Source organism: Magnolia sinica, chromosome 2 (assembly GCF_029962835.1).
Source record: "Magnolia sinica isolate HGM2019 chromosome 2, MsV1, whole genome shotgun sequence".
In the NCBI taxonomy this organism is placed as follows: Eukaryota; Viridiplantae; Streptophyta; class Magnoliopsida; order Magnoliales; family Magnoliaceae; genus Magnolia; species Magnolia sinica.
The window spans coordinates 57,773,917-57,846,005 of record NC_080574.1 but is presented as its reverse complement, the minus strand read 5'-3'; the positions used below and the strand labels follow the sequence as shown (position 1 = coordinate 57,846,005).

Sequence of the window (72,089 nt, the reverse complement as noted above, 5' to 3'; positions counted from 1 at the left end):
TCAGAAAAGTGAAAGCAGTGCTAATGTTAAAGCCTTAAATGTCATAACTTGCACTCTATTGTCCAATAAATTTAAAAGAATTATTTCATGTGATACAGCTAAGCAAGCATGGGACATTCTTGAAATGACACATGAAGGAACTACCATTGTCAAGAAATCAAAAGTTCAAATCCTCACTACCAGATTTGACGAAAAAATGAAACTTTCATGGAATTCTATACGAAACTAAATGACATAGTAAATTCTATGTTGGGTCTAAGAGATGGAATCCCAGAAAGAAAGGTTTGTGCAAAAATATTGCGATCTCTTCCTAACAGATTCAATTCTAAGGTTACTACTATTCAGGAATTAAGAGATACTGATCTTATGAAGGTTGAAGAGTTAGTTGGCTCTCTTTAAACATATGAGTTGATTTTAAAGGCTCCTAAAGCTAAGTCCATTACTTTTAAATCTTCTAAATCTTTTTCAAAAGAAAATAATACTAATTCTGATTTTGAAGAAAATGAAGATAATATTGCAATGTTAGCTAAGAAATTTTATATAATTTTTTAAAATAAGAAAAGAACATATTTTCAAAAACCAACTGATAAAAGAAAAGGAAAATCTAATTCTTCGAAATCTAAAACAAATGACAGTCAATGTTTCAACTGTCATGAATATGGGAACTTGTCTAATAAATGTCCTAAAAAGGATAAGTAAAAAAGAACGGTCATGATAGCCACTTGGGATAAATCATCTGATTTCAAAAATACTTATGAATCTGATGAATCAGACCAAGAAAATTGTTGAGGGTCAAATATTGCATATTATCCCCCATTTATATCTTGTTTTTATGAACATGATAATGTTTAATGTCCTATTTTACTCATGTTTGTGTTGCAAGGTGAATTTATGAGCTTGGATTGGAAAAGGTGTTAAAAGCATGAATTTGATGCTCAAAGATCACCAAGGCAAGGGATGGATCTTAGGAGACCAAGATTGAAGAATTCACATGTCAAAGATCCAAGGAAACCAAGTGATGAAGTAAGAGAATCAAAGACTTGAAATGAAGAAAATGAATCTTAAAAATTGTCCTAAAAACAAATTTCGGGACCAGAAAAGTCTAATTCTAGAAAAGTACCAGAATAGATTTCGATCCTATCGAAGACTGTTAGATAGTATTGAAGAACATATCGAAGATACTTTAATAGAATCAAGAATTTTAGGATTTTAGGCCAATCTCGCTGGATAGTTCTGGACCGATCTTCCATTCATTCGAAGACTGTTCAATAGAATCGAAGGACATATCGAAGATACTTTAATAGAATCAAAATTGTGTAAATTTGAGGCGGTTTCTAGATTTTTCCAAGTCGGTGCAAAAGGAGGTGTTGCACAACTATAAATAGGAGTCCCTAGGGCATCCTTGGGCATTATCTAAGGTTTGGAGGAGCAAAGCAAAAGGGTGTAGAGCCGTTGTCAAGCGTTTTTCTTCTTTCTTCCTTAGCTTTTCATGCTTTCTTCTAGGGTTTTAGATCCAATCATGTCTATGGTTGGCTAAACCTCTTAGCTAGGGCTAAGAGGTGAAGCTTGTAGCATGATGGGATGTTTCTATTGCTTTGATTCATATTTATGTTAAACATATTTTGATTCTAGTTTGATATTTAAGGAATACTTTCAGTTTTTAATAGTTTATTGTGACTCAAATTACAGCTGATCTGCAATAGCTTTGAGTATCTTCTTTTCATGCTTCGAGATTATGAAATTAGGAAATCTTGTTGTTCACCATCGTCTCTTGGGCATCGTTGGATGATGGAATCCCTTCTAATCTTCATAATTCTCCTATGATTGTGGAATTGGTATATCCTATTATTTGCCATTGTCTCCAATCCTCACAACTCTCTTTCATTGAGAATTAGGTTAAAGGAAGTTCATATTTAGTTTTATTGCTATATCTTCCAACTGGATAAGAAAGGACTCCGATTCCAGTTGTGTCCTTGAATCAAGCATAGTATCACCCTGATTGCTACAAGTGGATCCTTGAAAACCCTAGTTCCCACCTTTGAATTTATTAAGTTTCTAATTAAATCTCTCATACTTACTTCCTTTTATTTCATATTTAGATTCACATCTTTTTCTAGTTCTACTTCTAGTTGCTTTTAGAATACTCAAGAGATTAGTCCCCGTGGATTCGACCTCGATCTCACCAAGATTATTACTACATCGCGACCCTACACTTGGGGTTATGAACAAATTTTCGGCACCGTTGTCGGGGACTGACGGTTGTGTTTTTTGAATTAAACTAGTTTTAGAATTAGGTTAAGATTAGGGTTTGTTTACTTTCTATTTTTAGGTTAGGGTTTTTCTAATTTATTTTCAGAAACTAATTTACTTTCTATTTCTAGGATTAGAAACTTTCCTAATTTCTTTTTAGAAACTAGTTTACTTTCCTACTTTGTTCTTAGAAAGTAACTTACTTTCTATTTTTAGAAACTTTCTTAATTTGTTTTTATAAACTAGGTTGTTTCTTTTTTTTCAGAAACTAATTTATTTTCCTTTTTTAGCAGGATCCCAATATAGAAACTTCTAATTTGGTAACTTCTTTCTAATCCTCTCTTTCTGTTTCTAGATTTCTATTTCCCTCTTTCCTTTTAGGTTTAGGTTAGATTTTGAAATTGAGGGTTGAGAGTGTTTCATGCCTAAGTGGGTCTGTGACAACACTCGACATCTCTTAAGTGAAGGAGGATTGGTTGAGGGGTTACCTATCCATCACAGGATTAGACATTACTCGAGATCCACAGAGTTAACTGAAGTTATGGTGCCAATCAACTGGCCAATCAACCTACAAATCCACCTCAAACGAAGAACAAGCGCAGAAATCACAAAGACTGTGTCATCGAGAACCATTCGATGACATCGAATATTCATTCAATGACATCGAACACTAGTCGATGACATCAAATTTATGAGGGAAAATTGAGCTGGTTGTTAGACATATTGGGTGCTTTTCTCGATCAATCGAAGACATGTTCAATGACTCGAAGGAAGGTGCTCGATGACATCTTTCTCAATGGCATTGAATTTACTAAAGAAATTAGAGCAACTCGCTGGACTGTTTTGGACACATTCTCAATGACTCGAAGACTTGTTCGATGGATTGAAGCTTTGCTCGATGACGTCGAAGGATGGTTTGATGATACAGAGACTTACGCAGTGTGAAAGAAGAAAAGGCGCGACTTCCGATTTCAAACCTCTTCGACGTCATCGAAGGTGTTCAATGACATTGAACTGGTTATGTAGTGTTTACACAAATTACGTAAATTTGATCCAATTTTGTGATTTTGCGGTACTTGGCTTATAAATAGGGGTTTCTTAAGTCTTTTTTAGGAGATCTAGGATTTGGAGAAGTAGAGCAAAAGGGCGGAGCCACTTCCCAAGAGTTCTTCTTCCCTTCTTCTTGGTTTTTAATGCTTTCTTCTAGGGTTTTTAATCCAATCATGTCTATGGTTGGCTAGATCCCTTAGCTAGGGCTAAGGGGTGAAGCTTGTAGCATGGTTAGGATGTTTTTCTTTTTTGATTCATGTTATTGTTGAACTCCTTTAATTCTAGTTTGATATTTAAGGAATACTTTTAGTTTTTAATGGTTTGTTGTGACTTAAATTACAATAGATCTACAATAGGTTGAAGTATCTTCTTTTTCTGTTTGGAGTTTGTAAAAATTGGAAATCTTGTTGTTCTCCATCGTCCCTTGGGCATGGTAGAGTGATGGAATCCCTTCTATTCTTCACAATTCTACTATGTTGGTTATTGGATTGCTATATCTTATTGTCTACCATAGTCTCATGGAATGGTTAGGTGCTGGAATCACTTCCAATCTTCACAACTTTCATCCGTTGAGAATTAGGTCAATGGAAGTTCAAATTTGATTTTATTGAATATCTTCCAATTGGATAGGATAGGACTCCAATTCCAATTGAGTGCATTGAATCAAATAAGGAAACATCCTAATAGCTACAAATGGATCCCTGGAAACCCTAGTTCCCACCTTTAAATTCTTAAGTTTTTAAATTCATCATCTCACAATTACTCTTTACTTTCCTGATTTAGGTTAGATCTTCTCCTAGTTTTGATTCTAATTACTTTCAGAATAGACACACAAGATTAGTCGTGAACAACATGAAATAAGGTTGTCCTGTATAAAATAATAGGTGAAGGTTGTCGTATGAATTAATTGGAAACGAGGTTTCAATACTTTGTGTGATTGATAATTTTATTTCCGTAATATTTTATAAGGAATTGGGGATTGTCCTATTCACCCCCTCTAGGACATTTGTAGCTCATCCTTTAGGATCTAAATAGGAGAAGGCACGATATGATTCAACCAATCGGTCGAGTTTGTTGACCAACTCAATATCAAGGGACCCTAATAATCCCATTTGCAGGAGACCATGGAGCTCAGCCTTCACGTCTTATAGATTTGTTGAAGGAGAGGGAGACTCGCCTGCAGTCATTTCACTAGCGAAGGCCCCTCAAACGATAAAATGATATCATCTATGAGAGTAAGATCTTCATTGTTGAAGACAGGTGCGTCATCCATGGGTGTGAGTTCTGGAACAAGTGGCGGATGAGGATTGGGCTCACTAGTCTCGGTCAAGGTCGTCACTACAGTCCTTTTTAGTGGTGAATGTTATTTCTATTTCATTCTTCAGGGTGAATCATATATCTTCTCTTGCTAGTTTGAAAGATTGATTTTAAAGATATTTGTAAAATAAGGTTTTCCTACCTAATATTTTAAGTGAAGGTTGTCGTACGAATTATTTAAAATTAAGGTTTCAATACTTGGGCAATTGAGGTTTTATATTCTTTATATATTCTTCTTTTGTTTTTATTAATTTTCCTCTTTATTTTACTAAATTACATCATTACTTCTTAAGATCCAATCTTATAAGTTAGTTTTAGTTCTAGTTCTAGTTATAAAGTGTTTCAGAAAAAATACACAAATATAAGTCCCCGTGGGTTCGACCTCACTCTCAACGAGTAAAACTATACTGTAACCATGCACTTAGGGTTTGATTTGATCAAGTTTTTAGTGTTGTTACTCTGTCTTTCTAAAATACCTTAGTATTAGAATTAGTGTAGCATTATGACTAGTTTTCTCTACATTGTTAGGTTAGGGTTTTTATTTTTCTACAAATTTTTCTAACATTGGATTTTTTTCTCAGATTTTCTATGAAATTCAAAAAAATTTAAGGGTTCTTTTTTCTTTAGATTTTCTAACTCTCTAACATCATTTGCTTGTTTATGTTTTATAGGTGTCTTCTAATTTTAATGTCTCCCTTCTAGTAACATCATTCTCCTCTCTTCTTAATTTGCTTCCATATTGTTGAAAGAATTATTTTTATTTTACTATACGATATAGTTTGGATTTAGGGTTTCTTTATGTTCATTTTAGAGTGGACACAAAAATACACTAATCAACTTCTAAGAGTCGAAACATTAGTTTAAGGGTTAACAGATCACTATGTTAGGAAATGCCCCGCGACTCAAAAATTAACTGGAACTGCAATTGAGAACTGACCAGGTTATTATGTTCCACTGATTAAGAAGACAATACGTGATTATTATATGGGTGATTATGCTTATCAACAACCATCAAGAACACCACATATGACATGTGTGATCTTGATTGGAGGAAGCATATGACTTTATATTGGAGAGGTGAACAAACCCTAGATTCTAACAACTATCCCCTTGGACCTCCTACTTATGAGATCTCATCAAAAACAACCTATGAGGATCAGGTCTAGAGGTTCACGGGTGCTCAAGAGCAAGGAAACCAAAACATCACGCAAAAATTTCAAGACACCAGAACATCATTAAAGATGTTTGCATCATCCATTCAAAGAATTTAGCCACACCTCATTAATGAAGAAGGGATTTGTCTAGCCCGGTATCAACCTAAACCAGAAATACAATGCGAGGAGAGTATGCTCAACTCATTTGTTGAGCATACTGAATTTGAGAATGAGGAGACGAAGCATGAGCCTATGGTTCAATTTTCCCAAGGGTTGATCTCATCTAAGGTTCCAACTAATGATCAAGAGACACAAGAAATTTTTAAACATATTGACATTGAGATGATCCCCCTACTTGACAAACTCGATTCAATTATAGAGAATGAGCCCCTCTTTTCTGAATATTCCGACTCTTTAGAAGTTGACTTGGCACACTTTGAAGATTCTGATGATGACATGATGGATGCCTTACCAGACTCTACTTTGGTGCGTGATAGTGACCTGGCAAATCATTGTTCTAAAGTGCCTCTTTCCATCAATCCAAAATGTTTACCATCAAATGCAGAAGAGCTAGAATTAGAACCAAAGTCTGAAACTTCAAATTTCATTGAGACTACATTGGTTAAAGAGATTTCTTTTAATTTCAATTAATTATAGTCTCTCATTCACCATAATATACTGACACTGAAAATTTTTCTATCATAGGTGAGTCATATATTCTTTGGATACCTCAAGGTAAGAAGAGAAAATATTTTCTGAGGTTTATAAATTTATCTAGATGATCAAACTCCAGTACATCCAAGCCTACTGCACAATGGGCTTTTAGATGGTTTTGTTGAGAATCCTGCTAAGAAATTTATTGAGATATTAGCCAGAAGAGGAACCTAACTACCTAGAAAGAGTAGTTTTCACCTTTGCTTTCCAAGATTAAGAGTTTTTATTGCTTTCATAGGATTAATTTGCTTTAGTAGTTTATTTTTTGAAACACCAAATTGATTGGAAGTTTACACTAGCTTGTTTGTCTGTCGCCTTTCAGGTACTTTTCATCTACTCCTCTTTATTTTTGTTGCTCTCATGTTTCTCTTATTACATATGTTATACAATGAGGACAATGTAGAATTTAGGTTGGAAGGTAGGTTTCCTTTAAAAATTCTTTGGATTTGTGTGGAATTTTAGAATTTTTTAGATATTTTTTTTGTGAATTTATGTGATTTTAAAGAATATTGAGATGAAAATGATAAAATATTTAATGTTGATGATTTTTTAAACCTTAATTATAGATATTTGATAGATTTTAAAGTTAAGTTTAAAGTTTTTAATTCCTAATTAAAAGTTTTTGTAAGTGCTAAAATGATTAAAGCACACTTTAGTTGTTAAATTTCATATAGTCAAAACAACTTGACAAGAGAGCTTCAAGACCGGTTCAATATCAAGAAAAGATCAAGCTCAAGGTCAAGAGAATATCAAGCTCAAGTCTGGTACATTCTCAAGAGAAGATCAAGCTAAAGATCAACTGATATTCAAGTACAAGATCAAGCTCAAAAGTCAAGATGAAGTCAGTGATCAAGTTTAAGATAAAGAAGTTCAAATATTTCAAATATCTCAGGTAGTATAAAACTTTAGAAAGACCTTAGGATTAAGTGCTTTCAAAACATTATTTAAATTGGGTTTTTACGCTTGTGTTTGCTTAGAATTTGACCAACCTAAGGTTTGCTTTGACTAGTCTGAGTTTTCTCGGCCAATCCAAGTTCAAGTCGAAGCAAAACTATTTTATAGTTGCAAATTCGACCTGTCAAAATTTTAGTTCAACTCGTCGAAGACTGATCTTCGACTAGCCCAAGAGAATTTAGCTTGAAGTCCAACAACTAAATCGTTTCAGATTTTGGGATCTTTGACTAGTTGAGGACCAAATTCGACTAGTCAAACAGAGCTCTTTGATTAGTCGAACTGGTCCTCGGGCTAGTCCAAGTTTGGATAAAACTTATCCTGTGCAATTTGAAATCCATTAAATAGAATCCGGTCTGCTAAAGCTAGTCGAAGACTGCCTCGGGCCAGTCGAAGATTCAACTTCTTTGCCTATAAATTGAGTTTCTCTCTCAATCCGAAATATCCATTATAATTATCAAAATTCTTTTGCAAGAGAGAGAAGCTCTAATTATTAGTAAGTTATTGAACAGTATTTATAAATTTTATTTATAGCTTTTGTTTAATTCCCTTAATCTCAAATTCTTTCATTCTAATTCTAAAGAGAGTAAATACTACTCTTCTTTTGAGATTTAAGAGAATTAACTCAAACAGGCATTGGTTTAAACTTAATTAAAATCAATAGAACCCTAGACCTTTTCTATCTGATTGAACATTGAAAAATCGATATTCAAGAAAAGCGGTTCTGATGGGTCTTCTATGATGAAGATAAGTATGCCTTCAATTCTTTATTTGGTTTTTCTGAGATAGCCAGAAAATCTCAGTGTAGGTTTTGTCTGAGATAGCCTGAAAATCTCAGTGAGGGGTTTGATTGTGATAGCCCGATAAAATCACAAGTATATCAAGTTTTAAGGTGACCCTGAGAAAACCTTTTTCATAGCGAAAGCCAAGTTTATGTGGAGAGTAATTTTAGGAATGGAGTAGGTGTGGCTGTTTTAGAACAGTTGTTGACACACTGAACCACTATAATTCTGTGTTAAGTGGTGAATATTTTTATCTTTTATGTGCTGAATGGTTGTATTTACATTTCAGTTAAAGTGATGAATGATTATAATGTTTATTTTTATTTACTTTTGCAAAGTTTGGGATTTTGATTTTAAAAGGAATTCATGAAATAAGGTTATGCTGCCTAAATTTTGGGTAAATGTTGTCATACGAATCATTTGAAATCAACGTGTCAATACTTAAGCAATTGATATCTTTGATTTAAACATTTACCTAAAATTATTAAGCTCTCCATTTAAGTTTTAAACATTGATTGAGTAATGATTTCACTTGTCACACCTAGCTCACACATCAAAGTCTAAGTTTCATATTGTAGTGTTAACTTAATAATTATTAAGAATAGTAAGAACTAAGCCTAGGGAATTTGTCTAATATGTTCAATAAAAAGAATTGGAAAAATAACAGAAAAATAAAATATACCTAGCTAAAAAATAGTTATCATAAAAAAGACCACCCATTAAAGTTCCACGGAATGATTATTGTGAAAAAAAAAAAAAGAGAGAGAGAGATAGAGAGAAAAAGATTGAAAATAGTGTGAAAGTGGTCAATGAAAAAAAATCATAAGGTAGATGAGTAGAGTGTTAAACTATAAGAAATGTTTTGGTTTAGGTTTTGGTTATCCTCAATATTCTTTTAATTATCAATGTTATTATGAAAGTACATAACTAAACATTTGGCTATGTTAAGTCTAAACTTCACTATGTACTCATGTAAATTAATGTTTAGAATTTTCTAATTATAGGACTAATGCTTTGAACTTGATTAGGATATTTACCAAGTGCTAGAATTTATGTAGTCATACACTCTACATTAATGTTATTATGAAAGTAGATAATGAACATTTGGTTATGTTAAGTCTAAACTTCACTATGTACTCATGGAAATCAATGTTTAGAATTTTCTAATTATAACTAATTCTTTGAACTTGATTAAGATATTTACCAAGTACTAGAATTTACGTAGTCGTACACTCTACATTAATGTTATTATGAAAGTAGATAACTGAACATTTGGTTATGTTAAGTCTAAACTTCACTATGTACTCGTGAAAATCAATGTTTTGAATTTTCTAATTATCAGACTAATGTTTTAGTTATCAATGTTATTATGAAAGTAGATAACTGAACATTTGGTTTTGTTAAGTCTAAACTTCACTACGTACTCATGGAAATCAATGTTTAGAATTTTCTAATTATAGGACTAATGCTTTGAACTTGATTAGGATATTTACCAAGTGTTAGAATTTAGGTGGTTATACACTCTACATTAATTTTTTTTGGATTTCTACAATATGGATTGTTTTTTTTTAATTGTTTGAGTTTATAGGAAATTTATTCATTTGATTTCGAAATATATTTCGCATGTTTTGCTCGGGACTAGCAAAATGCTGGTTGAGGAGTGTGATAACACCTAAATAATGCATATTTATCTCCTCAATTACATTGGCTTTCCTAGAATTTAAGTGTTAATTTCATTTAATTATATAAGTTTTCGTCATATAAGGAGATTTTGGACGTAAAGATGAACATGTTCTTAAAGTGATGGATTTAAAGCTCAAAAGAAGATAATGAAGAATTAGATATTTGGAAGACATTAATAAATGTTTCAAGTGCCAATGATCCAAGAAAAAAAAGTACGAAAGAGAGAAAAAGCTAAAAAAATCAAGAAGTATTGTTCACAACCCCAAGTACAGGGTTGCACTGTAGTAATAACTCGGTGAGACCGAGGTCGAATCCGAGACCGAGGTCAAATCCACAAGGACTTACCTTATACATATTTTGAAATAACTAGAATTATAACTAGAATCTAAAATCATGAAATTTAGAGAGAAATTGTCATGATTTAAATCTATCAAAATAATGAAAACTACAGTGTCAAAGATCCACTTGTACTTATTGAAATGATACTTTACTTGAATCAATAAGAGCACAACTGGAATCAAAGTCCTATTCTATCTAGCTGGATGATGTAGCAGTTAAAATAGAATGGAATATTGAACTCCTTTGGATTAGTTCACTCATAAAGCACCAATCCCATGATCGTAGGGAATTCATGCATCAACAATGCCCATAGACTATGGTGGATCACAAATTTTATAGATCACACAATTACAAAACAAAATAAGATGATATTAAAAGCTTCTCGAGCATCTACTATAATTTTAGTCATAATAAATCATAAAAAACTGAAAATATTACTTCATTCAAACTAATAATCAATGAAAGTTCAATATAAACTTGAATCAAAGTAGAATAAGCATCAAAATAAATTACAAGCTTCACCTCTTAGCTTTAGCTAAGAGATTAGCCAACCAGAGACATGATTAAGCTAAAATCTCTTAAGAAAAACATGAAAAAAAGTAAATAGAGAAGAAAAAAGAACTCCTTGAAAGATGTTACACCCCTTGCTCTACTCCTTTAACTCTAATTCGCACTTAGAATCCCTTGGAGAACCCAAATATATATGCATTATCCACTGACTTTGGAAACCAGTTCAAATTTACGCACTCTGCACAATTTCGACGTCACTTCGATGTCATCGAAGTTTTGAGTCTGAGTTGAATTCAAATTGGAAACTACGTGCCTTTTCACACTGCGTAGACTTCGATGTCATCACCAGACCTTCGATGTCATCAAATAGGCTTCGATGTCATCAAACAACTCCTTGATGTTATCGAAAATGGTCCAGAACTGTCCTACTAGTTGAGCTTTAAAATCCTGAAATTCTTGATGTAATTAAACTGGCTTCAATGACATCGAACTTTATCTTCGATGGAATCAAAGGCTCTTCAATATAATCAAGAATTGTACCCATATCATGGTCCATTCCCTCAGGCCCAGTTAATCTCATTATCATTCTCTGATACCAACTGTAACACCCTAAATTTTTGGGGCCCGAGTACATACTAGTGCCCGAGAATTTCGGGTGTTAATGATGTAAGAATTGAATGCTTCAAAATTGCACCTTGTTTTTTTTTCTTTTTCTTTTTTATTAAAGATAATCACATCCAGTTATATTCACAAAGGTAACCATTTAGGAGAATAAAATCCACTGTATTCATTATTCCATTATAATAAAAAAGTATACAAATAATTCTTTAATGCCCTTTCAATGGGAGTTTATTACATTATTAAAGTTTACAATTAAAAATAAATAAATAATTCATGGTATTATCATTCTTCTTTTTTTTCGAAAGAATCTTCTATAGAATGATTATCGGCCGTATTGTCAACCTATAATTCACCTGCAATATCTAAATGGTTGGAGAGGGTCAATGCCCTACTCATAGTGATGATTATCCTTTAGGATTATCAATAATTCAAGAGATTCAGAGGAATAATGTGAGGGTTCTGATACGTCTCGTGCTCCACCACTACGAGTGGTATCGGTATGCGCAACTAATATATATATGAATGCACGCCTAGCAAAGTGTGTGCAGTCCATCATCCATAGTGATCATCACAATATAGAATATAATTCATAGAAAATCTGGCTTTCCGAGCATTCTCGCACTATGAATATTCGCCTGCCTGTTCAATATTAACGTGAATTTTTGCAAACATCTCAAGGCAACGTAATAACGCAATTGGGGGATTTACGTGACACGATGTGTTCATAGAGTGACTATCTGTAATATTTAATCCTGAGAAGTGATGTAACATATAGGCGATTTACTTACATCGATTGTGCACTACTCACCAACACACGAGATTACATGCCGACCAAGAGGGCCGCTACGTGAAATGCATTACGTCCATGATAATATATATGAACTACTATATACGAGGCCTATAACATATCACTTACATCAATAGAGAAATAAGTCGAACCATGAGGGTTTTGAAATTTCAAGACACATGCTCAACCCATAAAAGGAGGTAGCACAAGGCTAACCTAATAAAGAAGAGAAGTAGAATTAAGCTATCTCAATAAAAGAGATTAGTAGAAAATAAGCTAACTCAATAAGAATAAGGGGAGAAGAGCAAAAGGCCAACTCAATATAAAGTGGAAGCACATGTCTCTCTCAAAATTGGCAAAGGGCAAGGCTTATATTCATCACCCCCACATAATTTCATAAAAATCATGCATAATTAAAATTATACCTTAACCATAATTTTCAAAAGGATAAATAATTAATTATGGTAAATCAATCAATTGCATGGAAACTTATAGTAATATGAAAGTATACAAAAATAAGATAAGTCATATCAACTCAAATTAGTGTAAGCTTAAAGTAATCCCTTACCTTAGCCTTAGATCTAAATCCTAGGTAGATATACATGTAGGAAAGCTTCTACATGAATCGCGATATCTCTTGAGCAAGAGGGAGACACCACACATGCGGAGAAGGAATGGGATGATGGTATTTAGGCTTTCTCCTTTTCTTTCTCTCTCTTTTTCTTTATCTTTTTTTCTCTTCTCTTCCTTGGGTGTTGGGAAGACTGGGCGTGTGAGTGGAGAAGGGACGAACAACACACACCCCTTTTTAAAAGGAGTGGGCGTGTGAGGGGTGTGTTTCACATCCCACTTGGATTGAGTTTCTCCAATTTTTCCATTTTTAACTTTCTTTCTTTAAATCTAATTCATCCATTGTTTCAAGGTCATCGAATAGAGCCAGGGTATATGATTTTCTTAGCAATCCAAAATTTAGATTGGCCTATCTTGAAAATTCTCCTAGCGGGTGCCAAAACGAACTTGATCTCAATTAATGTTCCACAATTAATGATCAGGACCCAATTTTGGGAGAATGTGTAGTCAGGATAGGCAAACAATTGGACAAAATTTAATGGTTGATCGATAGTGGAAAAAGCTTAAATCTAAAATTTCACCTTTTATACCAAACGAAAGGAACTGGCTTCAACATTTAACGGTGTAGGATCATAGATTGGGGTCTAAATGTTATATAACTCCGTAGTCATATGAGACCAAAGTTTGGTCCAAATTTGAGTTGCGATGGATGGCATGAAGTGGTTAAATTGGAAGATCCAAATTTATAAGTAGTCAGTAAGCCTCAGAAGGATAACTTACGCCTAAAGAAAAGCCTATCAAAGTGAGGTCTTTATATTTAACACTTGTCTATATGATGGGCAATCCAAGTCGTTCATATGAAGAAAAATATCTTACTACGACTACCCACGAGGTTTCTTCACTCGATGGACACCAAAATCAATGGTTAAGGGGCTGATTTATCAATTGGGTCACTTTTACGATGATCTAATGTAACACCCTGAAATTCGAGGGTCTAGCATAACTCAGCTCCCGATTCCAAAACATCACTTATGCAACATATTTAATGATGGATGTATGTTGTCTATATTAGTGCATAAAATATGGAATAGATTAAGCCAAAGTGCAGATATAATTCAGGGATAAGTGAAGAAAGCAAGCAGAAGACTTAAAGAAATATATGTGTACATGTGCGAATCCCTGAAATACATACACATACCAGGTCGTAATACAAGTGTTGCTATCAAAATTACAAGTATCAAATTACATCATTTAATTTCCAAAAGAAATCCCAGCATCCCTCGCATTAGAACAAGGCTCACTAGAACCCGTCTGAAAACTGCATGAAAGAGAAAGCGGCCTCATCATCCTCGATCTCCCACTCTGCCTCAGAGGTTGCATCAACATCTGCAACATCAGCAACTAAGACAGAGTCTGGTGGGTGTTTAACCCCGCCCCAGAACGTGGGAGTGAGTGATCAACTCAGTGGAACAATATAGCAAAGGTTAACATGTTATCAGTTCAATCAAGCAGTAATGATAAAGCAGATCAATTAAACAGGTCTTAAGTACTCTTGTTAATGCAAGGATGTATAAAGAATGATGCGTGCCCTCGCGCATACACCCTCAGCGTCTTCATCTTACGTTACGCATAACACTGCCTCAAAGTGCGCCACGTCTACAAAGCACATGTAAATGCGGTACATGAACATGATTACCAAGTTATTATTAGTCCTTTTCATACAACAGGATTGTGAAGCTAAGATACCTTCCTCATATCACCATCCAATAGTGATCCATTCTAGGGTCGTCAGTCCTAGACATTCCATATGATCATATGGTTGTAGGTCATTGCAAAGGGCTCGCCACCAATTAATGCACACCTATCATACCCTCGTTACCACAATAAGGCTCGTCACCTCAATGCGGTACCCAGGCATGCTCGAGGTCACTACAAAGGGCTCGTCACCAATCAATGTAGGCCGACAGCGCGAATATAGTATCTCATACCATCATAATCGGCTCACGAGTTTGGTTGCTCACTGGTCACTACGGGGAGGCTCATCACCCCAGCGTAGGCCGACAGCTCGACCACGGTGTCTCATACCACCATGTCCAACTCATGAGTCTTAGTGGATCAAGGTACAATGGTTAATAGGATTTCATCAGTAAGTTGGGTACCCTAAATTCAAACAATAGCGTCCATACATGGTGAACATACATTGGATAATCGGGTTACTTGATGAACTCGACTAGCACGAGCGCACATTGGGTTGAACCACATAGAGTACGCAAACACTCCGCGTGGCCAAACCATTGCCGACAACTCTAATACGACTTAGGTTTGTCTAATTACGTCCTTCGTGGTGAAAGCAACCTCAGCCACGAACTTAAGGCCGATTACCGATTTCCTGGACTATTCATAGTCCCACACACATTCCAGTACAACAGATATTCATATCTACAATTTAGAATAGTAATGGAACAACAACTCAAATCATGTAGTACGTAAGCATTTGAAGAATGTCAACTTAACATGGATTTAAGCGTAAGCAAGACTTGAAATTAAACAACAAGGAATATGACTTGCATGAAGGAAATCATACACACTAGTGGGAGAGTTGAGAATCGCTTCTCAACGCCCATACTAGGTTGATATATCACACTTTAGATCATTCAGACATTTCTACAAACACTTAGAATACATAATACAACATACATGACGCATGTTGAAATACATGCATTTGGACAATTCCTTTTACCAAGGAGTTGCCGCACATACCATTAGCATAAGTACACGACAAGTAATCATGGCAAACACAGGTTCATATTTTATACGCATACGGTACTTTATACATACACATAAAATACACAAATCTCAATATAACACATGCATATCAGGAACGCAAAAAAAAAAAACATTTGGCATGTGAAATCTCATCCTGAACGAGAATAAACCATTCACTAGCATTGAAAGCCTTGAAAACCATAACCTATACGATTAAAGTCCGCACCTTAATCCAGAAAAGAACACCGAACTGATTTCAGACGATATGTCTTCGTCAACGGCGACAAGATAACCAAAAGCAAGAATAGAAATGAGCTACAACAACACAAAGACTATTCTAAACTCTAACACAGATTAGGGTTAGGTTAACTTACCCAAAGAAGAACTCAGAATCGCTGGAATAATGATTCAAAAGTGAAGGTTTAAGGATGAAGAAGAACAGGAAAGAATCTAAGATGATTCACCAACTTCTCTCTCACTTTCTCTCTCTTTTCCTCTCTCTTTCTTAGCTAGGGTTAGGAAATTGGTATGGAAAAGAGAGCTAGGGTTTTAAGGTCTATAAATAGGCCTAACATTGATGAAAATAACCCCAGGGCCAAGGTATACTTAAGGTATAACCAAAACAAGCCTCTCTCGATCCAACGGAGTACTTCTGGTGGGCCTATTACCACGAAAAGTCGGACTTAAGCTCACTAACCATGGATCTAGGTCAAGCTGAGTTTTCGTACCAATCGGATCTTCAGATCAGTGGTGGCGGACCACACTCATTTCAACGGTCACCGAATCTCGATCAGGTCTACAAGCACAAGGACATGCCTGGGCCACCTTTCCTAATCAGAGGATGAAATTAGATCAGAATCCAACGGTCAGATTGCTTAAAATCGTCGCACAAGCGACACGAATCAGATTTCATAAAATCTCATTTAATTTCCAACCGTTATCACACTCTTCACTCCAGACTCAATCAAATCGACCCAGAACATCATCTGGACTTGATTTTTGAGGTGATGACCAAGTCCAACATGGTGACCAAAACTGCCTATGATCATCGCTATCAGACTTTCGACGTGCGGTCCACGTCTGATCCAGAACTTCCAAAAATTTCCAAGAGCAACTGGATTTAGCGATGGATCCCAGATTTCAGAGTAACATAGCGCTAACCATTCTCCAGATTTTGATCATGCAGATCAAATTTAAAGTGATTAATGCAAATTTCACAAGCAATCGAGTATAGCGCTAATTACCCCAATAAGTTACTAAGGAAAATAGAGGTAGTACTCGGGTCTTGGCACAAATTTTCCCGGGTCATTACAATCTACCCCCCTTAAAGAAAATTTCATCCTCGAAATTCATACCTTCTCATATTCTTCAAGGATCTGAGGGTAGCTCTTTATAACCTCAGCTTCAGATTCCCAAGTAGCCTCTTCCTCACTATGATGCGTCCATAACACCTTCACAAGAGGGATGAACTTGCTACGCAATACCTGCTCCTTCCTGTCGAGAATACGCGTCGGTCGCAGTACATAAGTGGCATCCTCACTCAACTGCACCTACTCCCAACTGATAATATGCGAAGGATCAGGAACGTACTTCTTCAGCATAGAAACATGAAATACGTTATGCACTCCCGTAAGAGGTGTGGGCAAAGCAAGGCGGTATGCTACCGCTCCCACTCGATCCAGAACTTGAAATGGACCAATAAATCTCGGCGAAAGCTTTCCCTTCTTACCGAACCGCAGAACTCCCTTCATAGGAGAGACCTTCAGAAATACATGGTCTCCAACCTCAAACTCAAGCAGTCGCCGCCTCGTATCAGCGTAACTCTTCTACCTACTCTGGGCTGTCAGAAGTCGACGTCGAATGATGTCGACTTTCTCTGAAGTCGTCTGTACCAACTCCGGGCCAATCAAACTACGCTCACCAACTTTTGCCCAGCAATGCGGTGCTCTACATGGGCGACCATACAACGCCTCATAGGGAGCCATGCCGAAACTCGCCTGGAAACTGTTATTATACGCGAACTCTGCATACTAGAGACAATCATCCCAACTATCTTTGAAATCCAAAATACAAGCTCGCAACATGTCTTCCAGGATCTGATTCATGCGTTCCGTCTGCCCATCTGTCTGCGGATGAAACGCGGTGCTGAACTTCAATTTCACACCCATTACTTCCTGAATACGAGTCCAGAAGATATATGTGAAACGCGTGTCTCTATCAGACACAATTTTCAAGGGAACTTCATGCAGACGTACAATCTCCTTGATATAAAGCCTAACCAACTCGTCTACAGAGTTTATGACTCTGATCGGTAAGAAGTGAGCCGACTTCGTCAATCGGTCGACGATCACCCAAATAAAGTCATATCCCTTCCTCGTTCTCGGTAACCCAGAAATAAAGTCCATAGAGATGAAGTCCCACTTCCATTCTGCCATGGCCATAGGCTGAAGCAACCCAGGAGGTCGGCGATGCTCTGCCTTGACCTGCTGGCACGTGAGATAACGAGAAACAAACTCAGCAATATGGACCTTCATGTTGTCCCACCAATAAGATCTTCTCATATCCTGATACATCTTCGCGCTGCCTGGATGCATCGCAAGCTTAGAACTATGGGCTAACTCGAGAACCTCCTGTCTCAAGTCAGGGATTTCAGCAACACATAACCGGCTACAAAATCGTAGGCCCCCATCAGAACTAATACTCCAGTCGGAGTTCTCATCTGTACTAACCTGCTTCCTCATCTTCGCCAAAAGCTCATCATCTGCCTGAGCTGCAATGATCTTCTCGTCGATAAGGGGCTGTATACGAATGTGTGCGATAATCTCATACGGCTCTTCCACCGTAAGCTTCTACTCAAAGTCTCTCACAAACTCCAACATATCCCACTCTGCTATCATCAGTGGAGCCACAAACTCAATAGCCTTCTTGCAACTCAACGCATCTGCCACAAGGTTCGCCTTGCCCGGATGGTAAGAAACATCGAACTTAAAGTCTTTCAATGTTTCCATCCATCGGCACTGCCTCATATTCAAATCACGCTGCGTGAAAATGTACTTAAGGTTCTTATGGTAGCAAAAGAGCTCGAACTCCTCACCATAGAGGTAATGTCTCCAGAGCTTTAATGCGAAAATGACAGCTGCTAACTCCAGGTCGTGTGTAGGGTAATTCTCTTCGTGTTTCCTCAACTGACGCGAAGTATAAGCAATCACCCTATCCTTCTGCATAAGGACACAACCCAGACCAGCGCGAGAGGCGTCAGTATATATAATATACTTAACCCCTTACTCTGGCAATACTAGCACAGGAGCAGACGTCAACTTGTCCTTCAGCTCTTGAAAAGCTTCCTCCGCCCTCTCATTCCAAGCAAACTTCAAATCTTTCCGTGTCAACTACGACAACGGTCAGGCAATCTTCGAGAAGTCTTGTATGAAGCGTCGATAATAGCCTGCAAGACCCAGAAAGCTCCTTACCTCAGTAACTGAACTAGGCTGCTTCCAGTCCTGCATTGCAGTTACCTTGGCAAGATCGACAGCTATCCCTTCCTCGGACACCACATGTCCCAGTAACTTGACTTCCTCTTTCCAGAAATCATACTTATTGAATTACACAAAAAGCTGATTCTTCCTAAGAGTATCCAAAACTGCTCTTAAGCGTTCCTCGTGCTCTTCTCGGCTTGCAGAATATATCAAGATGTCATCGATAAAGACAATGACGAATCGGAACAAGAATGGCCGAAACACCATGTTCATCAGATCCATGAACATGGCCAGTGCGTTCGTAAGACCGAATGACATCACAAGGAACTCATAGTGACCGAAGCTAGTCCTGAAAGCGGTCTTCTGCATGTCCTCATCCTTCATGCGTAATTGGTGATACCCTGACTGCAGATCAACCTTTGAAAAGTACCGTGCCCCCTTCAATTGATCAAACAAATCATCAATCCTAGGCAAAGGGTACTTATTCTTCACAGTTACCAAATTCAACCTGCGATAATCAATACATAATCGCAAGGAACCATCCTTTTTCTTCACAAACAAGACAGGTGCTCCCCAAGGAGACACACTGGGCAGAATAAAACCCAAATTCAACAAACCACCTACCTGCTTCCTCAATTTCTCCATTTCACTCGGAGGCATACGATAGGTGAGTAAAGAAATGGGCACCGCACCAGGCATGAGATCAATAGTAAAATCAATCTCGCATTGAGGAGGTAATCCAGGAATCGACTCAAACACATCTTCAAACTCCCGAACTACCGGCATGCCAACTAACACCGATTCAGCCATACTCTCCAACAGAGAAGTATAATAATCAAGATGAAGAGGGTAACTGACCTGAACTGGGAAAGTAACTGTCTCGCCCTCAGGTCCATTGATGGTCACCGACCTTGCTTCACAATCAATCTCTGCTCACATCCTCGTGAGCCAATCCATACCCATAATAACATCGTAATGGTAAAGAGGTGAGACAAAGAAATCAACACGGATCGATCCACTTCCTAGATCGACCAAACAATCCATACAACGCTTGTTCATAGCAGAGGAAATCCCCGTAACGGTAGTAAGCGTCACTCCTTGCATAGAAACAGTGCTCAAACCCAAAAGCCTAACTGCCGCATATGATATAAGAGAAGTAGTGGACCCTGTATCCACCAACATAGAAACGGGAATACCTTCAATGTGCGCTGTAACCTCGAAGGATCTTGACACCAAGTCAGACATAGGCGCTTCAGCTGAGAGCGCATGAACTCGAGCCTGCTACTGACGATTTGGTGGAGGAACCATGGGCCACTGAGGTGGCCTGAAGCTAGGTACTGCATGTATGGAGGATGGATGAGCTGGCGCTGAATGAAGAGGTGGAGGAGAAATAACCTGAGGCATCAGACGGCCAATCCTTTGCGGTGGAGTAAAACCACTGGCCCGCATAAGCGAAAACCAAAAACGATCCAAGTGCCCCATCTTCCCATAATACGAACAGCAAAGATAGCTCGCATCTGCTGAGCGGGCGGCGCTGAATGCCTAGGAGGAGAATCTGCCCGTGGCCTCTTGCTGCCTGAAAGTCAGGTCGCGGCCTAGGAACCATAGGTGCTCGCATACGGGACGATTTGTCCCCGTCCTGCTCTGCTCGCAAGGACATGCTCACCAACTCCACATAAGAAGAAATGCTAGTATAGCATATCTTCGATCAGATCTCAAGCCTCAATCCCTCTGAAAAATGCCGCATCCTCATCGGCTGATCGCCCAGAATTAAAGAAACATACCGACCTAGCTCAGTGAACTGGTTCTCATACTCCATCACCGACAGCCCTCCCTAGCGGAGGCAAAGGAACTCACTCTCCTTCTCATGTCGGTATGTAACCGAGAAATACTTCTCGTGAAAGCGTGACTCAAATGCCTGCCACGACCACTCAAATCCTTCCTCGACAATGCGAAGAATACTGTCCCACCATAGACTGGCCTCCTTCTCAAACATGAAGGAGGCAAGCTCAACCTGCTCAACCTCAGAGCAGTGCAGCGCTCTCAGCATCTTAGAGATGCAATTGATCCAATACTCAGCCTCCTCGGGTCTATGAGAACCTGCAAATGTGGGAGGTCGTAAGCGTTGGAATCGTTCAAAAGTGCCGCTTGCACTGGCGCTCCCAGATGGGGGCATAGGTGAAGCAAGAGGAGTCGCCCCCACTGACTGAGCAAAGATGCCAGCCATGGAAGATAGGAACTGTTGCTGCTGCTGCATTAATAGCATCATCTGCTTAAACCTATCAGATGGTGAAGCAGACGAAGATGCACGGCTCGGCTCAGGAACTCAAGGCGTGACTGGAGGAACCATAGGTGTTGGCCCAACACCAACATGAGACGAGCCCGGCTGTGGATCTGACTGGCTATCGCTCAGGGGAGGAACCCCGACAAGTGACTCAACCAAGGAGAGACGGGCTGAAGTCTTTGAACCCTTAGGAGGCATACCCTACATTCAACAGAGGATGCAATCTGTAAGATTCTACATTCACATAATCCGTCCACACAGCATTCACAGCACAACTTCAAAGATAAACAACATGCATTCCATTAAACAAAATTGTCGCAATACAAGTAGCGCAGCATTACATAAATCACGACAAAGAAAGCATGAGAACTACAACATCTAAGGCTTCAAGCAACAACAAACAACTTCCAACTACAAAAGCCAACAACGGCTACACACAGAAAGAAATAACAAACAAAGCAAAGGACGACCACAACGACAACTACTCGTCTAAATCAGGAGATGGAGGTGGGGCACCCTTATCCTGCAAACAACACAGGATAGACTTCAAAGTTCGAGTCACCTTCTTAAACTTATGCTTCACAAGGCCTCGAAGATCCATAATATCCTAGCATAGAACAGCCTGCCCTTCTTCAAGCCAAGCAATACGGGCATCCCTGGCAGCCTGATCTGCGCTCTGCTCTGGTGCCACAGGAGGAGAGCTCTCACTCGTATCCTGTGCCTCAACCTCTTCCTCGTCCTGCTCTGTTTCTTCTTCAATCTCAGCACCACCTTTAGCATAACTCTCATCCTCATCACTCTCTGACTCATCCTCACTCTCTGAGGCCTGACGACGAGGACCAATCTCCATCTGCTTAAGGGTCGTCAGATTAATATGACGAACAGGAACCGGCTTCTCTGCTCCAAGCCTATAGCCAAACTCATGAGCAAGCTTACAGATAAGTCGGCCAAAAGGAAGCGATTCGGTCCTCCTAGTCGAACGAGCGATAAGAATAATCTGGCGCAAGATGTACGTCGGCACACACAACTTCGCTCCTTGCCCCACCTGATATAGAAAATCTACCATCAGGCGCGTACACTCGCTGCGGTTGCTCCACCTTGGATATACATTGAACGTACATATGTGGTGAAGCAAGCGAAAGTCGTCCGTCATATTGGTAGCTAGAAGACTTTTATTAGGCTACCATTCGACCAGACGACCACAAAGGAATCGGGTGTGACGATCCCTCTTGTGCATACTGTTCAAATTCTTCTCACTGGCATACACCTCACCAAGTGGCACATTTAGGTGTTGGGATATCAAAGCAATGTTGACCGTGGCCTCCCGACCGCTACCACAAGGAATCTTGAACTGCAAAGGCTCCAGCGAAGGATTACGAATATTGACATAAAAAGCTCGAACAGTACTTGCATTCGCGCGATACTCGTCCTCAAACAAGGGACACCAACCAGCCCCTTCCAGGGGCTCCAACAACAGAAACTTGCCAAACAGCCGCGGATCAACATGAGCCTCAAAAAGGACTCTCCGGCCTTCATAGACTCCATGCGATAGCTCCACCAACAAGGTTCTACCAATGGGAGCTTGAGGATCAAGGTCCCGCTTGGTCTGAAACTCACGAGCGGCGGTCGTGCTCGCGGCGGCACCTCTTGGCCTTCGGGCACGGGTTGGGCGGCTAGGCCCGGCTTCATCCATGGGTGCTCTCTTCTTCCCCATCAAAAAAAGAAGGGTAAAGATGGAAAAGATGGCTGTGATAAACTCAAAGAAGGCCATGACAAATGAGAGAAAGAGAGAAATAGGAAGAAATGGGAAGCTTCCACACACTTGAGATCCCAAGGGAGGATTTGGGAGCTCAAATGAGAAGAAAAGGATATGTAAATAGCAATAGGGGTGAGAGTTTTGAGATGAGTGGATAGGGTGGGCACGAAAATGGAAGAAGAAGAAGATTTGGAAGAGATTTGGAGGAGTTTGGAGAAGAACTTGAAGGAAAGGAGAGCTAGGGAGGGTGAGTTGTGAAGGAAGTAGGGCTTAGGGATGGTTTTAATCAACAAACTATGGAAGGGTGGGCCACACTAGGCCAAATACTCATCGGCCCAAGCCGGCCCGCCTGGCCTGGCCCGCTGATCGGCGAGGGCTCGCCGAACTGGCGATGACATCGCCGGTCTCTAGACCGACCGGCGATGGCTCACCATTTGGGCAAGGTCCTCCTGGTCCCTTAGCACTAAAAAGATGTGGGTCCCCCCTAGGCCCCACTGGAAATGCCCCGATTGGCCCATTTGCTTGATTCGACGCCTATCAGGCCATTCGAGCAGAAATCTGATACAAACACAGATTTCTTGAAGATTGAAGGGTTAAAATGGGATGATAAACCATCTAAACTCATTAATAGATGGTCTAGGAAAGGTATCGGGTCGCTGTGTGTGATCAGGAGAGAGCACAAACTCGATCTCGGCGATCGTTTTTAGTAAACTTTCGCCGAAGAAGCAACGGAACACAAACACACAATCTACGATAAACTCGCACCCAAATACACTAAAGTGGTGACAACGTGCAGTGTGTGACCATAACCTAGGTCCGGTTTAATCCAAATCATGCTTTGATACCAACTTGTAATGCCCTGAAATTTGGGGGTCGAGCATAACTCAGCTCCCGAGTTCTAAAACATCACTTATGCAATATATTTAATGATGGATGTATGTTGTCTATATTACTGCATAAAACATGGAATAGATTAAGCCAAAGTGCAGATATAATTCAGGGATAAGTGTAGAAAGCAAGCGGAAGACTTAAAGAAATATATGTGTACATGTACGAATCCCTGAAATACATACACATACCAGGTCGTAATACAAGTGTTGCTATCAAAATTACAAGTATCAAATTACATCATTTAATTTCCAAAAGAAATCCCAGCATCCCTCGCATCAAAACAAAGCTCACTAGAACCCGTCTAAAAACTGCATGAAAGAGAAAGCAGCCTCATCATCCTCGATCTCCCACTCTGCCTCAGAGGTTGCATCAACATCTACAACATCAGCAACTAAGACAGAGTCTGGTGGGTGTTTAACACCGCCCCAGAACGTGGAGTGAGTGATCAACTCAGTGGAACAATATAGCAAAGGTTAACATGTTATCAGTTCAATCAAGCAGTGATGATAAAGCAGATCAATTAAACAGGTCCTAAGTACTCTTGTTAATGCAAGGATATATGAAGAATGATGTGTGCCCTCACGCATACGCCCTTAGCGTCTTCATCTTACGTTATGCATGACATCGCATCAAAGTGTGCCACGTCTACAAAGCACATGCAAATGCAGTGCATGAACATGATTACCAAATTGTTATTAGTCCTTTCAATAGAGCAGGATTGGGAAGCTAAGATACCTTCCTCATATCATCATCCAACAGTGATCCATTCTAGGGTCGTCAGTCCTAGACATCTCATACGATCATATGGTTGTAGGTCATTGCAAAGGGCTTGTCACCAATCAATGCATGCCTATCATACCCTCATTACCATAATAAGGCTCGTCACCTCAATGCGGTACCCAGGCATGCTCGAGGTCACTACAAAGGGCTCATCACCAATCAATGTAGGCCGACAGCGTGAATATAGTGTCTCATACCACCATAATCAGCTCACGAGTTTGGTTACTCACTGGTCACTATGGGGAGGCTCGTCACCCCAGCGTAGGCCGACAGCTCGACCACGGTGTCCCATACCACCATGTCCAGCTTATGAGTCTTAGCGGATCAAGGTACAGTGATTAATAGGATTTCATCGGTAAATTGGGTACCCTAGATTCAAACAATAGCGTCCATACATGGTGAACATACATCGGACAATCGGGTTACCTGACGAACTCAACTAGCACGAGCGCACGTTGGGTTGAACCACATAGAGTGTGCAAACACTCCGCGTGGCCAAACCACTGCCGACAACTCTAATACGACTCAGGTTCGTCTAATTACGTCCTACGTGGTGAAAGCAACCTCAGTCACGAACTTAAGGCCGATTACCGATTTCCTAGACTATTCATAGTCCCACACACATTCCAGTACAACAGATATTCATATCTACAATTTAGAATAGTAATGGAACAACAACTCAAATCATGTAGTACGTAAGCATTTGAAGAATGTCAACTTAACATGGATTTAAGCGTAAGAAAAACTTGAAATTAAACAACAAGGAATATGACTTGCATGAAGGAAATCATACACACTAGTGGGAGAGTTGAGAATCGCTTCTCAATGCCCATACTAGGTTGATATATCACACTTTAGATCATTCAGACATTTCTACAAACACTTAGAATACATAATACAACATACATGACGTATGTTGAAATACATACATTTGGACAATTCCTTTTACCAAGGAGTTGCCGCACATACCATTAGCATAAGTACACGACAAGTAATCATGGTAAACACAGGTTCATATTTTATACACATACGGTACTTTATACATACACATAACACACACAAATCTCAATATAACACATGCATATCAGGAACGCAAAATAAACATAACATTTGGCATGTGAAATCTCATCCATAACAAGAATAAACCATTCACTGGCATTGAAAGCCTTGAAAACCATAACCTATACGATTAAAGTCCGCACCTTAATCCAGAAAAGAAAGCTGAACTGATTTCAGACGATATGTCTTCGTCAACGGCGACAAGATAACCTAAAGAAAGAATAGAAATGAGTTACAACAACACAAAGACTATTCTAAGCTCTAACACAGATTAGGGTTAGGTTAACTTACCCAAAGAAGAACTCGGAATCGCCGGAATAACGATTCAAAAGTGAAGGTTTAAGGATGAAGAAGAACAGGAAAGAATCTAAAATGATTCACAACTTCTCTCTCACTTTCTCTCTCTTTTCCTCTCTCTTTCTTAGCTAGGGTTAGGAAATTGGTATGGAAAAGAGAGCTAGGGTTTTAAGGTCTATAAATAGGCCTAACATTGATGAAAATAACCCCAGGGCCAAGGTATACTTAAGGTATAACCAAAACAAGCCTCTCTCGATCCAACGGAGCACTTCCGGTGGGCCTATTACCATGAAAGGTCGGACTTAAGCACACTGGCCATGGATCTAGGTCAAGCTGAGTTTTCGTACCAATCGGATCTTCAGATCAGCCGTGGCGGACCATACTCATTTCAACGGTCACCGAATCAACGGTCACCGAATCTCGATCAGGTCCACAAGCACAAGGACATGCCTGGGCCACCTTCCCTGATCAGAGGGTGAAATTGGGTCAGAATTCAACGGTCAGATTGCTTAAAATCGTCGCACAAGCGACACGACTCAGATTTCATAAAATCTCATTTAATTTCCAACCGTTCTCACACTCTTCACTCCGGACTCAATCAAATCGACCCAGAACATCATCTAGACTTGATTTTTGAGGTGATGACCAAGTCCAACATGGTGACCAAAACTGCCTAAGATCATCGCTATCGGACTTTCGAAGCGCGATCCAGGTCCGATCCAGAACTTCCAAAAATTCTCAAGAGTAACTGGATTTAGCGATGGATCCCAGATTTCAGAGTAACATAGTGCTAACCATTCTACAGATTTTGAGTCATGCAGATCAAATTTAAAGTGATTGATACAAATTTCACAAGCAATCGAGTATAGCGCTAATTACCCCAATAAGTTACTAAGAAAAATAGAGGTAGTACTCGGGTCTTGGCACAAAATTTCCCGGGTCATTACATCTAAGAGCCGAATTTTGACATGTATAGTTAATTTATGATATATAGGCATGGTATAAAATTTCACATCAAACAGATTGTGGGAACCATGTGATCTAGAATTCAGGTGTCTAAGTCAATGACATTTTCGTAATTTTTGCTGATATGGGAGTTTTGGAAAATCTAATGGTTCTACATGGTTATAGGCACATTTTTAAGTAGTTCTTACAAAATAACTTATATCTAAATCATTATGAATAAAGAATTATATACCAAACTAATTAAGGGAATGTACATATTTCAACCAACATAATAAATGGTTAGATGACATCTTAAAAATAGAAAACTTGATGGTTAGTACTCTGATCATGTGTATAAGTGGGTGTGCGGTCATTTTTGTAAACGGATGATCACAAGTAAGTTTTTGGAGTGATCAAGAGGTAGAACATGTATACTGTTAGATTCAAGTGACTTCTTCACATGTGTAAGTTCCTCAAATTGTAGTTTTGATGGTGGGTTAAGCATTTTCATAGGTGGTGACCAAGATGAACGAATCAGAATCTCAATTTGATATGTATACGAGTGGATGTTGAGATCAAGTTGCTAATTTAGTATGATCAGGTGGTTCAAACTCAGAGTGGATGGTCAGATATCTTTACCTAGTGGTGAATAGTTGACTGAACGGTTCGTTATAATGGACAAGTGAGAATACTTGGGTATATGATGATCTTATCTCAAAATCAATGGTTAGATAGCTTGATCTATGAATGGAGATTATTTCCAACGGTCAGATTTGGTTTAGAGAATGGATGTAAGGTTATGATAGCTAGATTGGTATCATACACATATACGTAATAAGTTAAATTTCATATTAACACTCGAGAACTTTCAATACTCGGGTATTGAAAAGTTCAGTTTGTTACACTAAGTGTGGCTAAGATTTCATATCTATTTTGGTGAAATTCAGCTACAACCGAAGGAATCTTCGGTTAGACTCGGTGCGACCGAAGGTTGTTGTCGATGCGATGGAAGCGTAACATAAGTGCATAAATTTGATGTCGGTTTCAAGTCGGTGCAAATTTTTCCTATTTAAGGAGGTGTTCCAAGCCTAAGTACGAATTATGGTAGAGGAGAGAGACAAAGGAGTTACAGAGCTTTTAAGGAGTCTTCATTCTCCAATCATTCAATTCTTCTTCAATTTTTGTAGTGTTTTATTAAGTTTAGTTCAATTATATCTATGGCTAGCTAAATCTCTTAGGTAAAGGTAAGAGGTGAAGCTTGTAATAATTTTTAATTTCTTAGTTTACTTTTATTCAAGTATTTGGTTTAATTGTTGAACAATTCATTTATATTTGGTTTGAATGAAGATTTATTTTTAGTTAACTTTGATCCATTGTCAATTCTGGATACATTGGATGCTTAGGAAAGCTAAGAGTGATTATTCATCTACATTTGCAAGAGATTGATCTGTAAACTGCATTGATCTATCGTAGACTAAGAGTATGATAAATTCATTAAATTCCTTATGACTAATATTTTGGTGCTTTATGTGGGAAGCAATTTAATTGAAGTTCATATATGATTTGATTTGTGAATGATGATTTAACTAATTTATTATCTGGTTAGATAGGATAGGACTTCGATTCCAATTAAGTTATAGAATTGAATCAAGTAAAATACATATTAAGAATGGCTATAAGTGGATCATTGGCGCTCCAATGATTTGTTTTTATTAATTTTCTTCTTTATTTTACTAAATTACACTATTACTTCTCAAAATCCAACCTTATAAGTTAGTTTTAGTTATAATTCTAGTTCTAAAGTGTTCTAAAAACTACACAAATATAAGTCTATGTGGGTTCAACCTTGGTCTCACCAAGTAAAACTACATCACAACCCTGTACTTGGGGTTTGATTTGATCAACATGGCACATTTAGTTGCAAAAACTCTCACCCGCAATTCAACTAATTGAAAGCCTTGAGACTATTTAAGTCTCTTATTCCATTTCCCCCTCATTTACACTATCCTACAACCTTGAGAGAGAGAGAGAGAGAGAGAGAGAGAGAGAGAGAGAAGACTCCCCTCGCCTTCCCAAAGTTGATTCTTACCAAATCCAGCTGTGGGAAAATTCCATGGGACTCTCCAGCTAGAACCCACCTTATGTTAGACCATCACAACCTCAAAATTTCTAGTAATGATCCCTCTAGCCTTGCATGCCTGTGTTCTACCATTTCCCCCCAAGTTTGAGGTTAACTCGAGAGGAATCTTCCTCAATTCTCTTTATAGTGGAGCAATAACCCGAGGATGTTCATGGATGTCAGGTTTGGGTCTCTACCAGTCGTTAAAAGCATCCCAACCTCATCCGGAGCGGTTGAGGATTATTGTAGTTGTAGGAGAATTCCGAGTTGTGCTGAATATGAATTAAAATGAAAGCCTAGACAATTATTTACACGCGAGTAAACATGGTGATTAGTTATAAAGATATCTCTTTAGGAATCGCATATAAATTTTATAAATAGGACGAAGATCGAAGAGCTCCGAACCCTTTCGAATTTACACAACATAACTCTACAGCGCAATGCTGCTTATCTTTGTTTAGTTCTTAGATTGGTTTAACTCTTAGTATAATTCAATCCATTTAAGCTCTCGTGATGGACCAATATTAGCTTAGGTGTAGTATAATTCAATATGTTTATGCAACTAGGTTGGACTAACTTTACTTTAGGAGTAGTGTAATTTTGTCCATGTAACACTGAACTAGTTATCAGTACAATTCCTCACCATCTAGGTCACACATTTATTGAATTGTAAAGGGCTTCTATTTAATTTGTTAAGTGTTTGTCTTAGGTAAATACAATTTTTTAAACTTTATCTTGATCCTTTTATTTTGAGTTGTTAATTGATTGATCGATTGATTAGTACTACAACGGAAAAGGGAAAAAGGTTTTTAAAAGGTAGCCGTCACCTTCATAAATCCACGGTTAAATGGTTACAGCTGTGATATAATTGTTGTGAGGTAGCTCACTGCTTTGAAAAGCTCCTGCGATAGTTGTAAACGATAGCCGCTTACCATGAATAGACATCAGACATTGCATATTTTCTTACACTGTGATTGGTCCCCGTGTTACTTAAACGGTTAGTACCGCTGCATTAAAGGCAACTTAGGACTATGACAATGCGGCGAAATCCCGTGCCAACAAACAGTTTTTTCCTGTTTGCGATTCCAATACGTATGGTTAATGCCGGTGAGAGACAACTAATAACTTGAAATGTAGCCCCTGGTTGACCCGATCGTAGATGGGCTACCATCAAATCTCACGTCAAACGAACATCCTAACCATCCTACTTTTGTCGAGATCACACTATGCTCTCAATCATAAATGTCCAATATTAGGCTGCTAATCAAGTGATTAGATTCATTACATATTTTTTACCAAACATCATCAAAGGTCCTGATTGAGACAAATAACTGGAATGTCCCATCGATATTGATGTGATCCACCAACGGAATGTAGTCCTTCAAGCTATGAAACGCACCATGAGAACCATCCAGCGAAGACAGTTTCCTACTGCCATTGGATAAATAGCAAACTCACGCAATGTATACAAAATCCAAAGCAATCTCCTCACAGAAGAAAAAGAAAAACAGAAAAAAGAAAAAAGAAAAGCAAAGAAAAAAAGAAAGGAAGGAAAATGACAATGCAGTCTTTGAGACCTTTCCTCGTGTTCTCTCTCTCTCTTCTTCTTCTTCTTGTTCTTCCTCACTTTCTTCACGCCCGATCCCTAAATTCCAACAAAACAGTCCCAGCGCTCATCGTGTTCGGTGACTCCATCGTTGATCCGGGCAACAATAACGTTCTCACTACCGCCATTCGGTGCGATTTCCCTCCTTACGGAAGGGATTTTATTCAACATAAACCGACGGGGAGGTTCTGCAACGGGAGGATTCCCTCAGACATGATAGGTAGACTAAGAGCTCCATGACCCGAATTAATAACTGAGCATTTTTGCATGTGTATTGGCTACATGCATATGTATTGTGCATGTGAACTGCATGCATATCTATATCTATAACTTAATAATTTTGAAAAAATAAAAAATAAAAAATCTTATACATAACGTAGCATCCCAAAGTTTTGAATCATATAACACTGCAACAGGTCATATGTAACATTTGAAAAGTTTTACATTATATGTAAGATTCTGGTATATAAACACGTCAAATGTTTGATCACGGATTTTTCTTCGTTCATGAAAAAAATCAGCTTCCAAATTGGGAATAAAGGAGATCTTGCCAGCTTATTTCGATCGAAACTTGACACCTGAAGACCTCCTCACTGGTGTAAGTTTTGCCTCAGGTGGATCAGGATACGACAGTCTCACACCCAAAATAGTGGTATTTTTCTTAATCCTTCGCTTCTTTTCATCACAAATATTTTTATTTTTATTTTTTTAAAATTTTCTTTCTCTTACAAGAAATGGATGTTTGTCATTTGGTATTCCAGTCAGTTTTTTCACTGTCGGATCAGTTGAAGTTTTTCAAAGAGTACAAAGAGAAGCTGAAGACTATTGCCGGAGAAGAGAGAGCGGCCTACATTGTCTCCGATAGCATATACATAGTCATTATAGGAAGCGATGATCTGGCGAATACATATTTCTCCACTCCATTCAGAAGGTCACAGTACGATATTCCTTCGTACGTCAATTTGTTAGTTGATTCAGCTTCCAAGTTTTATCAGGTAAATTTCATTATCTTTGCTTCATAGCACACGTGTTAGCATGTTCACGCGTGTGAGATCTGGGGTGTTTACCATCTGGGCCTGTAGTGAACATGCCATGGCCGGCCACTCACGTACGATTGTGAAGGAACAGCCATCATAAATTGGCCGGTGGTCACGTTCAATGTGCACGTGAGGCCCACCTGATCGACCATCTTGCTTTACGGACCACCACCACATGTTCACGGCGGGAAAACCTGATGAATGCTCTGAATCATGCACACCTTCGCAACGAAGCTGAAACACGTACCCCAAAGAAACATTTCAGTAATCTTGGCGCCTATATTCTATAAACAATTCTCATCCTACGTAACTAACTTGGAGAAGTGACCTAGTGGGCTCAGCGTATGGAAAATTTCCATCCAACCATTCTTATTCTACATCACATCTGAAATGTCCATTAGATCCGATCAGCTCTTCGTAGGTTGCCTTGAAAAATTCATACTGACCAGATCATCCAGACCATATATTTAGTGGCATCCAAAAATTGAAGGAGAATATTGCTTGTGGAAGATGTCCCATTCACGGATGTTTTACGCGATGTCAGATTGGTAAGACTTTTCTTTTTTCTTTTCTAAGGGTAGACTGAACTTAATGGACGGTCCGGATAGATGATGTGGTTGCCAATAAGTCCAAATGCTCTAAGTGTATGGAAATGCTTCCATAGGCTTAGGCGAATCGATTATTTCTTACCTAACGTATCTCATATTCTGTACAGGGTATCATTTATGTCATTTCCATGCTATCTAGTGCATGGACATGTTTCCATATAATCATTTATTTTGTCTGATAGTACTTAAGACTACAAGAAGATTCTGCTTTTTTTTTTTTTTTCTTTGACATTATGACCATATACACCTGGTGAGTGGTGACTCAGTTAGCGGGCTACATGTGGGAGATCCATGCATATGTCACACGTATGAGAGATCTGGAACATTCATCAACTAGAATACATTATAAACATGCCATGGGCTAAAAGTAAATGTGAGCACGCTAATTACAAAGGTGGAATTTGTAGGACAACAAATGGGGTCCAATAACAAAATTTCAATGTACGTATGTAGCTCAGTCAATGTGTACTGCCATGATTTTTTGTACGTGGCATGTTCACAGTCTCTAACACATGTATTGTACACGCGTATCTTTTACACGTGTCATGCACTACATGAGTTCCACTGCACTGTAGCCCAACCTGTTTATATGATGGTGCCAAGGGAAGGGCCCATCACCAAAATGCTGACATGATCATTAACAGCTGCTTGGAACCACTACCCCTACCAGGCGCCGGTCCTCACACCTAATTTGTTCTAAGAAGGTGGTCTCCACCATTAATAGGGCACAGTCTCATCAGCTCTTAAAATGTCCCCGTAGTACCGTGAAGGTTTGCTCTAATATATTCCGACATTTTATATTTTTTTTAATTACAGTGCGTCGGTACGTATTTCAACGATTTAGATTTAATTATATTTAAATGATCCACCACTACACCACAGGTCCACCTTAGATGGCTCCACCACCTATATATATATAAGGAAAAGGTACTATGCGCTTGACCTCACGATAAGCTCCCGTGAGGTCGAGCTATGTGGGCCCCACCGTGATGCGTGTCAACCATCAACACCGTGAATTTGATGGGTCCCCTCTAAATTATGGTATATCCCAAAAATCAGAACTCAGGTGGGCCATATCATCTAAAATTATGTGAAGATACCGTTAAAACATATAAAAGTACTTGGTGGGGCCCACCTGAGTTTTGAATGCTGCTGAAACTTGGTCTGAACCCTCATCCAAGTGGGACACACATAATGGATGGGCTGGATTTGCAAACTACATCTTGGTGGGCCCAAAAAATGATTATGAATGTTTTAATGGTGCACAGCCCCTCCCCACTTCTGTATGTGGTGTGGCCCACACAAGTCACGGATTGACTTGATTGTTGAGACCTAGGCCCACGATGGAATGGTGCATCTGACTGATGGTGTAGATGTTCGAAACGCATCACGATGGGGCCCACACAGCTCGACCTCATGGGACGGACTCGTGAGGTTGAGCGCATAGTTCCTTTTCCATATATATATATATATATATATATATATATATATATATATATATATATATATAGTCTAAAATAGCAACTTTCTTATAAGAATTTCAATTCATTTGATTATTTTCTTTCAAATATACATAGCCTCTTTAATCTCTGAGTACTCAAATGGTTGCAGTGTTTCAGTAACTGAGTTCTTTTTACCCCCCACCCAACAATAATATGAATGACTTTGATCATTGAAAAGGACAATAGTTCAATAGCTAGAGTCCGGACATAGCCAAGGGCATAATACATCTAATAAACGTCTAATGGTCTAAGCCAAGTGGTGATAGAGAATTTTACCATGCAATGTGTCCCCTTTAAGATTTGGAAAGACATACTAAAAGGGATATCGAAGACCGAGGTATTTACATGAATGGAAAATTTTGTGTGCTTATTAAACTACGGCTCAGATTTTACCAGCATCGCATCACATGTGATGAGTTAACTACACAAGGGCATTCTTTGCATTTAATTTGGTTAAGTGATGGGAGTAGGCCAGTGGTTTTCCTCTTCCGTTGAGATTATCTATTCATGAATGCATTATACTTTTAAGAGAATTAGCTAAAGGAAAATGTACAATATCCTCAAGCCTTGGGTTTTATCAGTGGATCGCATAGTTTGTCCTATAAAGATTCCCACTCCTCTATGCTTTCATGACCATGAGTACCCCTTTTGAAACTTTAAGGATAGCTTCAAAATTGGTGAACTTGCACCATATTATATAAAGTACACTGAGAGAAATTAAACTCTTCTTCATATTAGAAACATGCCTCGCCTCAGTCAAGGCATACTTCATACCATTAAAAATCTTGATGCTCACTGTACCAACAATCATAACATTACAGGCATTATCATTGCCCATAAATACTTGTCCACCATCACATTTTTTGTAACTGGCGAACCAATTTTGATAAGGAGTCATATGATATGAAGCCCCTGTGTCAAGGATCAACTCGTCCCTACGATTATCCTACAAGTATCCGATCATGGACACTAACAATATATCACATCCACTTGTCTCTTCATTAGACATAACAGTGTTGGTCTCCCTAGAAGAAGCCTGTGAGTATTTTTCTTCGATTTAGGATTTGTACAATCCTTTTTCATTTTCCCTGACATCTCACAATTCCACCACTTAAACTTGTCATTGTCCTTGCCCTTAGATTTGCATATCAACCTAGAAGATCTTGTATCTCGCTCACTATTCCTGCTCCTCGTAAATAGTGCCTTAGTAGAGGCCCTTAATTAAGGTATCAGTTTTCTTTCTCATGGCCTTTCCTTAAAGGGCTGAGATAACAGTGTCTACCCTCAAAGACAAATTACTGGTGCACAAAGAATTCATGAAAGACTCATATGATGCCGGTAGGGAATTCAACAAAATACATGACTGATCTTCATCTTTAACTACTTCCTCCATGTCTAACAACTTGCAAATTAACTTATTAAAATTACTGATGTGGGCATCTACATCTCCACCTTTTGTCATCCTGAAGTTAAACAGCTCCAACTTCAAGTATTAGCGATTTTTCAGGGACTGTTTTTCATAAACGTCTTCTAATTTCGCTTATAACTGCGCTACAGTTTTCTCCCTCATGCGTTGTAGAGAACTTCATCCATTAGACATAATCAGATTAAGGATTTAACTTTCTTATCCAGCATCCACCATTTGTTATCATTCACAGATGCGCGTCACTCTTCAAGAGCCTCATCTAACCCTTGTTAAGTTAATAGACTAATCATCTTAATCTTACATTTCTCAAAGTTAATTTTGCCTGAGTACTCATCAATTCCATACTTCGGATTTCCTGTCATTGAAACTTCTCCATACAGATTCAAGCATGCTCTCCAGCGTTATCTCTAATATTACTTGTTGAGGGACCGCGGAAGCACACATAGATGAATCTATGAGAGTAATCCAATTGTTCCAAGCAAACACAAATATAACACAACGATTTAACATTGAAAAACCCTTATGGGAAGAAAATCACGGCACAAAGCGATATATGATTACCATGAAAGAAAAAATTAGAAAGAGAAATAGATTACCCGATTCGAACAACCTCCATTCTCACCTTTGCTACACCCTTTTAAACCCTTGGACAAATTAGAAACCTTAGTACTACCTCCCAATCCGTGTATATATATATATATATATATATATATATATATATATATATATATATATATATATATATATATATATACACACACACACACACACACACACACACACACACACACACACACACACACACACACACACCCTATAGAAGGATCCCACGAAAAATCGGAAACAAATCTCACAAAATCACAACTCTGCGTAAATCTGCGCGATCCTATCGATGTCATTGAACACAATTCGATGTCATTGAAACTTATTCTTCGATTTCATCAAACTAACACCTAAACTGTTCATTGACAAAATATGAAAATTCTATTTTCTCCGATCGCATCGAGCCATCTTCAATGGAATCAAACTGATCTTCAATGTTATTGAACACTTATCGATGGCATCGAGAATGTGCCCAATTAGGCCAGCGACTAACATGAGAAAATCCAAAAAATCTCGATGAGATCGAGCAGTATTCAATGCCATCGAAAGTGGCATCGAATAGTCTATCAATGTCATCGATGGCCCTGTATCTAACTCGATTTAAAATATCAAATACAACAGATCTCACCCAATGGACGTCTTGGGTATTGCTCCTCTCAGTCATTCCAGCACATTTGGTGACGTGGAAAGGGTGTGCTCGTCTCCGAAAGCTCTGTAAACCACATATAATGCATGTTTCGAAAACTTAAAAACTCTTGACCCTGGGTCAGATTGACTCACAAAGATTCGACGGGACTCAATATGCAATGATTATATGAAATTGAGTAACAGTAGATATTTCAGACATTGCAACCATACAAATTTACATGTAGTTACAAACAAAGTAAATCGCATGTTAGTGGAAGCACTTTGCTCTGTTAAGGTCGTGGGTTTGAAACACATTGTCTACCCTTCGATTTTACATTAAAAAGCAATTGCTCATCAAGCGATTCAACTTGAGTAATCTCAAGTCCAGCGATTCATTGAGCCGACTCAATGAGTCTGTCCAAGTTTAGCGTGCCAGCAACTTAGTTGGTGACTCGGCTCAAAATCTCATCAAGTCATGTTGACTTGGCTGAGTTTCGAGTTGAGTCATTGTCGCGGAGTCAAGTTGCCTTGACCAAGTTTTAAGTGGAGTGATGGATTTTTACAACTATATTATGGACGAGCATGGGTTCAAACCCAAGTCTAGGTTAAGGGGGCAATGGGCCGGTATAAGGGCTGCCAAGGTTTAACTCTGGCCCAGCACTAGATGTACCCTGGCCAGAGGCCTGTCCTAGCCCTAAACAGACCAAAAAGCCTCGGCCCTAGACCTGGATTTGGCTTTCCTTGATCGTCCTGTAAAGACGAGTAAAATGATTGTAATTCTGAATAGTCTAAATTTAAGAAGAAAAAATATTGTTCATCCTCCCCCTTCCATGAAGTCTACCATGGTATAAATAGTTTTGTTGAAAAAAACATGTCCTCGGATCTAAGAACTGCCTTTAAACTCACATCCAAGTTAAATGGAACCATCAAAAGGCGTCCGCCCTTTTGTATAATAAGTACCCCCAGTTCGTTATTTGAGTACTGGACCAACAGGTTGGGCTGTGCCAGTCAATATTGGCCTCGACCTGTCCTGGCCTAGACATGGGACCTAGATTTGAAGCCTGAACGCAGTCCTTAGGCCAAAATTTGGAGCCCAAGCGAAAGCCATAGCTTCAGAGGCTGAACCTCCCATTGCCACCATATTATGGATCTTAACTTCATTCTAATTCTAACTCATATTTGCACCCCAACTAGCACATGGCATTCGCCTTAATCTGGACTGCACAAATAATTTCCCACCGTAAAATGTAGATTAGTAATTTTGTCGTCCCCCAATATCAGATTGATCAAAGTATCCTGACCTTTCCAATTGTTATTTGTGGAGTTATATGTTACATCAAGTTATTCCGGTATAGAGGGGTTGATTGGTACCTCAAGTTATTCCGGTTTGCCAATATGCCTGTTTTAGGGTTCCGATGGTCCTGATTACTTCTACCTCTGATCAGGCCTTCTCTGATCCATCTTGGACATGAAAATCCCACAACGGTGTGAGTGTGTAGCGGTGTCTGTGCGTGTGTTGCAATATATATATATATATATATATATATATATATATATATATATATATATATATATATATATATTTTTTCATTTTAAACTGTTCAATGAATGTCCACCAATCAGATAATCAAATAAGCTGATTTAATGATACAACTACACTGGATATCTGTCATATGTGTAATTTCCAGTATCTTCTTATAATCCATCAACTCTGACATGATGTTTTTCTCATTTCTGGGTCCAAGTGGAACCCATGCTACTGTGTCCATCTACAGTGGGAACCATTATTTGGGCAGTTCTGGTTGGTAGTGCATGCTACCTGTCCAGGCAGTTGAGGTTACCTGCACCTTAATTGTGGTACCATCACCAACGGTACAAAATCAGTAGGTGAGTCAAATTTTCTCGGGCGTGGCTTCGGAGGATCTGAGGATCCACCGAGATGGGTGGGATCCCTGAATATGGGGCCCACTGTGATGTATGCACCTTATATCCACACAGCCTATCCAATTTGAAAACTCATTTTAGGGCATGATCCCGAAAAAAAAAAGCAGATCCAAATCTCAGGACCCTAATATATGAAACAGTGATAATTGGCCACTAAAAACATTTAATGAGTCACAAAAGTTTTAGATCAAGCTGATATTTTTGTGGTCTCTTCATCTAGGTCTTTGTGACCTTATGGACATGTTGGATGGCAAATAAACATTCGAGTGGATCCCAAAAAGTTTTTAATGGTGGGGATTCAATCACGACAGTTTTCTATGGTATGGTCCACCTAATATTTGGAACTGCTTCACTTTTGTGATCATCTCCTAAAATAAGTTATCAAAATGGGTGGCCGGTGTGGATATAAGGCACAAACATCAGTGGGCCCATCCAGCAACCTCACTCGCCCATTTTTCTCCTCCTGCGTATGGTGAATTAAATCACATGTGGCCCACATCTTTGAAGCATAGTAAGTGTTCAGTTTTGACATGGCCCACCTATGATTTGGTGACTACCAGGTGCTGGGATTTTAATCTTGTCACCTGCTGTGATTTTAATTGGGCCACATGCTGCTATCAAAAGTCATGCATCAATTATCTACTCGACCTAACAATTTTTAAAACATGCTTTTACATCGTTCCATCTCTAACAGCATCAACACGCAACTCAAATCCTGGTTTAGTGATCCCATGCGTATGAATCATATGTGCTGAAGAAATCCATGATTGGAAGTTTAAGATTGTCATAAAACACTCTTCGCTATAGGCTTCCTATTAACCATCTATCGGTAGATCACAAATCAAAATGTTAAAATGGCCCCTAATGAATGATCATTTGAGATGAATACATCCACGGCGGGAAATAACTAACGAATGTCCCCGATTACTTAGCCCAAGTAATTTAGGTTTAGAAATTTTTTTCCTCTCAAGGGTGAAGGGTCTGTTCAATTGTTTGAAAGGTGTTTTATGAAATGCCACCTATATCTCGGCTTAATTAGATAAAACCACTCAAGTAATTTAGGTTTTGAACATTCCACCGAAATTTTGACTGTTGTATTTATTTTCCCACCATCTTTTAAATTAAAGTAACGGCTGTCCATGCTTTTTTGAAAATGACAAAAAGCGCCTCTTATTATTTCCAACCATACATATCAACCATATGCATGTGACAGACTTTATTACCCGACTAGACAACTCTAGACGTTAGAGATTAGATTCTTCAGGGTTGGCCCTGATAACGGCCTCAGATATTTGATCCGTTGGCCACCGACCTAGATCTAAGAAAGATGTACGCGCCCACCTACGGTAGCAGACTATCAGTGACACATCAGAATTGTTGAAATGGCTTGGCACTAGGCTGTCAACGGGCCGGGCCTGAGGTAGGTTTAGCCTGGAAATTCAAAAGTTTCAGGCCCGAGCCAGGCCCATTGATACCCCTACTTGGCAATCTCCTTCCATCCTTGTGCTCCGACGAGGACGATGATTCCCAATCTAAATCCAATACCGTCAGTAGAAAGAAGCCCATGCTGCTACCATTTTACAATTCGTGGAAGAATCCACGGAAGTCGCTGGTCAATAAGATTGAGCAGATCGACTGCAGGATTTTTTTGTTTTTAATCCCTAAATCCTCTCGTCCGTGGTTTGATTGGCAACTTTTACTTCTTGATTAAACAGGGATCATTTAATGGAATTCAATGTCACATTTCTTTTCCCTTTCACTATCTTGTTTTGTTTCATTGAAAATAGATTTCGTGAATGTCCAACATAATTTCAACGGTCTAGATCACTGGAAATGTTGGTTCCATGCATACAAGCTAGATTCTGTTCCATAACATCAATGGTCCCCCACCCACGAGTACGAGCCTACAGTCTAGATCATTGTGCTACTGGCCATTGTTACAAAACATAAATCCTGAATGTCCAACATAACTTCAAAAATCTGGATCACTTTCTATCCCGTGTATACGAAATTCAAGTTGGGATCATGTAATGATATCAAGGTTTGGATTGCTGTAGTATGGGCCTAGGTGAAAATCTGAAATGTCCAACATAATCTCAATGGTGTAGATTATTTGATAGGTGAGGCCTCCTTGCTACAATTTACAATGTGAAAATCCATCACTCACAATTGTTAGTTTATCCAATTGTAGGTCCACATGATGTATTTGGGCACCTTGGGACACTTGTAGTAAGTTGCATGGCCAAGATACACATGCATGAATAAGATCCAGGCCATCCAGCTGTGAGCCCTACATTAGCTTAGTCATTCCCCTAAAATCATAATTATTGTAGAAGACTTTAGTGTGCGGCATCCATCCACTAGCGGCAAAATCTTCCGTCTGATCCCTGATTTGGACAATCTTGATTGACAACCTCTGCTCAGTCCATCCATCCTTTTGGTCACTTGGTACCACAGATATGTAGGTAAATAGATAATTTTAGTATTTAATAGGAGTTTTGGGTCATGTTGAAAGAGGGACTGATGCACGCCTTTGGGAGTAGACTAGAGGTGTTCATTTAAAGAAGGATTTTTTTTTCCTTAAAAACCCACTATATTATAGCTTAATTAGTAGTGTCACTCAAATTACACATTTTCCATCACTTCAATATGCTGGAAAGTAGGAAAATTAAGAACACAACTAAAACGTGGAAAATTCAAAGAAAATTATTTGGGTGGTTATTTATAATTAAGAAATTATATGGGTAGCTTTGACAACTTTACATCTCCTCTTCATTCCTAGGACTAAGCTGATTATTTGATATCGTGTCTTTGGGATGCACTATAATGCCAAGCATAGTATCTATACAGTTAGCCTAGACTTCGGACTAGCTTCCTTGTATGTGAAGATCTTCCAAGACCTTTTTGATCTTCTGCTTTTGCATCTTTCATAAGAGATCTTTGACTTTAAGCTCTCTCTCTCTCTCCCTCTCTCACTCTCTCACACACACACTCTCTCTCTCTCTCTCTCTCTCTCTCTCTCTCTCTCTCTCTCTCTCTCTCTCTCTCTCTCTCTAACGTTACCACACTATCTAACAAGGTGATACTTTCCCATTTGTAATATTCCTGACTCTGGAAAGCTTGTTTTCTATGGGCTCAATGAAATGTTAGTTAGTGAACTCGATCTTGGTGGCTCTACAAGTCTAGAGTCACCAACAACAGGAATTTTTTCTTAATCTAGCAACAGTGCTTGCTTAATTAAATTGTGTCTAAGAAATTTGTAAATGGTAAACTGCTTTATCAATCAACCGCTATGAAAATGCCTTGTCAATTACAACATGCTGAGAGACATACGCTCTGTAAGTGGTAGGATCACGCACTCATTAAAACTAATAAAATTGCACCTAAAAGCTTTCTTTTCTAGCTGGTTTTGCCTCTTCTAGTTAGAAAGTAGAAACACACAAGATACGCGATCAAGCCAATAAATAAGATGTAGTCAGCCTCTCGTGTAGGTATTGATATGACATGCGGAAATCAAGCTTTGCCTGTTGCAACTTGTTGATGACCTGACCCATTGTCATCATATGCTCTGCCGCCCATATTGAAGCATATATTTTTTTTATATGCTTTATGCTTCAACAAGCCTCACCAATTTGATGATTCTTCTTCTCCTTGGCTCCATTCTGTTATATATAGAGAGTAAATGTAGGATGATCGAGGATGACTCAGTGGAGGGTTAGGATTACACAAATTCGGGCTAGAGGGCCACGGTTATTTTTTAGGCCCTAAACACACATGGTAACTCCCAACGATTATAATAATGCTTTACGCCTGACCAATCGGTCTTAAATGACTGCAAAATTTAATCATTTTATGGATCAAATTAGAGTTTAAGACAAATTTTATTGTTTTTAATAAGTTCTAATTTTTAATTTTTACTATTTTAAGAGTCATACCGTAGCCCAGAGTTTTTGGTCATACAAAAATTGTTTATAAGTTTTAATATGATTAGACATCTTTTAACTTTCTTTTTTCTTAAATATAAATTTTATGATTTCGGTCCTATTTCATGTCAAATTAAGGTCTAAGGTTTCTTTGCTAACATAAGTAGCTTATGTGTATTATAAATATCACTTTTCATTAATAATATTAATTTTATTTCTTATAGTCCAATATCTTCTTCCTTACTCTTGAAATGTAGACGATGATCTCCTCTGTATGTACACAACCAAATAATACAGGTAAGATGGTAAATGTGTCATCAAATCTCAAGCTTTTTTCAAACGTGAACTGAACTCGTGCAAAATGTTATACCCGCCATTATTTATACTCTATAATTTAATTATTTTACTGATCTCATTTTCCACCAATTGCAAAAGCACCTTTGGAGATATACATAAACAAAAAATAAGTCGTCGGCAATAAATTGCAGGTATATATTGATTACGCTGGCATGAGTGGGTAACACTCCCACATATATCCAAGTGAATGAGTTCTAGCGGTCTAATCGATTAGCAGAAGCTTGCGTGCGTTGCCAAGTTGACAACCAACACACACATTTCCTTCCCATATTTCCAGACATGGAGCCCAGTGAACATCTCTATTTTCCATAATCGCATTAGTCGTTCATAGCTGACATGTTATAGTCCTCTTCATTCCCTTCTTGGTCTTTCTCAATAAAGAAAATTGACCTCTGTAGTGCTTCCTGGGGAAAATTTCACTTCCCAATTGCATTTAAAATGACCCGGTTTCCACTTATGCCATGGTGCAGTACAATTTATTTTGAGTAAACTACTAATGATTCCTCTACTTGTCATCATCTCCTACTTCGATGAAAAGAGAGGAGCCTCCTAATCGAGAATCCACCTATCTAACTGGCCAGAGGCTCTTAATTTGTTAGAAGACTACATAATTGGAGTAACGTGGGTTCGGTTGGCAGACTGTAACATGGTAAACCTTCCGCAGGTGGAGGCTCTGATTCCACTTTCTTTTCTTGGGAATTCAGTACTCAGACGAGACGCATATACACCTCATGCTTGGAATAACACATGGTCTCATCAACTAAAATACAAGATAGATATCACATGGTTACGTATGTGTGTGTGTGCGCGTCGACCTCATGGAAACTTCTCATGAGCCCGAGCTGTGTGGGCCCCACGTGATGTGTGTCAGACATCAATACCGTGCATTTGATGGGTTCCCTTTAGGTTATGCGATTTCCTAAAAATGGGCCATATACAGAATTCAGGTAGGCCATACCATCTAAAATTATGTGAAGAAATGCCTAAAACATATAAAAGCACTTGGCGGGCCCCACCTAATTTTTGGATGCTTCTAAAACTTGGTCTGACCCCTCAAACAAGTCGTACGCACACAATGGATGGGGTGGAGTTTTGAAAAACATCTCGGTGGGCCCAATAAATGATTATGAATGTTTTAATGGGAGGGTAACCCATCTCAACTGTTGTATGTGGTGTGGCCCACACAAGTCATGGATTAATTTGATTTTTAAGCCCATGTCCCACCATAGAATGGTGCATCTGACTGATGGGGTTGATGTTCAATGCAGAACACAGTGGGTCCCACACAGCTCGACCTGATGGGAAGTTCCCATGAGGTCGAAAGTAGCATTTCCCATACACACACGTCTGTGTGGGGAATGGTACTTCCCTCTTGAGCTGTGTGGGCCCCATCTTGATGTGTGTTGAACATCAACACTCTACATTGGATGGTCCCCTGTAGGTTATGGGATATCCCAAAAATCAGCCGTATATGGAATTTAGGTGGGCCATATCATCTAAAACCATGTGAAGACATGTTTAGAACATATAAATGCACTTGGTGGGGCCCGAGTTTTGGATGCAGTTGAAACTTTGTCTAATTCCTCATCCAAATGGGACACACACAATGGATGGGCTAGATTTGTGAACCACATCACTCTGGGCCCAATAAATGATTATGAATGTTTGGTACATACACAATGGATGGGCTAGATTTGTGAACCATATCACGCTGGGCCCAATAAATGATTATGAATGTTTTAATAAGATGGTAACCCCTCTCAACTGTTGTATGTGGTGTGGCCTTCCCAAGTCATGGATTGACTTAGATATTTAAGCCCGTGGCCCATCTTGGAATTGTGCATCTGACTGATGGGGTAGATGTTGGACACATTTCAGTGGGCCCTCACAGCTTGACTTCATACTACCATTTCCCTATATATAAGACACACTCATGGCACCAAGCTCTTCATGCATATGTATATTACAAATTGTAGGTATTGCATTTTTCTAACTTTTTAGGCATTTAAGTAGCTCTACATAATACATCAGCCAAATGTGGACCTGTAGGAGCATCTTAGCTATGAGTGTGGTGCAGCTGGCCCTGCACTAATGACCCAGACTGAAAATCAGGCCAGTCTATCCACTGTGGTCTCCTTGCAAACTTTAAAACCAATAGGACCTTTGCATCAAACATGGACACATTACTCCTATTGTATGCAGCCATGAGACCGTAGATCCAACCCCAGCAAAAATGTCAATGAAAGAGGGTGAAAAAAAAAAAAAAAAAAAAAACGTGGCCCGTAATGATCAGCCATAGACGGTTTGCAAAGTACCCTTCGGTTCTCATATTGGACATGTGGGACCCATGGTTTAATGATCAAGCTGTCAATATCATTGAATCCACTTTGAATCGCCCATATAAACTCAATGAGGTCCTTCAACAAAGAAAACGGCAGAAAACTGAATCTTTTAATCTTTCAATCTGGGTATATTTTGGGTGCACCAGACCATCCGTGGCATGGTTCATCATATCAGCATCTTGAATCAATGAACAATGGAGCCCACTTGTTTAAACTAAAAACCAGTGTACACCATACAAAGTACAAATCTTGGCCCAAGGTTCCAGTTGTCACGTTTACATAAACTCATACATACTGGGTTCTTACTCTTGCCCCGGTGGTAGACACACAAGAGTTTCAACACCAGGTCAAAGGTTCGAATACCCACATAGTGTCGAGCAAACCTGTTGGACGGGTGGGATCTCAGGGGCACAAAACATGTTGGAAGTTATCTGATGGGTAGATGGTAATTTTTGGTCGAACAAGTTGGACTTGAAACCGTCTGGTGCATATTCAAGTGATGTGCATGCACTCTTGCTTCCATAGTTTATACATAATCATTTCTATTTCTTTTCTCTTTTTTTTTTTTCTTCTCACCTGTTACTGGGCTTGCCCTTTATTTGATTGATAGGAATTGTACGGATTGGGGGCTCGAAAGATAGGCGTGGTGGGGCTTCCTCCAATAGGATGTGTTCCATCACAAAGAACACTTGCAGGAGGACTCACAAGAGAATGTGTGGATTCTTATAATCAGGCAGCAATAGATGTGAATGCTAAACTATCCCAAGAAGTTCAAAGGCTTCAAGCCCAGCTCACAGGCTCAAAGATCATCTACGTTGACATCTACACCACCTTGTATAATCTTATTCAGCGACCATCCGATCATGGTAACTCAATCGCCCATTTCATAGTCTTTATTGTATTTTTATTTATTTATTATTATTAATATACTTTGCCGAAAACGTAAAAATAGAAATGTTTAGGCGATAGGCATGAATCAAAATTGACAAATGGCTTAGTGGTAGACTCACAAAAGTGTTGGGGAACCGTGGAAACACCCAAAGATGAATCAAGCAAAGTATACGCCAGTGCACGACTAAATCCAAACAAAAACAGTTCAAATTTTACGTGGAAAAACCCTTGTAGAAAAAAAAAATGCCACGGCATGAAAAAACAAGTAATGCACTATACGAAAATTACAAGAGATAGATTTTTACCGATTCGAATAAGCCTCAAATTTGTTTTCACAAATCATATTTATGCCCTTTTAGCCCTTAAGAATAATTTTAAAAGCCCTAATACACCTCTCTCAGAACCTGATTACATTTGATATATATAGCGTTACAACTAGAATAGGAATCAACTTACATAATACTACACACATCTTTGATGAGACGTTCGATAGCATCAACACCCCACTGAGGATCCGTCGATGGCATCGAAAGAATTCAATGCCATCGAGTAGCAACACCAAAATGTTCCAGCAACCAACATTAATTTTTTAAATTTTCTCCATTAGATTGAGCATCAGTTGATGGCATCGACATCTGCTCAATGGCATCGAGTAGTTTGTTGGTGGCATCAATAGACCCCTGTTACTTGACAGATTTAAGATATCAACAACAAAGAGTTTCAACATGAGGTCATGGGTTTGAACACCCATTGTGGTATGAGTGCACGGCCGTGTGTGGAATGTGTGAGTGCATGTGCAAAAGCAAAAAGGTGATTTGCTGCACATGTGAATGAGATCAGGGCCATTTTTCATGTGAGGCTGACCTTGTAGATGCCTTGACAAGAAGATCTGGCAGGTCTAATTATAATATGGCCCAAACACATGAGATACTTGATTAATGGACGAGGCCAGCTTTTGTGAAATGGTTTTTTTACACGCGCACCTGCACCCCAACACATACCCAAGCACTCATGCCACATTGGGATTTCACCACAATGGGTATGCGCACCCGCACCCCAACCCATGACCTCTTGTTGAAACTCTTGTGAGTCTACCACCAAGGCATGAGTAAGGACTTACTTTTTTGACATGACTTACTCTTGGTCTTGGTCAGCATACACTGGGGAATTACTGCATTTGGTGCTTGTACAGTGGAGATTTCCACAATTTTCCTCATGGAAGTTCTCCTGAGCTTGGACCAGCTATCAGTGCGGCCACACCATCCCCTTCAGCATTATATTTCCTTGAATTTGTTCAGCTAGTGCACCTGGAAAACATATATGTAAGGGTTGTTCATATCACGCCCTGAACAACTAATACAACGTAATAATAATTTATCCAAGCAACTAATACAACATAATAATAATTTATCTGAACAAATAATACAACGTAATAATAATTTATCCTTGCTCAAAAGGTTATATAGACCATATGAATGCTAAAAGTATTGTATGCTCCATGCATATTATAATTTTCTTTGCACAGAAGTCACGTGTAACATATTAAGAATCCATACTCAAGTACCCACATGTGTCACACCTTTAATCATCAATTTTCAAGTGCCTCACCTGTGGTATATTTATCAAATAATGTGGACATGAACCATATTACCATGTGTTTTACCATCTTACGCCCACCACATTTCACCCCTCCATGTCTACGCAAACAAGGCATAGTACAAGTAGTCGTGCATCAAATGACCAGGATAGCATGTACAATGCACTGACTTTACAAGCATCCAAACAGCCCTACTAGCTTGGTGCACACTATCAAGGATGTTGGATATGATACAAATAATCATACATTAAATGACCCGTGTAGCATGTGCATTGAACGACTTTGCGTGCATCCAAACAGCGCTCTGCTAGGAGGGTATAATAGCCGTACATTAAATGACCTGCATCCAAGGATATTACAAGTAATCACAGAAGGGTATAGTACAAGGTCTTGCAATGCACGACTTTGCGTCCATCCTTGGGAATAGAGCAAATATTCATAAATTAAATGACTTATGTAGCATATGCAATGCACGACTTTGCATGCATCCAAACAACCCTGCCAGCTTGGTGCACATATATAATCAGTTCTCACCATTGAAGGATGCGGGGAAATTCATAGGAATGTAATTTTTCAACGGTCCATTTTGAAATGCTTGATGAGGTTCCGACCCATGGTTATTTTCTGTTTGGATACGTGTGGATGAGCTATTCATGAACATGTGCAGTCTTCCACACCATCTAAAAACCGGGAGGGGGGTTTCATCATTCTTTTCAAAATGTGAATTTTCAAATATCCAGTTTGAAATGTGTGTTGAGATTCCCACAAATGATGGGTGGCTATTAGGAAGATGTGAGTACCCTGAACTCAATTATTTTTCTCCAATATTTTTTATTTAGCTATTAAACTTTTTTTTTTATTTATTTAATCAGGATTCGAGGTGACTACTAAAGGATGTTGTGGCACGGGAACTGTGGAGGTGACATTATTGTGCAACCGTTTAAGTCCAAACACATGCCAAGATGTTTCAAAGTATGTGTTTTGGGATAGTTATCACCCGACGGAGAAAGCATATGAAGTCATAGTGGAGGACGTGGCTAATAACTACCTGTACCTATTGTTCTGAGGTTAATAGAAGCCCATCTTTCTATCTTCAATTGTAACGTATTTAAAACAAATATTATTCCTTTAAAAAATAAAATGAAGTGGAGATAAAAGAAAATGTAGTAATATAGCCATGCTCTAAATTCAGCAGTATCAGTACCTCATATTCTTGGTGTGACAAAAAGCAATGTACTGGAGGTTTCCTTGTATCTTTCAAGTTAATTAAAAGTTCCGTTCATGTTCTCATTAGCCCTTTGTAACCTTTTTCTTCTTCTTCTTCTTCTTCTCTAGCTTTTTTTTTTTTTTAATGGATTGTTACCAATTTCTTATAGAACAAGAAATCAGTACCTTATATAGCGGCACCCAATGTGGACAGATTATAACCTAAAAGTCACTCTGAGGTAACATTATAACTGTCCAATCGCCGCAGATCTTATGGATCAGATGGTGTAGACAGAGTGGTCCAGATTCAGCAAACAATTGCCCCCTTGTCCGAGGTTCTATTGGTTGGGTGAGTCTGATGCGACTCGTTGGAGTCCCCGGTGGATCACACCATAAGTAATGAGTCGCCAAATCTTTTAACCATCGTCTAATATATATTTTTGGCATGAGATAAATGAGAGAATTCAATCTTGATTGGCTAAAGATCTCACATGGGGCCATTGCCTAACAAGCTGGTCCACTCAAGTGTGATAACCTTATGTGGACATTGTCCCGCGGGCAGGTACGCACACTAAAAAATATTTGCATCTTGCCTCTGTTGACTGAATTGGTTTGGATGGGTACAACGTGGACTCAGAATGGTAGTTAGAAAGACTTGGAGTCATCACTGGCCCGTATGAGGCCTAAAATCAAATGCAGGCTAAACTCGTAAAATCACTGGGGATTCTACATGAGGACCTTGGAGATGAATAAAGGTGTTAGGCACCCTTCTCTGCTTATACTTGCGTTTGGTTTTTTACTTTATGAGATTTTAAGTTTTTTTTAAAGGAATTTTTATAGTTTGAGAGTGCCTTATATTAATTGATGGTTGCTGACAATGTCATAAACTGACTAGTAAGCAACTATTAACTCAAAATAAGACCAAGGAGATCATTATATCCTGCTTAGGTTGGAATGTTGAAAATAGTAGTTATAAATAGAAAGAAAAGATGAAAGTGCCCTAGTTTGTCAACTTGTGTGAGCGTTGATTTAGTTTTTAAGTGAGCCCAAAGTGAAGATTACAACATAAAGACCTCAACCAGAAAGAAGCTTGAGTGCTCCAAACTGGTAAATGAAGCATCTCTTTCCTGATCAAACCTTTGAGGTATATGACTCCATTTAACTTAGTCTTATCTATAATACATTGCAAATCATTTTTGAAAGCTTAAATGTTGATTACTTAGAATGTTAAAGGAGTAAAACATGAATTATACACGAAAAATCGATTGCATCGAGTTGCAATCGAAGACATTTTCGATTCTATCGAACATGGTTCAATTGCATCAAGAAATAGACTCATTTTGTCCAACAACAAAATAACTATCTGCTGAGAAATATCAATTATATCGAATAGAGTTCGATGATATCAAAATTTAAATTTCGATAGAATCAAACCATCTTCGATGGCATCGACTTAGGACAATCCTTCTACACAAAAAACATTCTCTAAGTGTTCATTGATATAATCGAGTCACCTTCGATCAAATCAAGAGTAAGTTCTTGATAGAATCGAAGGATGTTCGATTACATCGAAAATCAAAAATATTTTATCTGGTAAGTTATCCAGGAATATACATCTTTTCAATTACATCGAAGATCATTCGATGTCATCAAACTTCAAAATTCGATAACATAGAATATCAAGACAAAATCTTTCAGCAACCAAAGGTAATTTTCTGAAGAGCATCCAATTGGATCGAATTACCTATCGATTATATCGAAGTGCATGTCGATAGAATTGAAGGGTACTCGATAAAATCGAGTAGAATCTATTTTACACAAAAATGAATATGTGTGTAAGAAATTGATACAATCGATGTAGGCTCGATGACATCGAATTTCAAATTTCGATGGAATCGAAGACTACTCGATAGCATCAACAATGACAAATTTTTGCTCATTTGATTACCGTCGGGATTCTTCCTTTATATATATATATATATATATATATATATCATAAGTTGCTTCTTAGCAAAATGAGCTAGAATCTAAGAGAGTTTGAGAAAGTTGCTTCAAGAGTTAATACGCTCTTCCTTATTCCCTCTTTCCCATTAGAGTTCATCATTAAATCCTATGCATAAGCATTTATTCACATCTTCATTACTTGGATGAATTATGAACTCTAACATTCAATAAGTTTCCAACAACCTTTATTATAGGCAAATCCTTATATTGGAACTCTTGAATGCATGGCTCATGGGAATCTTCTCTATATATTTAAATCATATCATATAAATAAAGAAGAATAAGAAAACCCTATACTTCACAACCTCGGGACATTGATCGAAGCATTAGAAGCGGTTGCGGTTCAAGAGAGCTTGAAACTATTCGTCAACATTGAAGATCTTCATATTATGCGAGAAATGGGCTCACTCACTTATCTATAAGTATAAGGAGTCCATTGAATCTGAAGTTATTTCCTTGTGTAGGGTTGTGATTCAAAGTTTGAGTGAAAAACTCACTAAGACTTCTTTATAGGCCTCCGACGGGAGAATACGTGGTCCTTATATAGGACATGTTGTCTGTATAAAGGACATATTGCCTTGTGTAGTCATATGTTGCCTTGTATAGGCTCTTAGTTGTGTCCTTGTGTAGGACTCGTCACCTTGTGTAGGCACTTAAGGAAACCTTGTGTAGGTCCTTTATCTAACCTTGTGTAGGTTGTGAAGGTTCATGGTTAATTTGATTTAAAACCATTGAATAGTGAAATCCGGTACCTTCTAGGAGAGAGTGCGTCTGCCGGGAGTGAAGTAGGCAAGTAGTCGAACCACTATATATGATTGTGTTTGAGATTGCTTTTTGTGCATTGATCTAATATGCTTATGTCTATCAAATGATTACTATGATGTATGATTTAGTAAAGGTATAAGTATTGATAGGAATCACATCCTACACACTATCACATACATTATCCTTATGGGCTTGTTCTTTACATGTAAATCTTGTGTAAGCCTATGTGTTTTGGATTCTCTATTGACTTAAAAGCCATAAAATTACTTTGTCTTACTCTTTTGTTTAAACTTATGCATTGTTTGTTCTTATAGGAAAATAAATTTTGAAAAGTCCTATTCACCCCTTTTTAGGACATTTAGACATACTTTCATACTTCAGTAATAGCGGTTCTACCGCAATTTCAATTGGTATCAGAGTGAGTTCCTCTTGAAGGGGTTTAATGACCTAGAGGGAGATCCTAAACTGAAGAAGAATTACGGCTAAAGGAGAGGGAGCATCAGTTTCTTGACCTCTTATTTTCAGTGGTTCAAATTATGCATATTAGAAAGCAAGAATGTATTATTTTCCACAATTCTTGGCTCATGATATTTGGGAAATTGTTGAGAATGGATATGTGCCACCAACCGAACAAGTTGTATTGGAAAACGACACAACCATCATCAAACTCAAATCAAAAGAAAAATGAACGGCTTTTGATAAAAAAAAATAAATAAATAAAACAAGTGAAGCAAAAGCTATGAATGTCATTTACGATGCAGTTTTAAAAAAGGTATTCAATTAGATCAGTATCAGTAAAACCTCAAAAGAAGCATGAGATTTGTTGGAAATAACCCATGAAGGAACCAGCATAGTAAAAAGATCAAGGTTGTTGCAATTCTTGACTACTCAATTTGAACACTTGAAAATGGAAGAAGATGAGAACTTTATGGAGTTTTTTGCAAAATTATATATCATATGCAACTCTATGGGAGGACTTGGAGAGATAGTTCCAGTACCTAAAATATGTAGAAAAATCTTGAGATCACTACCAGAACGGTTTAACTCCAAAGTCACCACCATTGAAGAATGTAGGAATATTGATGAGATAAAAGTAGAAGAAATGGTAGGTTTTCTACAAACTTTTGAACTACATCTTAAAACACCCACAAAATTCAAAAATAATGTTCTCAAAGCCTCCAAAACCATAACTATTGTAGAGGAAGAAGAAAGTGAGAATGAAAATGGGGATGAAAAGGTTGCCCTCCTAGCTAAAAGATTCTTTAACAAAAATTATGGAAAACTATACAGTAACATTTAGACCGGAAGTGCCCAATAGGCAAATCTTTCAATAAGTCCAAAGAACTCTAATGTTACGACTATAGAAAATATGGTCACATCTCTACAGAATGTCTCACAAAGAAATCTAAAGGAAAAGCTATGGCAACCACTTGAGATGACATTGATGACTCCAACTCAGAAACAAGTGAGTCAGAAAGCGATGGAGACCAAAAGTCATTGAAAATACTCATGGCCTCCACCACTAAAGTCATTCCCAAGGATCTAGAAGAGGAAAATGAGCTTGATCTTGAGAGAGTCAAATATGGAAGAAGAACTGCTGTTAGAAGTATTACTTTTGAAAATCTAATCAAGAAAATAGAGCTTCTAGAATCAAATGTTGTGAAACTAAAAAGAGAAAAGAAAAGTCTGAAACAACAAGTAAAAAATTCTAATCATACTGCAGAACTAACTCATAAATTTACTCAAAGCAATGAAAAGTTAGAAAAACTTCTAGGCATGGGTAGAAACTCCAAACACATGAAAGGCCTAGGATATGAAACAGATAAATCTGACTCATCATCTACTTCATCTATGATGAAAAATTCAACTACCTCTAATAAAAAAAATAAATTTGGTTGATTCATCCTGCCATCATTGTGGAAAAATGGGACATTACAAATGGGAATGTCCTTCGCTCAAATAACCTCACCTTACTTTTAGGACAAACTATAAAAATAAATATAAAACATCTATAAGTCATCCTAAGAAAGAATCTTCCGACTTGAAAGAAGTGGTTACTAAGTGGGTAACACAAAATAAATACAATTGCCTTGCAAATGATGTAAAAATGAACTCGTGCTCTTGTAATGATTGCTCCAAGTAAACCAAACAGTGACCATGACCCATCCTTTTGATATATTTTATAATGGGTCAGGTACTTCATAAGGGACCTATAACAAGAAGAAGTGAGCAAAAGAAGAATTCTTTAGTGAGGACTAACTAAAGATATTGGTCAAGGTGTGTTAAAAACATAATCTATTAAATTGACTCATGGATTTTGGATAGCATAGGTAAATGAATATAAGTTTTTTTGAAAGAGTCAATTAATGACAAACCACTTGACAAATAGTCTCTTCACAAATATGGAGTTTGTTGAAATTCATGCAATATAGGAAAACTTGTTAAAAACTCTGTTTCTCCATATAATTAGAGTATCATGCATATTTTGGAATCATTACTGAAAGTCATACTAAATGTTTTGATGCCTTAATTGGACCAGATAAGTTTTGATCTTCGTGCAACAATCAACACTTAATAGAAAAGAGAAGATCAGCGATCACAAAATGAAGATTGTGCAATCTAATCTATGGTCTATTTGCTCTAAATGATAAATTTGAGGATCTATAGCCTCATCGTTCTTTTTGAATACTTGTAAAAAAAAAAAAAAATTGTTACTTTTTGAATGTACAAAATACTAATATATTGGTAAATATATGTGTACATCGGTTGAGATAGGTTTGTGCAAGATGAATTGGTATGGACTGTATCTGGGCTGTTTTAATTTAATCAAGGGATATTCGATGTCATCAAAAACATTGTAGATGGTATCGAATACTACTCGATTATATCAAAAATCTTGCAAATCTCAATGACCTATCTGGATAATTGTTCGATTACATCAAACATGTTTCGATGGTATCAAAGTCCTTTCTTTGATAGCATCAAACATACTTCGATAGCATTGAAACATCGAGACTTATGTATATCGCGCAGGTGGGATCTTTTTTTTTTTCATCTCCTTCTTGCGGCTGTTCATCTCTCGATTTTCCCTAAAGCTAAAGTGACATCCTTGCACACCTTTTTCATCACCACCGTGCTTCAAAACTCAGTAAGATCATCTATTTTGATTCGTCACTCTCATTTCACAGTATTCCCTAAGCTTACTAAAATAGATTTGGGTGTTTTTGTCATTTTGATACATCTCTCTTAATCTTGTCCAATCAACACAATTTCTCCAAAATGCCAAAAGAAAAGGGGAAATCAGCTGAGGTAGGGGAATTCTCCAGGCGAGTTCGAACGAAACTTCGGTCAAGACCTAGATCCGAAAGGCCTCCACAGGATGATCCAATCTCTCCTCCTCAGTCTCCAGCTAAATGACCAGGGAGATCACAACGAAGTGCTCCTACTCAGGGTCCTCTACCTATTAAACCCGAAATAGTGATACTTTAGGTTCCTCCTCCACCTAAGAATTTATATGAAAAATTCCGTAAAAGAAAGATGGTGTACAAGAAAAAGGTGGATCGTGAATGCATCAAGCCTTTTGGGATAGTAGAAATATTGGAAAAAGTAGTATGTAACAATATTCTAGATTTTGGAGGAATGGTTCATAATGAACAAGTGATTCGGTTTCTCTCATACTATCACTCACCAGTTCTTCATCGTGCCTCTTTTGTAGTCACCATAGAACAAACCTCAACTACAAGTACTCTAGCTGTAGTCGCTTCCCTGGTTAGTATTCTAACCTCTTTCCGAGGGTTGATTGACCATAACTTTGACTCCATTGATGTTCGAGTAAAAGTTAGAAGCTATTTTTGTAATGGAGAAAATGTCCCTTGGTATTAAGGAAATGCGCTTCGGGCTTCCAATATGTCAGACCAGTACAGGGTTCTCCACAATATCTTCTATGTGAACATTTATCCTCGTGGGATAAACAAGTCAGACTTAACCCCATACACACTTGATATTCTCTACAGTGGCTGTCAGGGTATTCCTTTATGTCTACCCACCATCATGGTACATCTGATTGCTGATTGCATCCAGAACACTAGAGGCACATTCATTCCATTTCCATACCTCATTTGTTTGCTCTCTCGCCATGTTAGTTTGATGCCCACAACAGAATGCCCCAGACCTATGTGTCAGTGCACAAAAACCAATATCAAACGAATGTGCCTGGACAATAAGGGTGCATCGTCATCAAGAGTGCATAAAAGGGTCTGCATGGAGAAACTAAAGCGAAGGCGGCAGAGACAAACAATTATAATGGAGGCAATTGATACTGAATATCTTACAAATGATGAGCATCGTGAACTTCCAGGTACTTCGAATAGGCATACCAAATGTTGTCACGCCCCAAACCCAGAAATTGGATTCATAGGAATCTCGATCGCCAAACCTAGTACTGACAGCCTCCGTAGTACCCCATTCTTGGCTCCCAGTGCTCATATGCCAGGTTCCGATCCTGGGATCCTACAAGGAGGATTTTTCAACGTACATTTATCTCCTAAGGAGCATAACCATAAGTTTACCCAAATCACAAAGGTAACATCATCATCATATATCCACTAATATAAACATTTGAATATAATTCTGAAAAGAAAATACATATGTCAAAATAAAAGCTCCAGAAGTCAGCTACATGCTCCAAGCTCCACGCTGCTGTAACCTAACATCACCTGCACGCATCTATCGTGCATAAGCTTATAGAAAGCTTAGAGGGTGGTGTAAGTGTGTGCACGAGGTAAGTGCCAAGTATTCAATATAATATCATAATCATACAATATCGGAAATACTGGTAAGATCATGAATCATACGATATCAGAGTAAGCAGAAATACTGCAAGTCTATAAATCATACAATATCAGAGTACGTAATACAGATCAGCTATGCAAATAAGGAGTCATAGAGAGCCAAATATCGGATGCCGAGGATGCAATGTAATATACAATTCCTGATGAGTTTACGAATATCGTCAGTCGTATCTAGACCATATAAATGCAGAAACACACTAATCCAAAATGTAATATACTAGGGATGTAATGAAGTATGCGGTGTGAATAGAATGACCATGTTGGAGTGTGAAGTCAGGATGATGGTACGTAGTATCGCAAGCTATGGGGCCCACCACAAGGGACTTCTATCCAAACCAATCCCATACCTAAATTTGGATAGTCAGACTCAATGTGGTAAACTTCTGATCTTAGGTTAGTCGTGCTCCCCAACCAAAATCCTGGCCATTGCGAAGGTACATGTAACAAATAATTGCACACTACCAGCCCGAGTAGATAGTGAATGAATGAATGAATGAGTATACAACTCCTACTCAATAAGTCTACATAACTATACTGTACATCTCTGGGATCATCACCAGGGTATAGTACACTCTACACCAGCTTGCCGCCCCATTAGGCGGGCAACTAGGTAAGTGGAAAAGACCTCACTATCTGCCTGGCCAGTAGTTGGCTCATATCTACCCGGCACGTCGATAGCGGACCCATTCATGAGCTGGTCAAACTCATCCTAGCTATGCCTATTCCCTCAGGCTGGTAAGGCCACATCCCCTCACAATCGACCACGACATAGGGGAAGACAAGGCCTACTGGTATACGACCCTCATGCGCTCATATATATCCACTCGGTTTCGACGTTGGGGCATCCTCTGGTACTAAGAGGGTTTAGAAATTTTCACCCAGGGCTATTTATGATAGCTCGATGCTAATAACATATTTTTGGTGTCCCATCTGAGCATCCATGATATACTTGTGGAGGCTACGACCCTGATGTCGCTAGAGCGTACAGTAGTCACAACATACAATGCCAGATGCATGAGTCATACAATCCAGTCATGCATCAATCCTGCGCATACTGTGCGCTCATGTAAAACAATCTCTGCCTATCAGGGAGTCTTATAACAATCTGCCCAATGACATATGTAATGGTCAACCACATCTCACAACAAATATGCAGATGATGCATATGGGCATGTATCACGATGCTATGCTGTCACATACTCATAATCGGTATCAATAACCGGCATCGACAAACGGCTTCGACAATGTGGTAACCAACATTGCCCCCAAGGAATGGCCCGCATAGAGCCTAACATATAGTGGACCCATGACCTCACATAAGGGCTTATTATACAATACCATGGGCCTCACTCAAGAGATTAACATACATCACGATGGGCCTCTCACATGAGCTTATTATACAACACAACGAGCTCTATCGCCTGGCCCTCAAATGCACCACAATGGGCCTCATCACATAGGCCTCACATACATTACATAGGCCTCAAATGCATTAAGTCGAGGCCAAATGTTAACCAGAATGGGCCTCAAATACGGGCCGTATATACATCACAGAGGGCCTCGATAATCAGAATCGACTTTAATAATCGGAATTGGCCTCGATAGTCGGCCTCGACAATCGGAATTGGCCTCGATAGTCGGAATCAGTGTCGACAATCGGAATCAGCCTCGACAATTGAATCGGCCTCGACAATCGGAATCAGCCACGACAATCAGAATTGGCCTCGACAATCGAAGTCGGCCTCGACAATCGAAATTGGCCTCAACAATCGGAATTAGCCTCGACAATTAAAATCGGCCTCGACAATCGAAGTTAGCCTCGACAATTGGAATCGACCTGGATAATCGAAGTTGGCCTCGACAATCAGAATCAGCCTCAACATCAGAATCAACCTTAATAATCGGGGTCGGCCTCGACAATCAAAATCGGCCTTCACAATCGGAATCAGCCTTGATAGTCGTCCTAAGGGAAGGTCACAATGTGGACGTCCAACCACCATTGCCCAACAATGTGGACCTTTAACCAACATTGCTCATAAGGAATGGTGCTCATAGGGCCAATCGTATAATGGGCCACGGCCTCATACAAGGGCCTAATATACATCATCATGGGCCTCAATTACATTAAATGGGCCGAATCAAGTGGGCCAAATCAAGTGGGCCGATACAAATGGGTCGAATCAAATGGGCCGATTCAAATGGGCCGAGTGAATCAAATCAATGGGCCAAGTCAAATGGGCCGAATCAAATGGGCCGGTACAAAGAGGCCAAATCAAATGGGCCGATCAAATGGGCCAAGTCGAATGGGCCGAATCAATGGGCCGAATCAAATGTGCCGATAAAATGGGCTGATTAAGTGGGTCGAATTCAATGGGCCGATACAGACGGGCCGATTAAATGGGCCGAATTCAATGGGCCAATACAGATGGGCCGATACAAATGGGCCTAGTACACAACACTATGGGCCTCTACCCATGGGCTCCAAATACATCACCATGGGCCTCAACCCATGAGCCCTGAATACGTGGTATTAGGCCTCCCAAATATAACAAGTAGGCCGCACAACTTGGGTCGCGCAATTCATCTATCTATAACTATCATTTTAAAGCATTTTCCAAACAATGAATCAGATCAAAATATCATTTGAACCGTACCACAATTGGCAATGATGTTAATAATTTCCATGGTTGAATTTTCAGTGGGCCCACCATAGTGTTTACTTTCCCATCAGTCTGTTCCCAAGGTCACAAAGACCTGGACAGGGGGAAGGAACAAATATCATATTAATTCAAAACTTCTGTGACCCAAAATGGGATTCCAATGGTAGACGGTCAAACCCACTGTTTCCTGTAGTGTGGTCCATCTGATAACTGGATCTGTCTTATTTTTAGTCTCAAGCCTTGAGACAAGCACACCAGATGAATGGACGGTTAGGTTGGATCATATACATCAGAGGTGGGGTCCACGAGCATGGCCCACCAAACCGGGCAAGCCAAATGGATGGACGGTTGGATGAGATTCATCCACCAGCAGGAATCCCACCGTCCAGACCTCTGGACGGTGAGGATCTCACCTCACGTCAGCTACAGCTGACGTCAATACAGCTGCATCCCATGAATTTTGGATGGACGGCGTGGATCTCATGCCTACTGCACATATCTGGTGGGACCTATAAGCTGTGGACGTCAGCTTCAAGGTACATTTAAAATAACATATTAATATAATATAGTATCATGTAATATAATATAATATATTATAATATAATATACATATCATACATGACTTACAAAAAGGCCACCATCCAGACCTTAAGGTGCTCTAGACGGTGCTGATCATCTAGTGCATGAAATCCTGGTGGGCCCACACGTGAGGGTGGCCCACCATAGCTAATATGTTAATATACTATATTATATATTATATCTATAATATATATAAAAGATAATATATTATATTATACTATTATAACAAAACAAGAAGGCTTCCAGCGCCCAAAGACTATTTTGATGTTGGATGGTTGGTTGGATACTCGTGCCCCATAGGTTGGGTCCACGTGGTGTGGCCCACCAAATATCCTTAATTATTATTATTATTATTATTATTTTTTGCTATGGTACATACGCAACACGAACAAATGGTGGGGTCTGCACCAGTGGGCCTCCACTGATCAATCTAATGTTTGTATTTTTCCATATTCCACGGTGGTGAGTCGGGCCCCAAAAAATGGATGGTCTATATCAAATGGGCCTCAAACCATCACCAAAAGAGAAAAAAAATAGAGAGAGAGAGAGAGAGAGAGAGAGAGAGAGAGAGAGAGAGAGAGAGAGGTGTGAAGGGGAGGGACCCCGCCACTAATGGGCTCTCCTTTATACAATGCATACATCATGTGGGTCCTACATCAAGTAAGCCTTAAGATTTAAAATCAACGGTGGATCACCCACCTATCGACCTTCTCCTTACTCCCTTAGCCTCCATAGCCTCTTATGCATAAATTTTGACAGTAGATGATGGAGTTTTGATGGTGGGGATAAGAGATTGGATGATAGAGAAGTAGGCCACACTTGGCTTGCTCTTGGAAGGGTTGGATGTTGGAATTTGTTGCTTGAGAGAGTGTTGGAGAAAAATGAGGGAGAGAAAGAAGTGATGAGATAATATGGAATGGTTATTGTAAGAAATGGGGATGGGGAGGTATGGGTTAGTTTGAAAATTGTGTAAAAGAGGGATGGGTAGGGGAGAGAGAGTTGACTTGTGAAAAAAGGAGGGATGGATGCTTGTACTTAAGGTTTGGGGTGTACTTGATTTGATTGATTGATTAATTGATTGATGAGACATGTTGTAGAGATTCCCTCAAAGTCCGTAACGCGCAGCGTTTTCTTCAAAATGAACGTGGGCCCACATCTTCTAGCCTTGGTATCGGACCGATGTGCGAGTCGTGGCGTTGGAACCGCAGCGACGGCGCGGTCGCTAGGGTATAAGTTTCGAGTCGAATCGACTTTTGTATGCAGGACTCGGCTTAGAATAGCGCGTAAATATCGGATACAGGTCGAGGGTTGCCGAAATTCAACCGGGAGGACTGCGTAAGTTTACGGACGGTACGATCTATGATATGGGTCTCACAGCTCTCCCCTCCTAATAAAAATTTTCTCCTCAAAATTTACATAATCATCGCAACTAGACATAACTCATCAGGAAAAGAAAACATGACATTACCATATATATATATGTGTGTGTGTGTGTGTGTGTGTGTGTGTGTGTGTGTGTGTCAAGGCACAATCAATTTACAAAAGGATGGGAATAGTGCTCTCTAATCTCAGCCTCGTGCTCCCAAGACGCCTCATCAACATGATGATGATCCCTACTAAACTTCGGATCCTGGATCAGAAACGATTGAAACTAGGATACATTGCAACCTTAGAATTTTATCAACGATTAATCTAACAAGACGGTCCTAAGAACTGGTTGTATGAATTGTCGGCAGCTCCTTCTAACAACTCAGGGTCCTGCTGGGCTGCATAAAGCCTGCCCTATACTTGTTGGGGAGGTGTGTGTCTTCTCTGTGGTTATCGCTGCCACAGCTGCTACTAGGGTCCCGATGGTAGGAGTTGCTGTTGTTGCTGCTGGTGCTGAAGGCGGGGACACTCCCACCAACGGTGTCTCGTCTCATCGCACCCATGATAGACACCTGTAAACTGCTACAGAGGTAGTGCTAGAGGTGCTGCCGATGCTCAGATAGATGAGCGATTCCTATGCCTCTATAGTCGTCAATGCTACTACTGCTGGGAGTTACCAGAGGGGGCCTACCTCTTCCTGTCTCTTCTTTGGTCACGATCCCTCTGTGAACTGACCCACTCGTCCTCATAAATCTGAGCCCTCTGTACTACCTTCTCGAAAGTCGGGAGATCATGCCCAACAACACGGCCTCGGAGACCATAACGTAAGCCATTCTCGAAACAGCTAGCCTTCCGCTCCTCATCATCAACTAAATATAGCGTGAATTTAGACAGTGCTGCAAAATGAGCTGCATATTGCACCACAGACATGTCTCCCTACACCAAGGTCTCGAACTCTAATGCTCGCTGCCGATGGGAGTAGTCAGGAAAATACTGCTGGTCGAATCGGTCTATGAAATCCTCCCATGTTCAAATAAAATCAGGCACTACAACACGAGTAGTGGAAGTCCACCAGTACTTAGCCTCACCCTGGAGAAGAAATACGGCCAACTGGACTCGCTATTGGGTCGTACATACCATACTATCAAAAATCTTCTCCACATTGGAGCGTCATCTCTCGGCTGCAGTCGAATCTGTCTCGCCCTGGAAACGCGGAGGATCGAGCTGTCTGAACTCTCGAAGAAGGGCACTCGCGCGCTCCTGCTCTGTTTGGGCTGGCCAAACAATAAGATGCCTGCCCTGTCTCTGAAGCGCAGCCATCACAGCCTACAACATCTGCTGTAATTGGGAGGCACTCACGAGTACGGTCGGATCCGCACCGGCCTCAGGTGGAGGAACGACATCCTCAGGTTATGGAGCAGGGAGCTCTGGTGGTGGAATGGGAGTCACTTGCATCGCTCTCCTGGGTAGCATGTCTAATAGGAAGGAACAAAAGCACCTATTATCCATAAATACTCTCGAATATACACATGATGGTGAGCTCTATCAGAAAATCTCTAAGTTATTCGATCTCAGGGACCAAATCACTCTAAGTTCTCGATAATGATAGAGTATAAGGTAGCTATCAGTAGATATGTGATGTTATCCTCAGGTATTCCCAAGTTATACTCTAATACCAACTTCTATCATGCCCTAAACCCAGAAATCGAATTCACAGGAATCTCGATCACAGAACCTAGTGCCGACAGCCTCCGTAGTACCCCATTTTCGGCTCTGAGCATTCATATGTCAGGTTTCGATCCTGGGATCCTATAAGGAGGATTTTCCAACGTACATTTATCTTGTAAGGAGCATGACCATAAGTTTACCCAAATCACAAAGGCAACATCATCATCGTATATTCACTAATATAAACATTTGAATACAATGCTGAAAAGAAAATACATATGTCAAAATCAAAGCTCCAGAAGTCTGCTGCTCCAAGCTCCACGCTGCTGCAACCAAACATCACCTTCACACATCTATCATGCATAAGCTTATAGAAAGCTTAGAGAGTGGTGTAAGTGTGTGCACAAGGTAAGTGCCAAGTATTCAATATAATATCATAATCATACAATATCGGAAATACTGGTGAGATCATGAATCATACGATATCAGAGTAAGCGAAAATACTGCAAGTCTATAAATCATACAATATCAGAGTACGTAATACAGATCAACTATGTAAATAAGGAGTCACAGAGAGCCAAATATCGGATGTCGAGGATGTAATGCAATATACAATTCCTGATGAGTTCACGAATATCGTCAGCCGTATCTAGACCATATAAATGCAGAAAAACAATAATCCAAAATGCAATATATCGGGGATGTAATGAAGTATGCGGTGCGAATGGAATGACCATGTTGGAGTGTAAAGTCGGGATGATGGTATGTAGTATCGAAAGCTATGGGGCCCACCACAAGGGACTTTTATCCAAACCAATCTCATACCTAAATTTAGATAGTCAGACTCAATGTGAGAAACTCCTGATCTCAGGTTAGTCGCGCTCCCCAACCGAAATTCTAGCCATTGCGAAGGTACATGTAACAAATAATTGCGCAACACTAGCCCGAGTGGATAGTGAATGATGAATGAATGAGTATACAACTCCTACTCAATAAGTCCACATAATTATATTGTACATCTCTAAGATCATCACCGGGGTCTAGTACACTCTACACCAGCTTGCCGCCCCATCAGGCGCGCAACTAGGTAAGTGGAGAGACCTCACTATCTGCCTGGCTAGTAGTTGGCTAATATCTACCCGGAATGTCGATAGCGGACCCATTCATGAGTTGGTCAAATTCAGCCTAGGTATGCCTACTCTATCAGGCGGGTAAGGCCACACCCCCTCCCAACTGATCACGACATAGTAGGAGATGCGACCTACTGGTATACGGCCCTCATACGCTCATATATATCCACTCGGTCTCGACGTTGGAGCGTCCTCTAGTACCAAGAGGGTTTAAGAATTTTTACTCAAGGCCATCTATGGTAGCCTGATGTTAATAACACATTTCTGGTGTCCCATCTTACCATCTGCGATATACCTGTAGAGGCTATGACCCTGATATCGTTAGGGCGTACAGTAATCACAACACATAATGCCAGATGCATGAGTCATACAATCCAGTCATGCATCAATCCTACGCATACCATGCGCTCATGTGAAACATTCTTCGCCTATCAGGGAGTCTTATAGCAATCTGCCCAATGACATATGCAATGGTCAACCACATCGCACAACAAACATATAAATGATGCGTATGGGCATGTATCATGATGTTATGCTGTCACATACTCATAATCGGTATCAATAACTGGCATCGACAATCAGCCTCGACAATGTGGACATTTAACTAATATTGGCCCCAAGGAATGGCCCGCATAGAGCCTAACATATAGTGAACCCATGGCCTTACACAAGGGCTTAATATACAACAACATGGGCCTCACTCAAGAGATTAATATACATCACAATGGGCCTCTCACATGGGCTTATTATACAACACAATGAGCTCTATCGCCTGACCCTCAAATGCACCACAATGAGCCTCATCACATAGGCCACACATACATTACATAGGCCTCAAATGCATCAAGCTGAGGCTAAATGCTAACCAGAATGGGTCTCAAATACGGGCCGCATATACGTCACAATGGGCCTCGATATCTGGGCTCAACAATCGGAGTCGGTCTCAATAATCAGAATCGACCTCAATAATCGGAATTGGCCTCGATAGTCGGCTTCGACAATCAGAATCGGCCTCGATAGTCAGAATCGGTCTTGACGATCAAAGTCGGCCTCGATAATCGGAATCAGCCTCGACAATCGGAATCGGCGTCGACAATCGAAGTCGGCCTCGACAATCGGAACGGCTTCGACAATCGAAGTCGGCCTCGACAATCGGAATTAGCCTCAACAATCGGAATCGGCCTCGATAATCAGAATCAGCCTCAACAATCGGAATCGGCCTTAATAATCGGGGTCGGCCTCGACTATCAAAATCGGCCTCGACAATCAAAATCGGCTTCGATAATCATCCTAAGGGAAGGTCACAATGTGGACGTCCAACCACCATTGTCCAACAATGTGGACCTTTAACCAACATTACTCATAAGAAATGACGCTCATAGGGACAATCGTACAATGGGCCCACAGCCTCATACAAGGGCCTAATATACATCATCATGGGCCTTAATTACATCAAATGGGCCAAATCAAGTGGGTCGAATCAAATGGGCCGAGTGATCAAATTAATGGGCCAAGTCGAATGAGCCAAATCAATGGGCTGGTACAAATGGGTCAAATTAATTGGGCCAAGTCGAATGGGCCAAATCAATGGGCCAAATCAAATGTGCCGATACAAATGGGCTGATTAAGTGGGCCAAATTCAATGGGCCGATACAGATGGGCCAATTAAATGGGCCGAATTCAATGGGCCAATACGGATGGGCCGATACAAATAAGCCTAGTACACAACACTATGGGCCTCTACCTATGGGCTCCAAATACATTACCATGGGCCTCAACCCATGAGCATTGAATACGTGGTATTAGGCCTCCCAAATATAACAAGTAGGCTACACAACTTGGGCTGCACCATTCATCCATCTATAGCTATCATTTTAAAGCATTATCCAAACAATGAATCAGATTAAAAGATCTGGACCATACCACAAATGGCAGTAGTGTTAATAATTTCCATGGTCGAATTTCCAGTAGGCCCACCATAGTGTTTATTTTCCCATCTAGTCTGTTCTCAAGGTCACAAAGGCTTGGATAAGGGGGAAGGAACAAATATCATATTAATTCGAAACTTCTGTAACCCAAAATGGGATTCCAATGGTAGATGGCCAAACCCACTGTTTGCTGTCCATTGATAACTCGATCTGTCTTATTTTTAGTCTCAAGCCTTGAGACAAGCACGCCATATGGACGGTTAGGTTGGATCATAAACATCAGGGGTGGGGTCCACGAGCATGGCCCACTAAAACGGGCAAGCCAAATGGATGGACGGTTGGATGAGATCCATCCATCAGCAGGAATCCCACTGGACGGTGAGGATCTCACCTCACGTCAGCTACAGCCGACGTCAATACAGCTGCTGTAGGTACGGTGGGTCCCACGAATTTTGGATGGACGGCGTGGATCTCATGCCTGCTGCACATCTCTGGTGGGACCAATAAGCTGCAGACGTCAGCTTCAAGGTACATATAATATAATATATTAATATAATATAATATAGTATCATAGTATCATATAATATAATATAATATATTATATTATAATATACATATCATACATGACTTACGCAAAGGCCACCGTCCAGACCCTAGGTTGCTCTGGACGGTGCTGATCTATTGCATGAAATCGTGGTATTATACATATAATATATTATATTATAAGATATTATATATTATATCTATAATATATATAAAAGATAATATATTATATTATACTATTATAACAAAACAAGAAGACTTAGACTATCTGGACGCTGGATGGTTGGTTTGATACTCACGTCCAGTAGGGTGGGTACACGTGGTGTGGCCCACCAAATATCCTTTTTTTTTTTTTTGTTATACTATGGTACATACGCAACACGAACAAATGGTGGGGTCCGCACCAGTGGGCCTCCACTGATCAATCTGATGTTTGTATTTTTCCTTAATCCAAGGCGGTGAGTCGGGCCCCAACAAATGGACAGTCTAGATCAAGTGGGACACAAACCATCACCAAAAGTGGAAAAAAGTAGAGAGTGACAGAGAAGCGTGAAGGGGAGGGACCCCGCCACTAATGGGCCCTCCTTTATACAATGCATACATCATGTGGGTCCCACATCAAGTAGGCCCTAAGATTTAAAATCAACGGTGGATCACCCACCTATCGGCCTTCTCCTTACTCCCTTAGCCTCCTTAGCCTCTTATGTTTAACTTTTGATAGTGGATGATGGAGTTTTGATAGTGGGGATGAGAGATTGGGTGGTAGAGAAGTGAGCCACACTTGGCATGCTCTTGAAAGGGTTGGACGTTGGAATTTGTTGCTTGGGAGAGTGTTAGAGAAAAATGAGGGAGAGAAAGAAGTGATGGGATAATATGGAATGGTTGTTTTAAGAAATGGGGATGGGGCGGTATGGGTTAGTTTGAAAATTGTGTAAAAGAGGGATGGGTAGGGGAGAGAGAGTTGACTTGTGGAAAAAGGAGGGATGGATGCTTGTACTTGAGGTATGGGGTGTACTTGACTTGATTGATTGATTAATTGATGGGACATGTTGTAGAGATTCCCTCAAATTTCGTAACGCGCGGCGTTTTCTTCAAAATGAACGTGGGCCCACATCTTCTGCCTGGATAACGGATCGGTGCGCGAGTCGCGGTGTTGGAACCGCGGCAATAGCACAGTCGCTAAGGTACAAGTTTCGAGTCGAGCCGACTTTGGTATGTAGGACTTGACTTAGGATCGCACGTAAATGTCGGATACAGGTCGAGGGTTGCCGAAATTCGACTGGGAGGACCGCTTAAGCCTACGGAATGGTATGGTCTAGGATACGGGTCTCACAAATGCCACACACCATATCGCGACCGACGAAAATCTATCTTGCTACGGTTGGATGAGCAAGGTCGTCGTTTCTCGCGTCTAGAGTAGGTTTCAGAGGTTATTCAAATAAGCCTAGAGCAGGTGGAACAAAGGATCTAGAACCTTATTGCCACAATCACTTATCAGCAAGATGATATCTCTCCGCCAGAGGGTGGTCCATCCAATTAGCATCCAGTTTAGCTTATGCACGCTTAGGATTATATGCTTGTGCATCACCAATGTTGTCGAATCACAAATGCAATCATGTGCAATCGTGCAATCGCATATGTGGCCGCAAATTTTTTGAAAAGTTTATATATATATATATATATATATATATATATATATATATATATATATATATATATATATATATATATATATGGTATTTTAACATAAATTTTAGAGTGACATATAATGGTTGGAAAGAATTATACATTTATTTATTTTTGGATGTTTATGCCCTTAAAGGGCTGAGTCTTTTTGGATATTAAATCTACCCAAGCTTGGGGTAGTTCTTTTTCTTATGATTGAATGATGATATCTTACTACTAGTTGTTGATGTCATTTCATTTTCTTAGTATATTTATCCATGGCATTCAATTAGCTTTTACATCATGTTTTAAAAATTATATGCTACTATCTTATGAACTCTTGTTATTCTTTTCCCTCTAACTTTGAATATGATTGCAAATTCCATACTTTAATTTCATTGGCTTATCTCTTTCATTTACTACCCTTTGCCAATGACTAACAAAAAGGGGGAGAACCATACTCCCAAGTTTGGTGCTTTTGTGTTTTGTAAATCTTAATGCAGGAACTTAGGGGGAGCATGAACAAATGGGGAGCTACAAACAACTCAAGAGTTAATTCAGTTGTAAATTTATAATGTATTGAGTTGATTATAATAACCTAGGGTTTATTAGGTTGTTTTGTTACATAATTGACAAAGGTGGAGCTTGAAAGTGCCTTGGTTTGTCAACTTACGTGAGTGTTAAGTCAGTCTTTAAGTGAGCCCCAAAATGAAGATTACAAGATAAAGACCTCAACTGGGAAGAAGCTTGAGTGCTCCAAACAGGTAAATGAAGTCTCTCTTCCCGATCCAAACCATTGAGGTATATGACCCCATTTAACTTAGTCTTACCTCCAATACATTGTAAATCATCTTTAGTAAGCTTAAGTGTTAAACACTTGAAATGTTAGAGTAAAACATGAACTATATAAGAAAAATCGATTGCATCAATTTGCAATTGAAGACATTTTCGATTCTATCGAACATGGTTCGATTGCATCGACAAATAGGCCCATTATGTCCAGTAATAAAATAACCAACTGCTGAGAAATATCGATTATGTCGAGTAGAGTTCAATGATATCGAAATTCAAATTTTGATAAAATCGAACCATCTTCGATGGCATTGACTTAGGGTATTCCCTCTACGCAGAAAACATTTCCTAAGTGTTCATCGATATAATCGAGTCACCTTTGATCACATCGAGAGTAAGTTCTTGATAGAATCAATTGATGTTCGATTACATCAACTATATATATATAGTCCCAGTCTCTTGCGCACCAACCAATATAAGTAAAAAGTGTGGGCTGGAATTAGGCCTCACCATGATGCATTTTTGAAATTCACCCCGATCATTAAGTCTGTGATAGAAATTTAGAAGCGTGCCTTAAAAAATAGGTAGATTTGTGTTTCATATAGGTCACACCAAGTGAAACCGTTTGGATAGTGGGCATCCCCTACTCTAATTTTGCTCATTTGGTGTCACGGCCCAAACTCGAAAATCGGGCTCACAAAATTTCTAATCGCCGAATCCGGCGCTGACAGCCTCCACAGTACCCCATTCTCGGCTTCCAGCACCTATACACCAGATTTCGATCCTGAGATCTTAGAAGGAGGATTTTCCAGTGTACATTTATCTCGTAAGAAGTATAACCACAAGTTTACCCAAATCACAAAGACAATAACATCATCACATATCCACTAATATAAGCATTTGAATACAATGCTGAAAGGAAAATATATATATCAAAAATCAAAGCTCCAGAAGACCGCTGCATGATTTAAGCTCAATGCTGCTGCAACCTAACAACAACTGCATGCATCTATCATGCATAAGCTTATAGAAAGCTGGGTGGTGTAAGTGTGTGCACAAGGTAAGTGCCAAGTATTCAATACAATGCTATAATCATACAATATCAGAAATACTGACGAGATCATGAATCATGCGATACTAGAGTAAGCGAAAATACTGACAAGTCCATGAGTCATACAATATCAGAATACACAATACAAATCAACTATGCAAACAAGGACTTATAAAGAGCCGAATATCAAATACCAAGGATACAATGCAATATACAATTCCTGATGAGTTCACGAATACCGTCAGGCATATCTAGGCCATATAAATGCAGAAACATAGTAACCCAAAATGTTATATGTCGTGGATGTAATGCAATATACGGTGCGAATGGAATGACCATGCTGGAGTGTGAAGTCGGGATGATAGTACGTAGTATCGCAGGTTATGGGGTCCATCACAAGAGACTTCTATCCAAACCAGTCCCATACCTAATTTAGATAGACTCAATGTGGTAAACTCCTGATCTCAGGTTAGTGGCACGCCCCAACTGAAACCCTTGCCATTGCGAAGGTACACAACAATTAGTTGCACACTTCCAGCCTGAGTGGATAGTGAATAAATGAATGAGTATGCAACTCCTGCTCAATAAGTCCATGTATTAGTTTTGTATATTTCTGGGATCATCACCAGGGTCTAGTACACTCCAAATTAGATTGTTGCCCCATCATGTAAAACCAAGTAAGTGGAAGAGACCTCACTATCTACCTGGCCAGTAGCTAGCCAATACCAACTTGGCACATCAATAGTGGACCCATGTATGAGTTGGTCAAACTCAGCCTAGTTTTTCCCACTCCAAATCAAGCAGATAAGGCCACACCCCCTTCCAACCGACCATGACACAGTGGGAGACGCAGCCTACTGGTATTCGACACTCGGGCGCTCATGTATATCTACTCGGTCTAGACGTTGGAGCATCCCCTGGCCACGGGAGTTTTAGGGACTTTCACCCTACGGATATCCAAAGTGCTCATATGGTAAAACTAAACATTTTTGGTGTCCCATCTAGCCACCCACGATATGCTTGTGGAGGCTACGACCTTGATATCGCTAGGGTGTACAATAGTTATATCACATAAATGCAAGATGCATGAGTCATATCATCCAGCCATGCATCGAACCTGCGCATACCACGTGCTCATGTGGGGCAACTCTGCCTATTAAGGAGTCCCATAAACAACCTACCCAATGACATATGCAATGGTCAACCACATTTCATAACAAACATGCGGATGATGCGTATGAGCATGTATTATAATGCTATACTGTCACATACTGATAATCAGTATCAATAACTAGCACTGATAATCAGCTTCGACAATCGACCTCGATAATAGACCTCGACAATCGGCCTTAACAATTAGCCTCGATAATCAGCCTAGACAATCGGCCTCAACAATCAGCCTCGACTATCGGCCTACAATCGGTCTTGACAATCGGCCTCACACAAGGGCCTAATACACATCACAATGGGCCGCTCATACGCAACAGGTGGGTCCCATCACATGGGCCAAATACATGGACATCACATACATCACAATGGGCTGCAATACATAGGCCCTATATACATAAAATGGGCCGGAATAACATCTCATTGGGCCTTACCAAATGGGCCCAAAATACATCACAATGGGCCACGTCCCATGGGCCTCGAATACATCACAATGGGCCAAAAATACATCACAATGGGCTACGTCCCATGGGCCTCGAATACATCACAATGGGCCTTACCAAATGGGACGAAAATACATCACAATGGGCCACGTCCCATGGGCCTCGAATACATCACAATAGGCCTTACCAAATGGGCAAGAAATACATCACAATGGGCCACGTCCCATGGGCCTTGAATACATCACAATGGGCCTTACTAAATGGGCCAGAAATACATCACAATGGGCCTTATCTCATGGGTTTCAAATACATCACATTGGCCGCATGACATGGGCCTAATACACATCACGATGGGCCGCATGACATGGGCCTAATACACATTGCAATGGGCCGCTCACATGGGCCTAACACTCATCACTATGGGGCACATCACATGGGCCTCGAACATGGGTTGCATAAACATCACATTGGGCCTCACTCATGGCCATATAAACATCACATCAGGCCTCACATAAAGAGCCAATGTACATCATAATGGGCCTCATACCAGGTGGGCCCTGTACAACCAGAAGGTGGTCCTGCACCTCCCAAATGGGCCCCACCAGGTGAATATGGATAGCAAAATATGGACAACATGGATGTAAATTGCACAACAGGTGGGCTACTTTGGACAATTAGCCCAGCTGCAAGCTGGACCTGATGGGTG

At 39.5% G+C, this 72,089-nt stretch overlaps 1 protein-coding gene across 1 annotated transcript; it reads left to right on the top strand.

Annotated features, from left to right (window-relative positions):
• Positions 1–30,573: 30,573 nt before the first annotated feature.
• Positions 30,574–48,857, top strand: LOC131237138 (GDSL esterase/lipase EXL3-like). The gene is made up of 5 exons (XM_058234802.1): positions 30,574–30,927; positions 31,229–31,359; positions 31,469–31,702; positions 45,687–45,942; positions 48,437–48,857. Exons 1-5 carry the CDS (start codon positions 30,657–30,659, stop codon positions 48,628–48,630), a joined length of 1,086 nt encoding a protein of 361 aa, XP_058090785.1. The 5' UTR covers positions 30,574–30,656; the 3' UTR covers positions 48,631–48,857.
• The last annotated feature ends 23,232 nt before the right edge of the window (positions 48,858–72,089 follow it).

Coding starts and splice junctions, on each gene's coding strand:
- LOC131237138 (XM_058234802.1), top strand. CDS start 30,657: ATGACAATGCAGTCTTTGAGACCTTTCCTCGTGTTCTCTCTCTCTCTT. Junction 31,703..45,686: donor CAGCTTCCAAGTTTTATCAG/GTAAATTTCATT, acceptor TTTGATTGATAG/GAATTGTACGGATTGGGGGC. Junction 45,943..48,436: donor TCAGCGACCATCCGATCATG/GTAACTCAATCG, acceptor TTATTTAATCAG/GATTCGAGGTGACTACTAAA.